The 72,089-nt window shown below is 36.7% G+C and overlaps 5 protein-coding genes, 2 long non-coding RNA genes and 1 other non-coding gene across 9 annotated transcripts; 3 read left to right on the top strand and 5 right to left on the bottom strand.

Moving 5' to 3' along the window:
• The first annotated feature begins 1,622 nt into the window (after nt 1-1,622).
• LOC125495573 (uncharacterized) lies at nt 1,623-2,442 on the top strand. The gene is made up of 2 exons (XM_048640332.1): nt 1,623-1,734; nt 1,856-2,442. Exons 1-2 carry the CDS (start codon nt 1,623-1,625, stop codon nt 2,440-2,442), a joined length of 699 nt encoding a protein of 232 aa, XP_048496289.1.
• A 10,472-nt stretch (nt 2,443-12,914) lies between these two features.
• Nucleotides 12,915-16,963, top strand: LOC104907000 (ankyrin repeat-containing protein ITN1). Its single transcript, XM_010695846.4, has 5 exons — nt 12,915-13,900; nt 14,468-14,953; nt 15,039-15,185; nt 15,271-15,710; nt 16,089-16,963. The coding sequence occupies exons 1-5, from the start codon at nt 13,765-13,767 to the stop codon at nt 16,776-16,778; spliced, it is 1,899 nt and encodes a 632-aa protein (XP_010694148.1). The 5' UTR covers nt 12,915-13,764; the 3' UTR covers nt 16,779-16,963.
• Nucleotides 16,964-17,176: 213 nt separating this feature from the next.
• On the bottom strand, nt 17,177-21,417 carry LOC104907001 (F-box protein At2g27310). The gene is made up of 2 exons (XM_010695847.3): nt 21,167-21,417; nt 17,177-18,380 (listed from the first exon to the last, which is right to left on the bottom strand). The coding sequence occupies exon 2, from the start codon at nt 18,359-18,361 to the stop codon at nt 17,252-17,254; it is 1,110 nt and encodes a 369-aa protein (XP_010694149.1). The 5' UTR covers nt 18,362-18,380; nt 21,167-21,417; the 3' UTR covers nt 17,177-17,251.
• A 16,371-nt stretch (nt 21,418-37,788) lies between these two features.
• Nucleotides 37,789-37,894, bottom strand: LOC125496220 (small nucleolar RNA R71). The gene has a single exon (XR_007272917.2). It is a non-coding gene; the product is annotated as a small nucleolar RNA R71 (small nucleolar RNA).
• Nucleotides 37,895-37,981: 87 nt separating this feature from the next.
• On the top strand, nt 37,982-39,751 carry LOC130590783 (uncharacterized). The gene is made up of 2 exons (XM_057393336.1): nt 37,982-38,907; nt 39,025-39,751. Exons 1-2 carry the CDS (start codon nt 37,982-37,984, stop codon nt 39,749-39,751), a joined length of 1,653 nt encoding a protein of 550 aa, XP_057249319.1.
• A 3,660-nt stretch (nt 39,752-43,411) lies between these two features.
• Nucleotides 43,412-49,407, bottom strand: LOC109134709 (uncharacterized). Its single transcript, XM_057393684.1, has 2 exons — nt 45,713-49,407; nt 43,412-44,130 (listed from the first exon to the last, which is right to left on the bottom strand). Exon 1 carries the CDS (start codon nt 48,604-48,606, stop codon nt 47,713-47,715), a length of 894 nt encoding a protein of 297 aa, XP_057249667.1. The 5' UTR covers nt 48,607-49,407; the 3' UTR covers nt 43,412-44,130; nt 45,713-47,712.
• Nucleotides 49,408-49,560: 153 nt separating this feature from the next.
• LOC109136409 (uncharacterized) lies at nt 49,561-59,700 on the bottom strand. Its single transcript, XR_007272667.2, has 3 exons — nt 59,304-59,700; nt 53,388-53,553; nt 49,561-52,529 (listed from the first exon to the last, which is right to left on the bottom strand). It is a non-coding gene; the product is annotated as an uncharacterized LOC109136409 (long non-coding RNA).
• A 3,410-nt stretch (nt 59,701-63,110) lies between these two features.
• On the bottom strand, nt 63,111-66,990 carry LOC104906883 (uncharacterized). Of its 2 annotated transcripts, none has more exons than XR_007272666.2 (4): nt 66,112-66,990; nt 65,569-65,642; nt 64,210-64,888; nt 63,111-63,721 (listed from the first exon to the last, which is right to left on the bottom strand). It is a non-coding gene; the product is annotated as an uncharacterized LOC104906883 (long non-coding RNA). The 2 variants fall into 2 exon arrangements; XR_791965.4 differs by having other exon boundaries at nt 64,210-64,341; nt 66,112-66,985.
• Nucleotides 66,991-72,089: the final 5,099 nt, after the last annotated feature.

Raw genomic sequence — 72,089 nt, 5'->3', positions numbered from 1 at the left:
GTACTGTTATTTGGGATTGTTTAGTTTTGGATTGGTTTAAATTAGACAACTTAGTTTGGTTTATTTGATACTTTGGTTTGTTAGTTAAAATTTTATTATCCTTGCATTTATTTTTAACAATAGATGCTACAGTAACACCCTAAAGGTTTGGTCAAATTTTTTAATGAAAAGTGAATGTGTTATAAAGTTTTAAAATCAATGTTTTGGGGTGTTTCAAATTGGTATCAGAGCTTAGGTTATAATAAATTAATATAAATTATTATAAATTAGGAGTTAATTAAATGCGTTAAATAATTACGAGTCTAAGGTTAAATAATATAGGTATTAATAAATTAAATAATAAACGTTAAAATAAATTGTGAGAGTGGGATCGAAAAGGGTTTATGTGCTTTAATGTGAAAACAGTTATTTTAAGTGCTTATTAATTGTTCCTTTTTGTTCTTATATGTTTAGATGCTGAGAAAAAATGTAACTACAAGAAAATATTGCGCTCGGAAGACCGTCTCACCATAAGATTTAGAAATTTATATTTATAATAAGGTTTGTATACTAAGTTCTTTAGTAATATTAGAAATTCTCTAAGTTCCTATATATGGAGTTTTATCATAATTATTAGCAATTTTATTACTTGACTATTTTATGTGGAGTTGAATAGAGTTTAAGTTCTTGCTATATAAATGTTGCTTACTCGCTTGTCAAATTGATGTTATGTGGAAGCATGCAAAGATTGTCTTGCAATGTTCCGATAAAATATATTTTGTTGAGGTATGTAATTTTCTTATGATGAAAGTTAGTATTGAATAAATAATAAAACTATGTACAAGACCATATATGGGTGAATAAATGTAGTAATATCAATGCTAATGTGCAGGAATTGTATGCAAACCTATCAAGTATACACTAGATCTCGTAGGAGGACTTTTGAACAAATGGATGAAACCCCTGAACAACTGCTTGAGAGATTGAGATCTCTTGAACAACTTTCGCAACGTATGGGTTTAGTGTTGCAAAACCAATTAGGAAATAATGATGAAGAGTACCCATAAGCTACTATGGCAAAGAAGTTAGCAACCCTTAAACCTCCAATTTTTGTAGGAAAGGAAGACCCCTTACTCTTAGAGAACTGGCTAAAAGACTTTGATAAGTTATTCACTGCTACTGGGACACCTGAAGCTCAAAAAATAGACCAAGCTACCTTTTATTTGAGGGAGGATGTAGACACTTGGTGGGAGAGTCAAGGACCTATTGTTAGAGCTCAGGAAAATTATAATTGGGATGCTTTTAAGGTTGATATTAAGGATACATTTTTCCCTGAACATATTAGGAGGCAGAAATACAATGAGTTCATTAGATTTAACCAGGGAGGTACTATGTCTGTGCAAGAGTATGCCCAAAAGTTCAATAAGTTTGCTCGATTTTGTCCGATTGGTGTGCCAGATGAGAGAGCCAAGGCTTCAAAGTTTGAGGATGGGTTAGCATTTAGAATTTAGATCTGACTTGGAGGAGTAACTTTTACAACTTTCAGGAGGCTTATGCTAAGGCTTCTAATATTAAGAGGATTTTGAGGCGTGAAAAGGAAGTTATGGGGAGGAATAAGAGAAAATACCCACCTAACAACCAAAATGACCATGGAAATGACAAGAAACCTCGATATGGGGGGTAAGAATAATAATGGGGGCAATAATCACGCTAATGGTGATGGTAATTATCAAGGGAATCGTAGCAACTACCAAGGTTAGTGGAGATTAAACCAGCAGGGATCCCGTACCCAGAACCCTACATGTAGGAAGTGTAATAAAAAGCCACCCGGGATCAACCTGTTAAGGAGATACAATAACTTGTTATGCTTGTGTAGAGAAAGGACATAAGGCTAATCAGTGCCCCAAGCGTCAGAATAATGGACAAATTAAAATGGGAACAATGGGGGAAATAGGAATGGTCATAGGCCTAATCAGAACCAGAACAACAACAACCGCCTCTATATATAACAATAACAACTCCGAGGGTCAGGCTTCGAATGCTCAAGGAGGGAACAATACTCAGCATAATGGTCAGAATAACAATCGAGCAAACGGAGGAAACAACAATCAGAACGACAATGAAAATGGCGCTCGAGGAAATAATGGAAGAATCTATGTTATGAACCAGAATGAAGCAGACACCAACGCCAATGTTGTGACGGGCCTCGTAAACTGTAACCCTGCTTACTTGCTTTTTGATTATGGGGCGTCTCATTCTTTCATAGCTAGTTCATTTGTTGAAAGGTTAGGGCTAGAACCCTCAATCTTGTGTCAAACTTTCATAACAATACCTTCGGGAGAAGTAGTTTCTTGTAGTTCACTATACCAAGACATACTCTTTACCATATTAGGATCTGATTTGCCTGCTGATCTTATTCAGTTTGACTTACCCGACTTTAGTGTAATATTGGGAATGGATTGACTTGCTAAGTATAGAGCTAGGATAGAGTGTCATACCCAAAAAGTGTCTCTTAGGGTGGCAAAGGCAAATAGAATATCCTATCAAAGAATTATTTCTAAACCTGGAGTCAGTAATTTGTCAGCCATGTCATTCAGAACCTATATTAGGAAGTGTGAACCTATCTATTTGTGTCATGTCAAAGATGTGAGTGTGGAGGATGGAGAGATATCTCAAATACCTGTGGTGAGTGAGTTCCAAAATGTTTTTCCAGAAGAAATTCCAGGGATGCCACTAGTGAGAGAAATGGATTTTAAAATTGACCTAGTGCTTGGGACTGAAATTATTTCTAAGGCACCATATAGGATGACACATGCGGAGATGCAAGATTTGAAAGTACAATTGGAGGAATTGTTGGAGAAAGGGTACATTAGGCCAAGTGTGTCACCTTGGGGAGCACTAGTGTTATTTGTTCGAAAGAATGATGGAACTTTGAGGTTGTGTATTGATTACAGAGAGTTGAATAATGTCACAATAAAGAATAAGTAGCGATTGTCTAGGATTGAGGATTTATTTGATCAATATAAGGGTGCTGGAATTTTCTCTAAGATTGATTTGAGGTCAGGGTATCACCAATTGAGAATTGCGGAGGAAGATATACCAAAGACATCGTTTTGTACGAGGTATGGACATTATGAGTTCACAGTGATGCCATTTGGACTTACTAATGCACCTGCAGCATTTATGGATCGTATGAAAAGGACTTTTGAGCCGTATTTAGGGTGAGTTCTCTTCAACTTAAAAAATTAAGTTTTAGGTCCAATAAGTTCAGATAAGTTGCAATTAGTTCTAATCAGGACAATAAGTTTCAATCAGGTCTAATAAGGTCCAATAAGTTTCAATCAGGTGCAATAAGTTCCAATCATGTCTAATAAGGTCCAATAAGTTGTAATTAGGTGCCATAAGTTTCAATCAAGTCTAATCATGTCCAATAAGGTCCAAATAGTCAATGTTCAATAAATATTTGTATTATTGTCCATTATTTTATTATTCATATCAGTATTAGCTGATTATGTTATTATTAGAATTTTAATTAAAGTACCACAATGATTATATAGTATTATACTTGTATTATTGTCTATTATTTATTAAATATTTGCATTATTTTTTATTATTTTATTATTCATATTACTATTAGCTGATTATGTTATTATTAGAACTTTGAAATTTTTTTCTCTTTCTTTTTTTTTTTCTTTTTTTCTCTCTCCTTTAGAATAATACATAATGTGTAATTGGGTAGTTAATACAAGTAACAAGTGAGAGATGAAAGTAGAGTGAGAGATAAGGAGTTAATGCATTCTACTACCTTCAAGTAAATGAAAGTGGAGTGAGAATTAATAAGTTCTACTACTTTAGTCATAAATTTTTCATATGTGTCAATTTCTCACTTGTTAGTAATAAATGTTAATCAACTTTTGATTTTCTACTAATACTTTATGAAATCAAAACAAGACTATTCGATATATTAATGGTGAAAGTTATGTATAGGCAAATATATAAATAGTAAATTGTTTTTGTTAAATCATTTATCATAAGAGATAATTAATAATAATTTTTTTTAAAGGACGAATTTTAATAACTATTATTTCATAATAAATTTGAGGGATAGTATTTACTTTAGGGGTAATATTTATGTTATTACTCGTCAATTTTTTTTGTCTAATAAGGTCAAATAAGTTTCAATCAGGTCCAATAAGGTCTAATAAGTTTCAACCAGGTCCAATAAGGTCTAATAAGTTTCAATCAGGGTCAATAGGGTCTAATAATTAAGTTTCAATCAGATCAATAAGTTTCAATCAGGTTCAATAAGTTCCAATCAGGTTCAATCAGGTCTAATAAGTTGAATCATGTCCAATCAGGTTTAATAATTTTCAATCAGTTCAGTTCAGGTTCAATAAGTTCAGTTCAGATAAGTTTAGGGCCAATAAGTTGAAGAGAACACACCCTTCAATAACTTTGTGTTGGTGTTCGTAGATGATATATTGGTGTATTCGAAGAACAAAGAAGAGCATGAAGATCATTTAAGGGAAAGTTTTGGAGATACTTCGAGAGGAAAAGTTGTATGCTAAGTTATCAAAATGTGAGTTTTGGCTTGAGAAAGTTGCATTTTTAGGTCATGTGATTTCGAAAGAAGGCGTTATTGTAGATGCATCAAAGATACAAGTAGTAATAGAATGGGCGAGAACTAGTAATGTGACTGAGATTAGAAATTTCATAGGACTTGTTGGCTACTATAGGAGGTTTGTGCGAGATTTCTCAAAAGTAGCTCAACCTTTGACAAATTTGATGAAGAAAACAACTCGATTTCAGTGGGATGCATGAGAAATGTGTTAAAACTTTCCAAGAATTGAAGCAAAGACTTACTTCAGCACCAGTTATGACGTTACCATCTGAATTAGAAGGTTTTGAGGTGTATAGTGACACTTTTAAGAATGGGTTATGATGTGTATTGATGCAACATGGTAAGGTGGTAGCATATCTTTCGAGACAACTTAAGCCTTACGAACAGAATTACCCTTCTCATGATTTAGAGTTAGCTACTGTACTATTCGCATTGAAGATTTGGAGGCATTATTTGTATGGTGTGCCATGTAATGTTTTCACTGATCATAAAAGTCTGAAGTATATATTTACTCAGAACGAGTTGAACATGAGACAGATTAGATGGCTTGAACTCATTAAGGATTATGATTTAAGGATATTGTATCATGAGGGTAAAGCAAATAAAGTTGTTGATGCATTGAGTAAGAAGACTAGTCATACAATGAACATAATGGTATTATCTGGGAGATTGTGTGAAGAATTCAGGAGAATGAGTTTAGAAGTCATGGAGCAATGGCAAGTGGAAGCTCAATTGAATGAACTATGTGTGCAACCCACCTTATTCGATGAGATTCGAGGGACGCAAGGTAGTGATGAGTGGATGGTGAGGACCAAGAAAATGAAAGAAGATGGAGTTGTCATCGAATTTGACATCGATGAGAATGGTGTTGTGAAGTACAAGGGAAGATGGTGTGTGCCTAAGGATGAGGAGTTAAAAAGAAAGATTTTGGAAGAAGCTCATAATACGCCATATTCTGTGCATCCTGGAGGGCATAAGCTCTATAAGGATTTGAAGTAGCATTTTTGGTGGAAAAACATGAAACATGAAGTGGCAGAGTTTGTTGCAAAGTGTTTGACGTGTTAGAAAGTGAAGATTCAAAATATGAGACCTGGTGCAATGATGCAACCTTTAGAAGTGCCGAGTTGGAAATGAGAGTTTATTTCAACAGATTTTGTGATGGGATTACCACTTACTAAGTCAGCTAAGAATGATATATGGGTTATAGTGGATCGTTTGACAAAGTCGACCAGGTTTATAGCAATGAAGGATACTTGGAGTATGCAATAGTTGGCCAGTGCATATGTGAGAGAGGTTGTGAGACTGCATGGAGTACCAAAGGATATTGTTTCAGATAGAGACTCGAGACTTTTGTCCAAGTTCTAGGAGAGGTTACAACAAGTGATAAGTGTGTAAAATAATATATTTATCTCCCCTTATTTTATTATAATATGTGTGTTTATATTATTATTTTAATATATTTTATATACTTTTAATATTATTAGATACAATATGCTATGTTTTTATTTATTACTAATATTACTTAATTATAATATTTTTATTTCATGGTGAATCTTGGTCCAAGAAATGAAGAAAGAGTCAAGCCCAATTCCCCATCTTCAAAATAGCCCAAAGAAAAGAAGAAAAAGAAGAAAAAAAAGAAAAAAGAAAACAAAAGAAAAAAAATAGAATAAAGGAACCAGAAGGAAGGACGAAGGAACAGAACACTTCGTTCCTTCATCCTCTTCACACCATCCTTGAACCGCCATCTTCTTCCACCACCCATCTCTACCAATCAATCAACAATTCACCTATAACTTGCACACAAGCAGCCAATCAGATGAAGCCCAGCCGCCGACCTGCATCGCCGCAAAGAAGCAAGAAGAGAGGCGATTTTTAGGGCCGAAAACATGGAGGCCAATCCTCTTCTCTAATTGGTTCGAAATTCTTCTAATTGGGCGGCGAAAATAGGTATAAATACCCCATTAAGGGTCACGAAATCGATATGCAAGAATTCCATAGAATTTCGAGTGAGAAAAAAATCAGAGAACTAAAGTGAGTTTTCGAGGCTAGTGTGAGGTGCGCGAGGTCGAGGGAAGACAACCTTGGGTTGGAGTCCTAGCACACAACCGAGGAGGGTGAGATTCAAGCTTGGACGTAGGTGCGAAATCCGAAACCCAAAGGCGAATTTCCGCGCGAATCATAATTTCTTCTTTCTTCCTCTTGTACTTTCATATTAGTTTTGAAGTTTTTGGATTATAGTTTCTGAATTTCATAGTATGTATGAATTGACTTGTTTGAATCAAGTTGTATTGTGTTATTGAAATTAGTAGTTTGTTTCGAAGATTGAATTGGAATATTGAATTGAGTTTGGTTATGTTGTTAAATGGTGATATTGAATTTCAAAGTTTGTTTTCAAGTTTGGATTGTAGTGTTGAATTTGTTAGTTTGTTTCGAAAAGTGGATTATGTTTGGATTGAGATGTTGAATTATGAGTTGAATTCAAGATTGTTTATTGTTAGATACTCAAGTTATATTTGATTCTAATGTTCATATTTCAATTTTATGCTTAATTTGCTATCTTATTAGGCATAAAGTTGAGATTATTGCTAGTTATGTAGTTTAGCCTAGTCTAAATTGTATAACAACAAGTGGCAACTAGTTTAATTTAGGCCTGCAAAGATGGTTGTAAGTTCAAACTAGAATATAACTTGGACTAGTTCTTTAAACATAAAGATATGTTATGTTTAGATTAACTAGGGATTAATAATGTACTTCTCGTTCTATAATGCTTCTAGTTTAATCGTCGGGAGTTGCGAAATACTTGTGGTGATTAGATTAGTTTAGAATCGATATTCGGCCTAGTTCAATGTTGATTAAAAATATGGAAGTATAGGGTAGTTTGGCTACTTGAATTCCTACAGTTAATCTATCTAATCAATCTTGGATTTATGAAATTGGAAGTATAATCGAGGTCAGGAAATGATTAATCTCTGAAAGTAATATGAGCGTAAAATGGAATTACTTGTCATCACTTGTAAATATAGGATAGACTTATCTTTAGTAGTTTTTAATTTCATAAAAACATTTAGTAAAACCCCCCAAAACAATGTGAATACGTATATATTAGTAAATAACATGTATATAATAGTTAAGTGCTCTTAATTAGTTGAACTTGGATTTTAGGATTATATAAACCTCTCCGTGGGATCGACCCTTATTTATCGTTGTACTAAACTTAGATAATATTAATGTGGATGAAATAAGGTTTTAATTTGTGCGCATAACGACACGTACCAACAAGCATTTGGAACATTGCTCAAGTTTAGTACAACTTTTCACCCTACGACAGATGAGAACAATTCAAACTTTGGAGGATATGTTGAGAGCATGCGTGATAGAATTTGGAGGATCTTGGCCGGGATGATTATTTGCCAACTATAGAGTTTTCGTACAACAACAATTATCACTCAAGCATAAAGATGGCACCGTATGAAGCATTATATGGGCGAAAATGTAGAAGTCCTTTGTGTTGGAGTGACATAAGTGAGACGATGACTTTAGGGCCTGAGACGATTGAAGAAATAACGAAACAAGTTAGGCTTATTCAAGAGCACATGAGGGCAGCTCAAGATAGACAAAAGGCTTATGCAGATTAGAATAGAAGGGATATAGAATTTGAGGTTGGGAAGAAGGCTTTACTTTGTGTCACCAACAAAGGGGGTCATCAGATTTGGTAGGAAAGGAAAGTTGAGTCTGCGTTACATTGGACCATATGAGATCTTGGAGCGAAATTGGGGAAGTAGCCTATAGGAGAGCCTTACCAATGGAGTTAGACAATGTCCATAACGTCTTTCATGTGTCTCAGCTTCAAAAATATGTCCATGATCCTACCCATATTATTCAACCTGAAACCATTGAACTAGATGAGCCCTTATCCTTTGAACAACGCCCAGTTAGGATCCTTGATACCAAAACGAGAAGTACCTGAAACAAGGCATTAAAATTAGTCAAGGTGTTATGGTCAAGTCAAACTTCTAAAGAGGCTACATGGGTAGTCGAAGATGATATGAAAAATCGATATCCCAAACTTTTTCAGCAGGTACGCTTGAGTTTCGGGGACGAAACTCTTGAAGGGGGTAGAATGTGATACTAACTTTTTTGTTTGAATATTAGTAGCGAGCGATAACGTTAAGTTAGGACGAACTTTCTTTTAAGGGGTAGTAGATTTAATATCCCAAGTTTTTATAACTATTTTATGAAATTTATTTTGTTATAATAAGATTTTATAAATATAAAATTCTGAAAAAATAAAATATAATAGTAATATAAATCATATTTTTTTATGATCTCGTTTTTTATTAAACCAAAATTTTATCCTTTAAAAAAATAAATTTTCGAAACCATATATTTAGTAAATCAGATTTTTTCGTCCAAAAAAATATAGAGAAAAGAAAATTCTGAAAATATAACTTGAGTTGGTTTTGGGAAAGGATTAGATTTTTTTTAAATACTTATCTTTTAGTGAAAACCCTAGATTTACATATATAGATATACCCCAAAGACCCAAAAATTCTCACGTAAATCACTTTCTTCATCTCTTTGGTAAGTTCTAAATTTTAGATCTACACCCACCATTGTTACTTTTCGAAGGTTTCAAATAGATAAATAATATAAAATAATAAATTTTTAAAACCCGACACCGTGACTCCGACGACTTGACCGGAGTACGAGCGCTGGTCTTCTTTCTTCTTCTTCTGTTTCTTCTTTTCTTTTTTCTTCTGGTTCGCGTGCTGTGTAATGCTCCAACTAGCCTCCAAGCTTTGATTTTTTTAAGCAAAAAAAAAAAAAAAAAAAAATCAATGAAAGCCTGCTGCTTCAGGTTTGACAGGAACTTAAAGTTCCTAGTTTTGTTTCCAACCATTTATTTATTTAATTTTTTAATGAAAAAAAATTGAGTGGTCTTAGTTTTGTTGGGTGTGACATGAAGTCACGGTTACCAAACAAAATGTATTCTTGATTTTTGTAACTTTTCACCTTTAAAATAATATTATGTATTTAAAATGTAACTTTGTTTGAGTTTGATTATTAATAATTATTACTAAAGTTTTACACATTGATCTTATTTGTAGGATATTGTATCAAGCGACTAACTTTAGGTAATATTATTTGTTGTAAACAAAAAACTTTGTAGGAGGCGATTTTTGGGTGAAATTGCTATACGTGGACGCGTTCGAGGTAATTCACATGTCCATCAATACTTAGAATCCCATTAGGAATTTCGTGTGTTATGTGTAATGGATGTGACCATGTGATTATATGTTAATTAAGTTGATATATACAACATATGACATGAATAATGATAGTACTTGTATTACTAAAGTTATGATTATTATTGTTACTAATACTATTTTCTGTACGTACTATATAAATATATGTCTCTACTAGTATTTTGTTATTGCCTTCGGATTTATAACGTTCATATGTAACCATCATATTTAAAATAATACTAATGTTGATAATGTTATTTAATGGGTACAACTAGTGTGTTATGATGTTACGAACGATATTATGAGTTGATATTGTGACCCTATGAGGTTCTAATGATGGACGTATTGGCTACTATAAATTATCGATGTTGACCATTATAATTCTATAAAGTGATTAAGTTGTGAAAAATGTTTATTGAACTAAAGACGACGTTCTTGTTAATTTTAATGTGATGTTTAATGTGTCATAACTATTAAAATATATTGATCACGTAAAGTGGAAATATTATTGAGGGAATTATCCCGTGGACTTGGATCCTCCATAGGTGATGAACAGTACTTGATTTTTATTCTGTTACAACTCTTTATTGTCTTTCTCTTAATACTATTGGTGCGCGTTGCGGATACCCATGAGATTAATGAGGGGTGTGCACACTAGGGACGTTCTGCAAAACGATATTGGCCATTACTCTTAATTTATTTGGGTGACGACCCATGTTGAAGTAGGTGGTTACTGGGATTAGTCCCGGCCTACTGACGTTCAATTATCTTCTTAGAATCAAATTTGTTGTTGTATGACTCATATAAACTTGAAATAATTGAAATGGTTAAGTATATTATATACTTGTCTGTATTATATCATACTTGTCTGTACTACGTTATACTTGTCTGCATTATAGTTATGCTATGAAAATTATTTTCAAAATATAACTATTATTATTTTGCGGGATGGAGTTGTAATTACTTAGCTTTCGCTAATTTTTGTGCATTTATTTTCCTTTGTTCTTTTCCTATTTATATTATGCATGTTGGTGAAAGGGACTACGTTGCAGTTGAGTGAACCTATAGTTTTTAAGTTCGATCACCTAGTTTAATAAATATTATAGTACTGTTATTTGGGATTGTTTAGTTTTCGGTTGGTTTAAATTAGACAATTTAGTTTGGTTTATTTGATACTTTGATTTGTAAGTTAAAATTTTATCCTTAATAATTAGCCTTGCATTTTTTTTAAGAGTAGATGCGACTGTAACACACTAAAGGTTTGGTCAGATATTTTAATGAAAAGTGAATGTTTTATAAAGTTTTAATTAAAATCAAAGTTTTGGGGTGTTACAGCAGTACGAGGGGAAGCCAGCAATACCGGCTCCTCAAGAACCCTCCTAGACTATTGAGCTATCAGAAGAAACATCACTATCGGTCGTGGAAGGGGAACTTTCCCAAATATTATGAGAATCATAATTGGAAGACATGCTTAGAAGGCGAACTGGAAAGAGAGACCTGGCAAATTAAGTACATGAACAAACGCCCAAATCAACCAGTAGGAAAGCTCGGAAGAGTGAGAGAATATGACTCGAAATTTCACGATGAAGAATTTGCACTTGTTTGTAGAAGATTTGGTTAAAAATCAAAGAAGTTACGAGCAAAGGAAAATTCGAGTTTAGAGAGAAGAAATACTTGAACGATGGTTAGAAATTTGGGAGAAGTTTGAAAATGAACAATGGAAGTTGGTGAAACCCTATTTATAGGGAAACACATGGCCCGGATCAGATGACGCTTCGCCTTCCCATCCACGATCATGCCACGTGTGCTGAGTGGTAAACAGTTGTTAAGCAGTTGCCAGAATATCTGTTAAAATTCACGCACGTAAACCAACACGGCGATTCGTATTCAATAAGCCAACTTTATTTCCGGCGGTTCCTACCGGCTCTGATTGAAGGCATGATTTATGCTTCATCCATAACAGTTCAACATTGAGTAAGTAGGATATGCATGTGCCAGTCATACCGGCTTGGGGGGTTAGTTGTATGAGGGCTTTCCAAATTCCATACCGTCCCATATCTGGACCGCTATTGACAGTCATGGTCAACTCATCTAAGGAAGTACTGTTCACTAGGAATGAGTCAAACTATGGAACCAGCATCCATGTCATATCGGCTTCATATGAATACCTTATCAGTGTTCATCGCTTGGGCCATCATTAAATGGGGCCTGGTCTGATCCGGTATTTACTCAACGCGCCTATGTAAAGATAAGTATCACAAGAGAATATAATTATGTCCAACCAATGGGAGTAGTGTCCTACCTAGCTTGGGACATTGTCGGCAGCTATAGATACCCCGTGATCAGAGTCATAAGGTACGTTCACATATACTAATATACTACACTTGAATATATCGGTCATTGTCCTTTACTGACTTAGGTCTCGGAGGGGCGTTACTCGGATCAATCCCTGAGTTAGTTTACGTGTTATTAATTATTGTAGGACAACAAACCGGCATACGTGATTGGAGGATACCGGTTCACCCAATAACATTTATTACCTACCGGTACAACTTTTATTATAGCACATTAGTGTGAATGATTAGTTTAGTACTCATGAAAAATATAAGTACATACGTATGCAATCTGCATAAACCACCTTAAAAAAAAGGGTAATGTTATATGTAGCCCTTAGGGCTACATATAAGCATTAAATACATTTCTTTAAATAGAAACAGTTTAAGAATTCAAGACACATTTTCACATCAACTGAAGTAATAAATGCTTGATTCAATATTATATTTCCATTTTAAGCCCCTTATACATAGCCCTAAGGGCTATGTATATCATTTTCCTAAAAAAAAAAAAAAAAAAGCAGCCAATAGGCTTACGGGTTGTTACACCCATTAAGCCTGCGTCCCACAGCCAACGTTAGTGATCTCAAAAAATAATTTAATAAGAAAAGATAATCTAGGATTACGACAAAATTTATAAACTAAACAAAATATTAGGTAGTAACCATATTCTTAACTACTTGTCATGTGTTCACACGATCACTCCTCTCGAGGTCTACGTTAGGGATTAGTAAATGATTTCAAATACTACATCTTATCTTTGTGCAATGAATCAGGGAGTATGTCGTGTACCTACAATTTCATGGAAGAAGCTTTTCCATTTTGGAAACCTGTTTCCTTACTTCAGAAACATGAAGGAAAATATCCTTTTCCATGCCTGTTTTCTCATTTTTGTGTCCATTCTACAGTGGTTTCCTAATTATATCCAACATAATCATATGTACAAATGGATCCCTGTTCTACATTCACCCCAATGATATTGGAATGGGTGGAGTTTAGGTGGGTAGTGGGAAAGAGGGATAAAAGCTAATTGATAGTGGATTAGTGGCTAGACTTCCTATTATCAGAGATAATATTGTCATTTCAGTGTATATACATACATAAATGAGGTTGATTTATCAATAATAAGTGTTTTAAACATATAAATAGGGGTTGATTTATTAATAATTAGTGTTTTAAACATACAAGTAAGGTTCTTATAGATAATCAGTGTTTTCAAACCATGTGTATTTTGATTGTATTTTCTGATGTATTTAAAAATTGAAGAAGTATATTATTGTTAATTTTTAGATTTATATAAAATGGGTGTTCTTGGATAACCCAAAACTAATTGGTAATAGGAGTAACTCCAAAGCTTATAAAATGATTCAGTCTCTTCTTTTTCTCAGTCATATGTAATAATCAATGTAATTTAACAATTGTAGGTTAAAGTTTTGTATTGACAAATAGTATAAAAGAGTTAGAAGGAACAAGAAAAAGACAAGACAGAGTGAATAAATCTATCGCTCCCGGGTAGTGAGTTAAAGCAAGTGACTTGGCAGGTGAAGTTGACTCAGAAGTCACCACCAAACGTTTGGAAAAGATGATTGGGGGAGACCCAGTTGCATCTGTAGGGAAGGCGCTACGAACAAATGATCAGAGGAAAAATGAAGGTGCAGTTACAAGTCACCAGGTTTCTCTTTCCATTATTCCTCCGACTTCTCTTGGTCTGCAACTTAGTAAGTAAACTTATCAGTAACACTGTCATGTTTTCTGACTGAGATTTATACCTCCTACTTATTAACTTTGTATTTCTTTTCTTTAAAGTGACCAAACAACCGGAATAACTATTATGGTGTCTTCTCTTAGCATTGTCTATTTGTCTTATCTAATCTGAATTTGAACTTACTAGAACTTATTACAATTTACAACTTGTAATCTGATACAGTTGTATGAACGTTTCGGAGCTCGTTGAAGCTTGTGTTCTATTAGAACTTATTAGTAAACCTTATTTGGACTTATTGGAACTCGTTGGAACGTATTTGAGCTCATTGAACTTATCAGAAATTGCTATAACTCATTGGAACTTATCTGAACTTATTGAAAGCAAAGATGTTAGTTCATTCTACCAACAGGTGGTGCATACAGGGTTATATCCTTTAATGTAACAGATTCAATCCCCGGTGGGATTTGACATCATGTGTCTTATCCAATGTCTCATCTAGATCCAGTGTTTCACTCTCTTCTAGCTATAATAATCTCACTGACACTTAACACTTCCCATATGATCTTGCTTGTCCAAAAAGATGAAACAAGACAAAATTTCTTGAGATATGGATTGCCCCTCTACCAAGCTGCTCTGGAAGGTGATTGGGAGACGGCAGAGCAGATTTTCAAGGAAGCTCCAAACTGGATAATAGCACCAATCACAAAACGAAACGACACCACTCTTCACATTGCAGCAGCTGCAAGACACCTTGATTTTGTGAAAAATCTAGTAGACCTCATCTCTAAAGCAAATTATCATCTTGAATCACGTACCAGTCTTGGAAATACAGCCTTTTGCATGGCAGCATCATCTGGTATTGTAAAGATTGCACAAGTGATGGTGGAGAAAAATAGAAGCATACCAGATATTAGAGGCAGTAGTAATATGACACCTCTGCATATGGCAATCCTTCTTGGTCACAGAGACATGGTGAGATATCTTTTGAAGGTAACAAATGATAGCCTGTTGAATGATGGTGATCGCATTGAGATGCTAACAAGTGCTATTGAAGCTGGTCTATATGGTACATTAATTGCACTTTAACATCCTTTCTTTGATCTTGCTAATTACTGGCTTTTCTTTCTGACATCTGGTCATTTTTTGTGCAGATGTAGCACTTCATTTCATTGATGAACATCCTCATTTGGCTGTGGAACGCAATCTAAATGGAGAAACTGTTCTGCACATTCTTGCTCGAAGGCCTTTACAGAACTGTGCTAGCAAGCAAAGCATATGGGGAAATTTTGTTAATCGATGTGATTCATTTCTCTTACCTGTTTTGATTAATCAGTAATCCTCTAGTCTCATGTGTCATTAATATTATTTTCGATTAATTCTTAGGCACTAACATGAACAAAGATGAAAGCAAGCAGCAGTTGGAACTTGCACTTCAAGTGACTCAGAGAGCATGGATTGAAGTGATCAAGAAAGATGAAAATGAGATCTCAGATCTGATTGGATACCCATCGCGAATATTGTTTGTTGCAGCTGAAATGGGGAATGTTGATTTCCTTATTACACTAATCCTTTCATATCCTGATGTGATATGGAAAGTTGATGAAAAAAATAGGAGTATATTTCATATTGCTATTAAATGTCGACATGAAGAGATCTTCAAGCTCATACATGAAATTGGAGCCATCAAAGATTTGATTGCCTCTTACAAAGATACGGAACGGAATAACATGTTACATTTAGCTGCAAAGATTGCACCTCCTGATAGACTCAACTGTGTTTCTGGTGCTGCTTTACAAATGCAACGTGAGCTATTGTGGTTTGAGGTAATTTTTCTAACTAGACCCTTTTCCTTCTCACTTTCTTTTGTTTCAACATTTTACCTATTACGGCATGTTTGATAAGCCAATATCAATGGTGGTAATAGTAACAAATTTATAATAGTTTTGTAAGAGAATTTCATAACAACGTCAATATTTCTCCACTTTCATGTTTTGTGTTTTTCTTCATTATCACTCAATACGATTTCTAGAGCTGGCAATGAAAACACAAACTCGGGCTTAGAGTTGCATACCCATGGATATTCATAAGATATTTCTTACAAACTCACATAAAAGTTTATTACCATTACCATCATTTATTACCTAGTCTACCAAATTATACGTCAAATGTCAGTTAATAACATCAATAATCCTTTTTAACAGGTTGTAAAAAATGTTGTCCAACCCCATTATGCTGCGGCTAAAAACAAATCAAAAGTGACTTCCCAAGATGTTGGGAATACAAGCAAATCTGGGAAGACCCCCCAAGCTCTATTCACTGAAGAACACAAGGACTTACGAATACAAGGAGAGGCATGGATGAAGAAGACAGCAGAATCATGTACTCTAGTAGCAACACTTATTACAACGGTAGTTTTTACAGCAGCATTTACCTTACCTGGTGGTAATGATGAGAGCAATGGATTTCCAATTCTATTAAGTGAAATATCCTTTAAGGTCTTTGCAATATCGAATGCAATTTCGTTATTTGCTGCCTCAACATCCATATTGATGTTTCTATCCATCCTGACATCGCGATATGCAGAAAGTGATTTTCTTAGGTTACTACCTTTCAAGCTTATGGTTGGCTTAACATCTCTGTTTGTCTCCATAGCAACTATGATGGTTGCTTTCACTGCTACATTTTTCATCACCTTCCAACGAGATTCGATATGGATACCAGTGCCTATTGCTCTACTAGCAGCTATCCCAGTTTTGCTATTTGGTTTCCAACAATATCCTCTTTTGTGGGATATATATCGTGCAACTTATCGATCTTGGACTTTGTTTCAGCCAAGTCACAAACGGAAGCTTTCCTGGAAAAGTAAAAGGCCAAAGAGAAAATTGAATTAGGAGGAAATATTAGTAATCACTTGGTAACCTACTGCATAATAACAGGGAATATCCAAAACATGATGCATTCTTTTTAAATTTTTGTTGTATTTGTTAGCCTTATTATTATTGAGAATATCCAAAACAGGATGCATTCTTTTTAAATGATTGACATTCTTCTTTAAAATATGTCCCACAATTTTGCACATTTATGTTCTTTGAATATTAGTAATGAAGTATCAAGTAATTTCGCCCAGGCATGTCATTCACGCGCCACTCATGAAGCACGCGCGTGTTGGTGCACGACATGGATGACACCAGGTATACCCTGAATAAGATATTATTCAACGGTTGTAAGAATCTTTATTTTTGTAAAAAAATTATCGCAGTTAAATATATTTCTACTTGGCACAAATGAGTCAAGAAACTCATCATATATATTCGGTAAAATTTCAAGCAAAACGATAATTACACAAAAGGGTTTACAGCTGAGTTCACAGGATGCAAAACCAGAAAGTAACAGCAGCTATAATGCCACTTAAGATACACATTTTATCAATCCGGCTTTCATTTCGCATCTTCTCCTCCTTTATTTCACTTCGAACTCGAGAATACAAATTACAAGACTCGATAACTTCACTGTAGTTCCTGCTCTTCCTGCAGCTTAACGCCTTTTTGAGCACCATCAAACTGTTTCTTCCATTAACATGAAAACCTTCCATGTCTTCCAATTGCATGCTCACTTGGGTCAACTCAAGGTTTACACATCCACTAGCAGTGTCATTTAGCATTCTGAATTTCGCTAAAAGGATGCATTCTACAACTTGACAGGGCAGGATTTCTTCTGCAGATAGAACTGACCCAAATTGTACTAGAAAATCTGTGTCGCTCGGCCAATGCCTCTGAACCCCTAGTGGAATCAAGCTTGATATATTGACAGCTCGCATAACTTTTGTATTTACTATAATCCAACTAAGTCTTAATCTATCCTGGAGCTCCACCCAGAGCTTTCCTTCCTTTCTTTCAATATCTACTGATTCAACAAGAGGCAGACCATCTGCTCCTGAAATGATCACTTCTCGCATGTTGTCATTGACATCCAAATTGCCAAAATCAATGTGGAATGGTGAATTATAGAACCAACGGCCAATGACATCTGACTCAGAAATACCCCAAAGGACTTTTGAGAAAATAGGCCTGTCCTTATATGTTATATCAACAAGAGAAACAAAATCAGACGGTGTGATGCTATTATATTCATCATAATCTTCAAAATAGTCGGCTTCACACCATTCTTCAGGGTACTCCAGAAACGAATCTAACGGAACCAAAGCCAGATCTTTATTAACAATAAGAGGAAAACAGTCAGCATAGAACTTTCTGAAGCCACCCATTGATCTAATCAAGTTCCTCACGTCATTCTCGTTGGTTGAAGGCCACAAGGAATAGCAAACATTTTCCCATATCCTCTCCTCTTTTGAGATAGAGGAGAACGCTGCACAGGTGCATGCTGCACTAGCCAATGTTACCCCATCAAGACGCCTCAATATATCATAGAATATGTCACTGCTTAGTGGGCAAACCCTTTCATCTTGAACTGACATTTTAAAAGCCTCTTGCCATCTACAGTTTTGTCCAAACAAAGAAGACATGAAATATGACATTGAGAAAAATGCTAACAGGTTACAATAAACAAATCTTAAAAAAGTGTTGTTTAGTTAGCATTTATGACGGGAAGGGAAGAAGGGAGAGGAGGGAAGGAGAGTAATCCTCTTTCCTTTCCAAATCTCTTGAACAGTGGAAGTATATGGTTTATTGAAAGGGGAAAGCAAATGGATCCCTCCAACTTCTTTCTCTTCCCTATCGCAAACCCATATCCGAATAAGGGAAATATATCCTTCTCGCTCACCCCTTACCTTCAATTTATCATCCGAACAATAGAACGTAAAGGCAAGTCCAAATGCAATTTGTAGCACCCACTTTCACATAACATTTTCTAAGATTCAATTCATGTCTCCTCCTCCTCCTCCCTCCCTTCCCCCGGAAAAAAGCCCACCTTAATTACTGTTTCCATTCACACCTCAACGGCTCAACCAAGAGAATTCCATCATCATAAATAACAGAGAGAGAAGATTCTTTCACAAAAACTAGGAAGCTGACCAGAGTGCTGGTTATTTTTCTATATATCTGTGACATCTGAAACTTTATACAGCAAAGCAACAATTGTCTGGGTCTATTAATATATCATATTATAGTAACAGGAAAAATTCCCCTTTTCTATACGAAACAAAAGAAAATCCAGTTTTGGCTTTGTTTTTGTCAACCACAACTATATAAGGGTGCGGAACAGAGAGGAGACAAACTAGTTGAAGATGCACTCCAGCTACTTTTCAGGCAAAAGATAAAAGAAAAATTAAAGATCTCCCAAAAGAAAACGAGAATTACAGAACAGGTTAAACGCATAAATGCCCTCAAAGTGTCTTTTTGTAACCTAGCAGTCAAGAAAATCAATAAAAAGTCCATGTATTAAATGAACTTATCTGATCTGATTTCTAATAGAACCTTGGCACCAGAAAATACATAAAATCTGGAGCAAACAGCACATTCTCAAAGAGATTGAAATCCTTACTATTCATCATCATCAAGTGAAGGAAAACATAATATTTCGCTATATGCTTGTCTGCTGATGAAAAACAGTGACAAGAAGCACAAACACATTTCAGAATAATGCCAACGAAATTGCTACCCCAAAAGGAAAAGGGAAGTATGAATATATGCAGCTATAGAAGACTGTTTCAAGGGAACTTTGACATCTGAAGTCTACACAGCCCACTGATTATTGACACCATCAACAGAAATCTGGAAAAGGTCAAACTCAGGCTGCAAAACTACTCTCCATGACTTCGAAAGCAATGGAAGCAAAAGCGGAAGAACTAACAATAGGCATAAGCCATTTACATATCTTGAGATAGCTTACACAAGCATTACATATCTGTCAGTAGACTTTACAATTACCTTCCTTTATCCATGTCTGAAGCACGTAGGACACTTCAAACAGATATGAGTACTTCGGCATGATCCTTGAAATTAATATTAATACACAGAAAATTGTATCCATGTTGGATACATCTAATAAGTCCAACTCCAACCCTTCCAAAGAAATGAAGACATAGACCTTCCATAGTTCAATCCCAAACTACATACTACTACCTTCGTTCTTTTTCGATTGTAACAATTGAGTTTCACGCTTGCCAATGCACAACTTCAACTATTAAAATGTTAATTACTTTTTAGTAAAAATTATACAAATTTGATATTTTGAAACTTGAAAGTATATATTGAGACGAATCTAATAAGACCCCCACATGAATATATTTTTACTTAAGTAAAAAATCACAATAGATAGTTAAAGGATGGTGAGTAAATAGTCTAAAAATCTCATTGTTGCAATAGAAAAAGAACGGAGGAAGTATGATACAAAAAATTCAAACATTGTAATACGATAACTCGATATGAATTCTTTCTACAGAAACCAAAAAAAAAAAATTCTAAATTCATGTATATGCCAAGAGATATGAGGAAAAAAGAGGAGCATTAATCATCACCTATTCAGTATTCACCTTACGCATACGAATTTGACTTTTTCATACAATAATTTCATAACTTGGCCCAGAGTTTCTTTTCATAATTAGGTAACTTTGAAAGTACATACATTTTGTCAAATTTCAACCAAGAATTTAAAATGGCAATCATTTTCCCAAAAGCAGTTAATGGTAAGAGAACTCAAAAGGGCAGAACATGAATATTAAATTCAACTCCAAATATTGAACTCAATGATAACATAACCGATTTTTGATACCTATAATATAATCATATATTAGAAGGTGTTTATAAGAAAGTTTATTTGCCAGGTGACACTCTCCTCTAAAGTTCTAATGCAAATGCTTTACTTTCAACTTTATCGAACACCTAACCTTTGAAATGAAAAGTGAAAGGTCAACCATTAATCCACCATAACACCATTGTTTAGACATAAACTCTTAATCTAATTCCTTGTAGAAAGATTAAGCTATTGCTTTCATTCCAAAACTTCTAAGGATTTATTTTTAAAACATCATGCAATTACTTATTATGTTATTATGTCGATTTTTCCACACTTAACTAAAAGTTACGAAAAGTAACAACCCATGACATCCCCGGGACACTCAGCAAAGCACAACCAAAAAAATCCAACCCCTGAATAATTTCCTATTATTAGTTTCATATATAATCTACGTCCTAAAAATAAATCAAATGAAAGATCAAAAGTCACATGTACGAACCACCAAATTAACAATCTTAAAGAACAGAAAAATTAAGATAAAACAAAAGGCATATTAATCAAGGAAGATAAAATCAGAGAGGCTCACCTTAACGACTACAAAGGAATTCAACAAACAATTGCTGCAATAAAATTGCCCAGATCAAAATTTACGACGAATTACTCAGATATGTGGCAAATTTTTGCTTTTTTTACGCTGAATTCACGACTTATTTGTGGCTTTCAGCGATCTCTGGGTTTGCGGAAGCAGATGCTTGCAAGTTTATTTCTTTTTGGGAGATATTTTAAGGCATTATGTTTTTGAAATATAGTAAAATGAAAAGAAATGAATGCGGACAAGATAATTTGATTAAATTAATATACGATGAGATTAAATAAAGGCACTTAGGTGGAAGTCAATTCAATACTAATGATCAGTAGTGTTTCCGTCAAAAAAAATAAAAATGATCAGCAGTGTTTGACATATAAGCACCTTGAGTGACTTGGAACAGTTTTGGTAGTGATTAATGAACATTATTAATGCACCTAAAACTTTCTGAAAAAACTTTATCTATCATTTAGATTTTTTTTTAATTAACATTAATTTATTAATTCAAAATCATACACATCTATCAGTAGAAACTAAACAAATATATATCAAAATGAAATAAATACATTTCTAATATGACAAAACCATGATCGTTAGGTAGATCTAACACTTCTGAAAACCCTTGTCTTTCACATCACTGTCTGATGCAGCCTTCTGCAAGGGGTTCTGTCGATCTTTTGTAGTTTTGAAGTAGAACTGGATTTAGTTCAAGTGATTGTAAATGAAGTCTTGACATCTGTTGCAACTCCGCATAAATTTCGATCAACAAATCAACATCTTGAATTGCACAAAAATCCAAAAACAAAGTCTCCACACTCTCACATGGAGTGAGATAAAACCCAATATATGGGTAGAAAAAATCTCCATTAGAGAAAGACTGAAATTTATTCGAAACATAAGCATAAAAAACTAGTAACTAAAGGAAAAAAATGGGCTTGCCACCACCCAAAAGAGTGATGGTAGCCCGTAGGGTGAAAACTAGGGTTTTGTGGGAGAGGACACAAAAAAAGGAGTGACGAGGCAAGATCGAGCAAATTTAAAATCACTTGATTTTTATTTTGTTGAACAAAGAGTAACACAATATTGAATCTGGCTCGTGGTGAATAGTCGATTATAATCCAAGGATTTGAGGATAATTAGAAGAGAACAATAATTAGGCAGAGGGAAAGATGGAGATGCCTAATTTCATTTGGGGGTTCCAACCTAATTCATACACTCCTTGCTTACTTGTTCTCCACCTAGTTGGCATCTCTACTAATGTCAAAGACGAATCTAGAAAAATTATTTAGTGGAGTCAAAACTCAAAACGTATTGAATAAATTTAATTGGGATCAAATATTCAATTTTAAAGACATTTTTTAAAAAATAAAAATAAAAGTGGGATTTTGAAAAGGGGTATTCAAAATTTTACCATTCAATTGGGGTTTAGTGATCCGCCTTCTTATATTGTTGATATCCCACCACTAGCTATCGCAAAAGAAGTTCTTTTCTTTTAAGTAGAGCCGAAGAGTGATGCAACCGAAAATAATATCACCAATAGATCTTCGTACAAGTTAGGCGTCGTCAATAATGTCAATAGCCTTCTTGCTAGCCGAAAATTAAAGATTCAGTCGAGAAGGGAACAACCTATATTATATGCTAAGGTAACTAAGCAATCACTTAGTGGAAGAGGAAGTGAACGAGCTAATAAAGGAGGACCATATGTGCAAGATTGGCTTCACTAGCAATGTGTAACTAAAGAAGGAAAAGTAAGGTCGTTTGTAATCAAGCAAATCCCTCTATTAAGAAAATATAAAACCTAACTACCCAAGCAAGTTGGCAAGCTAGGGTTAATCCACAAGGAATGATGTTTCGAATATCTAGTTCTTACGTGCATAATCTAATACTAAATAAGTTTTGAATTTGGAATTAAATTATCACTATACAAGCAATAACAAATGAAACAAAACCAAGCTACGCAAATAATAAGTTGCTAGGGGAATTTGGATCAACTCCTAAGCTAAACAATTGCATCATCAGGATTGCACAAACAACAACTATCATGTAAAAACTAAATGCAATAGAAAAGCTCAACAAATCATAAAGGTGCTCCTAATTGAAGCTAAGTATGATGATGGATGCAAATCATGCACACATTTTCATGCCATTCATAACACTCCATGTATATGCAATCACTAGGTTGATCACTCCTAAACCATGCACAATCATGAAATCTATCATTTAGTCAATTTAATCACAAGATCAAGATTAATACAACTCTGATCCAATTTTTCTAATCATCCAAATTACGAATACTACCATGCTCCTAGCATAAAAATCTACTCACTACTCGTTATCAAGCTAGTAATAAATACATATGAAAAGTGAACTGAATTCAAATGCTTGATCAAACGATCAAAAAGTTTTACTCCAATCTAATCAAAGCAAGTAAAATCAAGCAAACAAACAAATTAGAGATTAAACTACTAATTAAAGGAAAAAAAAGAAATAAGCAATAAAATAGAAGAAAAGGTAAAAAAAAATGTTCATTGACTAACTGTTAAGACTTTATTATAAGTTGTCACTGCTTGAATCTCAAAATCTTCAATCTCTCTTTGAGTTTTCTCACTGTTTCTCTGTAATCTAAATTAAGGAGGTTAACTCTCCTTTAAACACTAAAACTAATCTAAGCTATAAAAAAAGAGTAATCTCTTGCTACTTCTCCCCTCACAAGTTAGAACAAAGAGTATTTATACGATTAAATACAAAAGAGAAAAAAGAAAAAGGAAGGAAATGGAAAAAGTGCAAATATTAAAACAAGGGGAAAAGATATATTGAAGATAAAAAGGGAATTTTTTATTAGATTAGATAATTGATCTGAAGACCAACTTATGTTAGGCTACTAGCCTGTTGGACACACCAACTTTAAGGCTGGGTACAAGGTTAATCAGCCTAGAAGAAAACATGTCTAAAGGCTCATAGTCACCACAAGTGAATGCCCTAATATATTGTTGGGATGAATATTCAAATCCTGGATAATACTTGTAATTCGAAGCGGTTGTTGGGTCCGGTATTTTGCGTTGTGGCCGCATTATGGTTTGTGTTTGAATAACTGGGATAAGGAGTTTTGGTTATCAAAGGAGTGAAGAAGTCGGCAACAAATATGGACCCATAATATAGCAGTTAAGAGGAAAAAGGAAAGTGGTTATTAATTGCGCTGATATGCCTCGTTCCAGAAGGAAAGCAGAACGACTCTATAGAATTTTCTATAGTATATATATTTTATGTAATTTAGGTCATCTCTCTCATTACCTCACATTGACTTAACACTCTGATATTCTCATCTTTCTCTACTCTCCCATTAGTATTCTTTATTGTGAAGAAAGTCAGAACCATTATTGTAATCACTCATATGTATTGACGGCATCAGTCCTATAGTGGATTGGTGATCAAGAGTATTACCCGCGTTTTTCCCATCATTTGGGCCGGGGTTTTCGCGTCAACAATTCGTTTGTTCTTTCTTATTTTTCTTTCGTCATTTACTTTCGTTATTTGATTTAATAATTTGGTTGAGTATATAGATCTTGTTGTTGACTCCCCTTTTTCTTTTGCGTACTCAGTACAAAATCGACATAAACAGTGGTACCACCTCTCAAAAGAAAGAAGAAAATGAAAAGTGAAAAACGTATTTTATAGCAAAACAAGTGAACATAAAAAAGATGAAAAAGAAAAATGAGCTTAAGGGGGAAAAGTAAAAGGAAATGGAAAATCGAAAACAAAACCCCGGCCCATCCGACTCCTCATCACCGTTTCTTCTTTCCCGCTGCTACATTGTTGGGTCAAAGGGACTTACTCCCTGGTTTGCACCACACTAGCACGAAACTTACAACTTAAATTTTGGCCATTGTAATTCGCTGCATCATCATCCACATTTTGGAGCCTCATTGCTTATTCTTCATGAAACGCAATCACATTTATTAGAAAAAAATTGATCAAATTAGATTTATAAAGGTATGTCCACATTAAAAGAGATTAAAAAATAAGTTCTCTATATAAAAAAGTAACAAGAATAATTCCGAATAATGCTAACCTCCAACAATGATGTGTTTTGTAAAGAACTTTTTGGACGGCTTTCTTTAATAACTTTTGACTAATTCATATGATCGAACAATCAAAAACGTGTTTTTAAATGGCTTTTTTTACTAGCACAAAACGTCAGTTTTTCAATTAAAAGAAGGAAAAATTGACAAAAATAAGCCATCCTTTAACCGGTCTTCCACAATTAAGCTAACCCTTTGATAATCCAGAGTTAATACAACCTTTACATCATTTAAACCAATATTAGGCCAGGGAACTGTTCACCTGCTAAGCCAGTTCTCATTATTTTTGAAACCCTCATTTTCCATCTTCCATCTCTCGACACAGTTCCCGCTTATTTTTTCTCTCTCTCTCTCGTCACCTTTTCTCTCTCCTCTCACTGTGAAAAATTTTCTGGATTAATTGATGAACATCTTGCTGTGACGAATTCTCTCTACAATTCTCTATCTTCTTCAATTGGAGGTAAAGCTTCATTTTTTTAATGATTTTCTTATTAATGCCATCTTGCTGTGATGAACATCTTGCTGTGATTATTTTTTGTTGTTGCAATTGTATCTGATTAATGCCATGATGCTGTTGATTTTTTGTCGAATTGAGTAATGAGGGTTTCCATTTAGTTGTCAGTTGATGTGTTTTGGTGATGCTTGAATGTAATTTGGACTTTCAATTTCTAAAAAATTGTGTCTTTTGTCAATTATCTATGTATCCAGGTTTAATGGCTCCAACTATATGGGAGTCTGTTACATTAAGAATTTGGCATGGGGGTAGGTTTAGTTATGATCGTCAAGGGGTTATGGTATATGTGGGGGGTCAAGGGAGAACCCTTTAAATTCTACCCGATGAGTTGTGCTACTGGAATTTGTTGAATTTGGCAAAAGAATCAGGTCCCTATGAAACTGTTCATGGAGTTTTTTATCAAGTACCTGGGTTGGATATGCAACAGGGACTTAGGAAGGTGGTAGATGACAAGGATGTGAGAGCAATGGCTGAAATAGCAATTAAGAATAGGGCAGTGGATTTGTATGTCCTGCACCAAGAGAGTGGCCCTAATCTAGGTCCATTAGGTGAACCTAAAATAGTGGACCAACCTGTCAGGCCCAAAAAGCTTAGACCAAAAAAAGGTCCAATAACTAAACTTAGCACCCCAGCTAGGAGCAGCCCAAGGTTGAAAGAGGTCATTTATATGGGCAGTTCCTCATTTGTTGTGGGCAATACCAAAAGCAAAACAAAAAGTGAACCACCTCAACCAAAACCCTACAAAGAACTAGCCCCACAAAATAAGTCCAAAATAAATGAAAAAGTGAAGCAAAAATCTGTACCTCAGAACCTTACATCATCAGCAACATCTCTTTCTTCTTGTTCTGTACTTGAGCACCCTATAAACAACCAAAAATCTGTACCTCAGAACCTTACAAACACTGATGTCCCTCCTTTTGTGCCTCAGAACCTTACAATCACCAAGAGAGCCACAACTATAATTAACCAAAACCCTGCAAATAATGATGTTTATGATACAGTAGACCAAAGACCAGAAAGTCATATACCATATAGAGATTTGTTTAGTGAGAGTGAGGATTGGACACCAGGTGATAATGGTGCTCAGTCTGGGGTAGCTGAGGATGAATATGATGATGGGGATGAATATGATGAGGGGGATGAAGATGAAACTGTTGTTGAGTTTGAAGGTGATGAACAGGAGTTAGATGAATTCAATGTAGATGAATCAGACACAAGTGATGAAGAATACCATACTGCAAGGAAGAGGGTGAAAACTTGTACATCTAGGTTATTGGAAATTTCACAACAAATGCAGAGAGAGGCTGCCGAGGGAAAACTTGCAAGCCAACAAGCTAGATTCAAACAGCCAGCAACAACAGTCCAAAGCAAAGGAGATGATGGTTATGAATCTGAGTACTTTGAGAGTGATGATGATCTTGACACACCACCAGGAAGTGAGGGTGAAGGTGAGCATGTTAGGAGGACTAAGATATCTTTGTTAGTGGGTTCTGACACAGACTTCAGCACCTTTGAGCGGAAAGTGGGGCAGAGATTTGCAAGTAGAGAGGATTTTAAGCAGGTTGTGGCTAAGTATGCCATTCTACAGGGCATGAATCTTGGTGTGGTGGTGAGCAACAAGGCAACAGTTGGGGGTAAAGTGCATCAAAGGGTGCCCCTTTTACTTATTCTCCTCTTGGCATTCATTGAAGGCAAGCTTCATTGTGAAGAGGGTTGTTAGTGAGAACAAGTGCCAAAGAAATATGAAGAGGAATAGACAGCTTACAACTAGGTGGGTTGCAAAGGAGATGTTAGAGGTTTTCAAGGCTAGGCCTCATTGGCCAGCAAAGGATATCAAGGAGACCATTAAAAGGGCATACAAGGCACTTGTAACCAGTGCCTTTGCTTACAAAACTAAATATAAAGCTCACATGCTTCTTCATGGGTCTATGCATGATCACTACAAGAAGGTTGGGAGATACATAGCTGCAATGAAGGCAGTGAGTATTGAGACTGTGATGGAGTTGGTGGTTGACTGTAGTATCCAAAACAATCCACCCATTTTCCAAAGGTTGTTCAACTGCTTTGATGGATTAAGAAAGGGGTGGAAGGAAGGCTGTAGGAGGATTATATGTGTTGATGCAGCCTTCCTAAAGACATTTCTTGGTGGTCAATTTCTCTCTGCAGTGGGTAGGGACCCTAATGAGCAGATGTTTCCCATTGATTGGGCAGTTGTTGAAGGTGAAAATAGTTTGTCCTGGGAATGGTTCTTCACTCACTTGCAGTCTTGCTTGGAGCTTGGTGATGGAACTGGTGTTGCTATAGTATCTGATGAGCATCAGGTAAAATTCAAAGCCTAACTTCACTCACTCACTTACAATCATTCTCACTGTTGTTGCTATATTATCTTCACTCACTCACTTACACATGTTACTCTTTTGTTGTTGCTATATTATCTTCACTCACTCACTTACACATGTTACTCATTTATTTTTGCTATATTATCTTCACTCACTCACTTACACATGTCACTCACAGTTTGTTACTCATTTCTTGTTGCATTCAAAGTTATACACAATATGTTACTCATTTCTTGCTGCATTCAAAGTTATTTACACATGTTACTCATTTTTTGTTGCATTCAATTTCATGTACAACCTTAGGCTATATTGAGTGATGTGGCCACAGTGTTGCCAAAAGCAGAACATAGACATTGTGCTCGTCATGTTTATGCAAATTGGCAGAAAAAAGGGTTTAGGGGGGATGAGATGAAACTAGCCTTTTGGACAATAGCAAAGGCGTATAACATTACTGAGTACAATGAAGCATTACATGAGTTGGAAGAAGCTAACCCTGCTGCTGCTCTAGCATTTAAAAGTGACACCCCAAAAAACTTTTGTAGAGCATTCATGAACCCTGCCATTAAGTGTGATGCCATTACCAACAACATGGCAGAAACATTTAATGGATATATCATCAATGCTAGAACACACCACTTGCTTTACATGATGGAAGAAATAAGGGGAGCACTGATGAAAAGGGTTTGTACTAAAAGACAGGAGATGGAAAAGGGTACATCATTGTTTTGCCCTAGGATTCAAGCAATGGTTGATAAAGAGAAGGATAAGGCAGTTTATTGTGAAGTCAAACCATCTACAGAGGACATATTCAATGTGCATTATAACCTAGACACACTAGTTGTGAACTTAGGTGATAGGTCTTGCACTTGTAAGAAGTGGGATTTGCTTGGTGTGCCTTGTTGTCATGCAATAGCATGCATCTATTTTCTGAACAGAGAGGCAGAGGATTTTGTAGATGAGTGTTACAAAAGGGAGGTGTATTTGAGGTGTTATGCAAATCCTATCCCAGATTGTGAGGGAGAGAGACACTGGCCACTAGTTGAACAGGACCTACATCCTCCACCAATTAAAATAGGGTTAGGGAGGCCAAGGAAGAACAGGATCAAAGATCCTTTTGAAAATCCAAAGAAGCCTGGAACACTAACTAGACATGGAATGGAAATGACATGTAGGCTGTGTAAAAAGAAGGGTCATAACAAAAGGGGATGTCCACTTAAAGGTACTGTTGTTCCTGAAGAACCTCCAACAAAGAAGCCTAGGGGAAGGCCAAGGAAATATCAAGATGGTCCAAATGATGAAGTGGGAGCATCAACTCACCATTCAGTGTCTGCTCAGCCAACACAGCTTGGGAGGGGTGGTAGAGTGATTGTAGGTGGAGTGGGTGCAAGAGGGAGAGGTACTGGCAGAGGTAGGGCATCTACAAGTGGTGGTGCTGGCAGGGCATCTACTAGTGCTGGTGGCAGGACTTCAGGTGGTGGTGCACGTGGTAGGGGAAGAGGAAATGGTAGGAGTAGAGGCAGGGGGAGAAGTGAGGTATGTATACTTTGATATATTGCTTGTTTTAGTCATTTTTTTTATTATCAAACATTCTGATTAGTTGTCTGTTGTTGTGTGCAGGCACCAATTGGAGTAGGTGTATACATTGCAATTGATGGTGATGGAAGTGGAAGAGCAAGGGAGAACAATGTTGTCACACAACAAAGTCAAACCTCCACATTAGTGAACAATGCTTAGTAGGTTTAATTTTGGTATAAACTTGAAATGTTGGGATGTATTTTGTGTGAACAATGCTTAAGCATATTTAGTAGATGTATTTTGATGCCAACAATGATGGTTAAGCAATGTAATGAAGTTGTTTTCCAAGAGTATATTAAGTTATGTATTTTGATGCCAACAATGATGCCAACAATTTACTGTTGTGACACAAGGATAATAAACAAAAGCTCTTAGTCAAACCAGTTTAGTAATATTTCATAATCTTAGCCAAAGGCTCCAATACACTTAACCATTCTTAAACTACATCCTGCCATACAACATCAATCCTAATTAAGATTGTAAAACATCACAACTACAATTAGTGCAGCAAAAAGGGCCATTGACATATGTTTTTGATTAGCGTAGCTTCTAGTTGCCCCCAATTTCTGCTCCCAAATCTTTGTCTTCAAACTCTCCACCATCAGCACCAACTCATTGTTCTTCTTCTGTAACTCTTTAATTCTATCTTCATTGATTTTTTGTATCATCTCCAACTCAGCAATTGTTGTATCTCTCTCTAACAACTTCAGTTGCAAATCCCAACAACAACACTCGTATCATCAAATGGCACAAACATTCTACAAGTTGTGTTCTGCAATAAAGGACCAAAAGATCAAAACTTTGTGCTGAAAATCAATTAATTAGACATAAAAATTATACTTACAGGCCACATTGGACAACCATAGAATTTGGTACCAGCGTTTGAGCCGCTTCTTACTGTTCTAACCACAGCAAAATTCCCACAATTGCATTTGACCTTCGAATTTCCCGAATTCACAGACCCTTGAGACATTGGTAATAAAGAACGACAATGGAGGAGGAAGAGAGAAACAGAAGAATACGATGGAGGAAGAAGAGAGAGAAATAGGAGATATAGGGATTAATTTATAAACCAACAGAGAAAAAAAAAGGAAAAAAAATTAATTACACACTAAACCGGTTGCAACCTATGTTAGCAGGTGACAATAGTTCCCTGGCCTAATATTCGTTTAAATGATGTAAAGGTTGTATTAACTCTGGATTATCAAAGGGTTAGCTTAATTGTGGAAGGCTGGTTAAAGGTTGGCTTATTTTTGTCAATTTTTCCTTAAAAGAAAGAAGCTAGTTGTACTAGAGTTTTCTTATTTGTTTTTGGCTTTTATGAGTTTATCAATATCGATTAAACATGTATTATTATTATTATGACAATCGTAATAAGATTATGTTAATAATAAAATCAACCATAATAATTATAGTAATTAAAACGTAGGTTATATTTATAAGAAATTAGTGTTGTGATAATTTTCAAGGATATATCATATATCTAAGAAACAATTTATTGAATTTGTTAAGCTAAAGGGTTAGCTAGTGACCGTCACGAATTAATTTGGTCTAGAAAAATTGTGATGTTTTACAAAACAAAACAAAAGTTTCTTTAACTCTATCGGAAGATAAATAAGTATAATATAATTTTTTTTTATTTTGCCTTAGTTATAATGAGGCGAAAAATGGTATACACGGAAATGAACGAAGTGTGATCTCAGTGGTTGATGATGTATTTATTCTAAGAAGCAAGTGGTGAGAGCCCTCATCTCCCAACTAAGAGATTCGATCCTTAAATTGTAGAATAATTATGATGATTTTTACTTTTTGGTAAAGTTTGAATAGATTGAGTTTGCTTATAAATTAAAACTCAAAATCCTCTTTATCTCCTTTCACCTTACAAGAATTTACATGCCTATTTTGGACTACCAAATTTCATATCAAATGAAATGATATCATTAGTTTGACAATGTATTATATGGTGGCCTTTCACCTTTTGATTTTCTATAAACATAACTTAGTGAGGGAGGAATGGGTAACAATATATTATTCTCTCCCGTCTCCACATGGTCAATTCTAGATAGAAACCACCTAAATGGGTGAGTTTTACTAGTAGGCCATTTGTAATTTTTATTTATTCTTCTCTATGGGGACCTACCTCAAGTGACAATTTTAGTGTCAAATCAACTACTTGGTTAGCACATAATATCGACACATCTCAAAATAATGGGCCTTTCTCTTGGATTTGAAAAATTAATGTCCACCCAAGTTGCAAATTTTTTTGTGGCATTTGTCATCAAAGTCTCAGAGTCCGCAATATTCTCCATGTTCTACCCACGAAGAGACCATATATCATCTTTTTTTTTGCAATAAAACTCGACAAATTTGGAACATCTCTGAGCTACAACTATAACTGTTTATGAATCAACATCTTCTTACGCTCCTTGGCTCACTGAAAAGGATAATGTAAAAATTGCAAAATTGTGCTTCCTGTTGCGGAACATTTGGAAAAAGAAATGAATGACATTATTTTTAATCATCAAAGCCTAATAACTATCATCAGATTTTCCACCAAACAAAGTTCCTTTACATAAAATGGTCGATCTGAACCACTATGGGCCATCTTGACTCCACAAGTTCTCCTTTTTCATCCACCAACACTTCCTCCCATGATATCATTCCTCAACACATCCTAGTTTATCAATGTTTCATGGTCCCTACCACCTCCTTCTACAGTCAAGCTCAACTTCGATGGCTCGGTTAAAAACTCTTCAGCTTCAGCCGGGGTAATTATTCGTGACTCACATGACACTCTCATTAAAGCTTGTGCTTACAACCTAAGAAACTCTCAAGTTTATGTTGGCGATGCAACATCACTCCAACAAGGTCTCCTTTTAGCTATCAAAGAAGGAATTACTTTCCCTCTACATTGAAGGTGATAATCTACTAGTTATTAATGCAGTTCTAGAAAATAGGCACCTCCATGACAAATTGACAACATCATCAGAGATATCTAGAATCTTTTTCTTCCTTCACTAAATGGAGCATCATACACATCTACAGAGAGGCGAATAAAGTGACCGATTGGATTGCCAATGTCGGTTAATTAGTAGATTCTCCCTTTTTATTGACAATTGTACAACTACAGATTGACATTCTATCCTTATAAACGATGTATTAGAAGCTGCTCTCGTGTAGAGGGTCTCATAATATTTTTCTTCTTATCTATATATAAAAAAATTTCAAATATGTATTGAATTTTTTTGTCTCACTTTTCATGAAATGAATTGAGCTACTACTTCTAGTTACTACTAGACAAGTCAGTTTGGTTGATAACCAGTGGGTAAACTACAAACTAATAGCCAACTGAATTGAATAAATTAACTGAACTGATGTGATACATAAATGAAAAGTGAAATAATCGAAAGCCAATTGCTTTAATGTGAACTGTAACTTTACTTACTTGAAACTGAATTGAAGCACAAATCGAATACAAACGGGATTGAAACTAATTGCTTAAAAGTTACTCTAAGCTGAATTGAATTTGAACTGAATTGAATCAATTGAAAACTGTTATAAACTGTTTTGAACTGAATTGAACTAAACCAAAACTACAATAAAATAAACAAATAATTACTTTAAAATGTTTTCAACTGCAATAAATAATAACATAACTTAGTTATTTTACTACATAATTACTGAATAATAAAATAAAGCCTTAGTTTACAAAATCCATATATTGAATGTTGAGTCAATTTCGAATGTAATGAGATTAGAGATAATAACTAACGTCTAACGTAATACGCTAAATGCAATATATTGATCTTTAGATATGTCTCTTGATGGTATTGATGGTTCGACAAGATTAACCGGAATGATAACAAGTTCAACCAAGTTCAAATTATCCGGCACAACGAAGCACTGGACTTGAAACATGACACAAAGTAGAAAAAGGACGCATATGTCATAATCGACACCGATTTTCCACCTTTGATGCGATTTTTCTGTACAGAACTGAAATTAACCAAAACCTGACTAAAATTAATTGTTTGAAATGATAGTAATAGGTAGAAGCCAATTGTGTCCAAGCACAACTGTATGGGTCAAACCACAACACAATTGTAACTAAACTGACCTAAACTGGAAATTGAATTAATTGAAGCAGATTGAAACTGAAACAAAAAAAAAATAAACTGAATCAATTTAGTTTGGAAAAAAGAACTAAAATCAACTAAACTGAAATCAACCAAACTATTTAGTTCGAACCACAATTGAACCATGTAACCGAATTGATACTTCTAGCGCTAGGAAGTGAGAACCACCATTGCAAATTGCAAAAGTGTAAATGCTCAATTGGAAACTAGCTAAGACATGGAATTTACGTTACTTTTGGTGTAAACTCTCAATAACACACTGGGAAACTAGGTAAATGCTCAATGGAGTTTATAAGTTGCTTGAGCGTGTTTGTAGTGGTAAGTGGGTATGATTTTCTATTTGGTTGTGGTCTTGGAGTTGTTATGGAAAAAGGAGTAGGAATAATAGGTACCATATTTTAATTTCTGCGTTTGAGAGATATACTTATGAAGTTTTTGAGAGAATCGGAAGAGTTTGCAGCTTTATTGTTGGCTTCAAAACTTGGAAGTCCCTTCTTGAATTTGTCCCACATTTCACCTTCAATTTAGGAGGAAATTCAGGGAAAATCCTTGGAGTGCTAGACCTTGTGGGGGATGGTAAAGTGTAAGGGCGTAAGTGGGCTGCAAAAAGTTAAGAGTCCAATCCAGTGTAGTCCAAAATTGTCAGATTGGACTGAAAAATATTTGGAACGGACTCGTACTCAATTTTTGACTCCAAATATTTTCCAGACTAGATATGGACTCACCTATTTTGGAGTCCAATAAGTCCAATCCAATCAAAAAATTATTTTAGCGTACAATATATAATATATTCAGTCCAAACTCCAAACAATTGGACTCAAAAGATATTCTTTGAGTTTTTCTTTGAAAATTTTGGACTTTTTAACATTGTCGCTCTAAATTTTTACATGGGCTAGAAATTGCACTTACCTTCCAAAAGCCAAAGCGTGAAGTGAACATTGAAAAGATAAAAGTTACTTTAACCCTTTTGGACCATTTTGTATTATGCAATTTGCATTTATTAGATTTTAAGATGTGTGTAATTTACTTTACGGAATAGATGTAATGAGTCCAACTTTTCGAACTTCAATAATTCACATAAAAATAAATCACTGATAGGCTAAAGTCGTATCACCTAATCAAAAATAACCTAAGGTCCACTAACTAGTAGTCAGGGAAGTCAGGATCGAATCCACATGGAGAAGTTATATTATCGTATCTGAACTCTAATATTACACTAACGAAATCAGATGAATGGTTGTGTTACTAAACTAAGCAGATATCAGAACTAAATATGAAGGTGTAACTATATTAATAAAGTACTAGAATCATGGATCACTATGCATATAAATCAAGAAATCAGGGATAAATCATAACCACCTAGTAAGTCAACTGTCTAGGGCACATGTAATTTCTCTCGAACATTACCTCCCTCAAAGATCACCCAGCCGCTCTCGCATAGTGACATAGGAAAACTAGGTCGTTACTAATCTCCTAAGGTCAAACAAAACCTAACTAAATCACTAAACTAGGTAAAGTGATAAATAAGGGTCGAAATCCACATGGACTAAGGAACACCAAAATGTATTGATAAAACAATAAGCTAGGCCGGAATCAAGTCGGAAATTGTCAATAACCAACTAAGAACTACGAAAAAGCTAAATATCAAAGATAACTAAAGTTAAGAGATGGGATTAAACACCAACTAATCATGAAATAGGCATAAGTGATATGTCTATTTTATATAGAGATTTTACCTCCGTCTCTCATTCATTATTGGTCTTAACTGCGCTCTTCGGAGCCATTTTTACTACTAATGTGCTCCTTGTAGTGTGTTTGTACTTTCAGATTGATCATTGTAGGAATTTGCACGTTTTAGTGCATTTCCTACTCATTTATATCACTACAAGAGATGATGTACTTTCGAGAGCATGAGCATTGAGTTGGAAGAGTTTTGAAGCAAAGCGAATAATAAAGGAAGTAGAAAAATGACTTTAGTCCACTCTTTTTATTATATCTCAAGTTATACAAATCCAAATAGAGTGATTTCAATTCTGTTAGATTCTACATTTCAAGAGCTTTCCAACGAGTGGTCATTTGCCTAATTCCGACGAGTAACGAAGAAGTTATGGCGTTTTAAAGATTGACATTTTGTGCAGTCTGACGACCGCCCGACCGGGCGAAATCCGCCCGGGCGGTCGGGCGAATGCTACTTAGCAAATTTTCAGAAGATTAAAGCATCCAAAAGAGTATTACCTGCGGGCCCGACCGGGCGAAATCCGCCCGGACCGGTCGGGCGAGACGGAAATTATCACGAGAATGCTGCTGAATGGCGCCCGGTCAGGCGCGACGAAGAAACCAAAATACCTGACAACCGCCCGACCGGGCGAAATCCGCCCGACCGGTCGGGCGAGACGATTTATGGGCTGTTTTGAGCGCGTGTTGCGCCGGATTTACGAGACATATAAATACTATTTTCTTAGAGTTAAAAACTACGCCTTTTTACTAGAGTATACATTTTATAACTTTTTAGAGAGCTTTTGAGTTTACTCCATTGTTAAACATTGATTACTACGCTTTGATTCCTTCAAGTAAAGACTAAGTTTTCTTAATCTCTTCTTTCTTTTCATTATTATCATGTCTTTTAATTTGTTCATTATTTGTTTTGCTATTTCAATTATGTGTGAGTAGTCCATTAATCTAGGGTTAAGTAAAACCCTAGCAATGATTTAATATGTGAATTCCTCCATTAATCCCAATTTATATGATCAATTGTTCTTGTTTGATTGGATTGTTCTTATGCTCATTATCATACTAGGGATAGGTGATTTTGATTTGACTCCGTATATCTTATTTTCAATGGGAATTGAATCTAGATGGTTTTGTTGATCCAATCAATGGTATGAATATCTTCTATGGGAATAGTTAGATGGGATTGCTAGGAATTTAATTGTGATGTTATGCATAATGCCTCTTTTTGCATGATTCTATGGGAATAGGTTTGATTGCTTGTTTAGAGTAGCCATTGGTACTCGGGAGAGATCTTTGGTAATTATAGGGTGCATTACTCCTCTTGGATTCTTGATTATGTTAATTGGGATGGAATTTATTCATGTATTGGTCATGCTAGTGGTGATGCTTAATTCTAGATGTTTTAGTTAATTGATTATATCTTGTGTGTTCTTAGTAATTATCGTAGTTTAGTGTTAGTCTTAGTCAACACCTTTTCATCATTGTTTGCCACTCGTTTAGTTAAATTGAGTCAAGATAGCTAGTGTTTGATACGTTTGTCCCTGTGGATTCGACCCTGACTTGCTCTGCTACGTAGTTGGGTAGTTGGTTAGGTAATTACTTTTGATAGGTGTGCGACACGCCTACCAAATTTTGGCGCCGTTGCCGGGGACTAACGGTATTAGATTAGTTTATCTTTGATTTTATTTAGCTAAACTGTCTTTGTTCGATCATTGTCACTCTATTTGCTGTTTGATCTCTTTTCTTTCAGTCTTTTTGTTGCATGCGTACTCGTAGCAAGGGTCCACAAGATCTGATTACTCTTGATCGCGAGATCGAAGCTACAGCAAGGAGATTAGGAGATCGAAGAAGACAACAACAACAACCAACAATGGGAGACGAAGCACCACCAAAGTCTCTACGGGAATATGCTATGCCCGATGAGACCACCACCACCATAAACAGACCAACAACCGCTGCCAATCATTTTGAGCTCAAGCCACAATTCATCCAGTTTATCTCACAGGATTCCTATGCGGGAACACCCAAAGAGAGCCCTACTGATCATTTGGCTAATTTTTTAGAAAAATGCAATACTTTGAAATTAACTAATGTTTCTGACGATTTAATTCGGTATTGTGCTTTTCCTTTTTCTCTCAGGGACGAAGCAAAGGAATGGTTTAAGGAAGAAGAAGTGAGGAAGATTGCCACATGGCCAGAACTGAAGAAGGCTTTTCTTTACAAGTTCTTCCCTCCTATGAGAACTTCCAAGTTCAGAAACGAGATATCTGGCTTTCAACAACATGAATTGGAGTCTCTTTTGAAGCATGGCAGAGATACAAGGCTTTGCAAAGGCAGTGTCCACACCACGGAATTCCTGAGTGGCTGCTGATTCAGACATTCTACAATGGTCTGAAGCATGAAGTTCGAAGTTCTATATGACCGCATCTGGCGGTACTTTCATGGCAAAAACTCCAGAAGCCGCGAAGACATTGTTGGATGATATGGCTGCCAACAATTACCTGAATGACTGGAGTATATCTCGTGGAGCCCCTAAAAAGGGAGGTAAGTATGAGGTTGATGCTATTGCTACTTTATCTAATACTGTGCAGGTTTTGGCAGCTAAGGTTGACCAATTGAGTAGCAGATCAATAGTACCTGTTTGTGAGATTTGTGAAGTGCAAGGTCACTCATTTAATGAGTGTCAATACAATACCATGGGAGCGGTAACTGAGCAAGCTAATGCCCTCCTAAACACAAACACAAGACCACAAAACAACCCATACTCAAACACATATAACCCAGGTTGGAAGAATCATCCAAATTTCTCTTACAAAAATAACCAACCTCAACCTCCACCCACAAACTACTCCCAACCACCCGGTTTCCAACAAAGGCCGCCATTCAGCTCCTCCTCATCTTCAACATCCAATCTTGAAACCATCATAGAGAATTTAGCTTCTTCTCAAGCAAAGCAAATTGAATATCAAGCGAAGCAGAATGACTTCTTCAACAACTCCCTTCAACAAATTCATGCTCATAATAAAATGATGGAGAATCAGATGACACAACTAGCCCAACAAATAAGCCACCTCTCTAAACCTTCAGGCCAACTTCCTGGGCAAACTGAACCAAATCCTAAGGGGCATATCAATGCCATTTCATTGAGGAGAGGTAAAGAACTGTCAGAGCCTACAAGAAGGGTAACTGAGCAAAAGAACACTGCAAAAGAGGTTATAGAGTTGAGTGAGGAAGTTCAAGGGAAGACGGGTTTGGAAGAGGAAGCTAAGGAGACTGAGAAAAAGGAACCTATTGTCACACCTATTGCACCATACAAGCCACCTGTTCCATTCCCTCAAAGATTGGCACAAGCAAAGCTAGAGAAGAAGTATGGGAAGTTCCTTGATATTTTGAAGAAGTTGCACATTAACATCCCTTTCTTGGATGCTATCTCAGAGATGCCTTCTTATGCTAAGTTTTTGAAAGACATGCTTTCCAACAAAAGAAAAATTGAAGAGAATGTCACTGTTTCACTAACAGCTGAGTGTAGTGCCATTTTGCAGAACAAGCTTCCAAAGAAGCTAGGAGATCCAGGCAGTTATTCTATTCCTGTTAAGCTTGGTGATATTGAGATCAAGAATGCCTTATGTGATCTTGGGGCAAGTGTCAGTCTCATGCCCTTGTCAATCTGCAAGAAGCTCAATATGGGTGAACTGAAACCCACACGCATCTCCTTACAACTAGCAGATAGAACAGTCAAGTTCCCCCTTGGCATCCTTGAAGATGTTCCTCTTAGAGTCGGAAAATTTTTAATTCCATGTGATTTTGTTGTTATGGAAATGGAAGAAGATGCAAACGTTCCCATTATTCTTGGGAGACCCTTTTTGGCCACTGCTGAAGCCATAATTGATATGAAAAAGGGAAAAATCACCTTTGAGATAGGTGATGAGAAGATGGAGTACACACTCACAAACTCCAAGGCTTCTCCATCTATGGGAGAAATTATTGATATAGTGGATGTTCTCAATGAGGAGACCCCGGTTAAATCTAGCACTCCTTCTTCTATGTCGATTGAGAGATCACTTGCAAAAATCCAACATTCAGTTGCTGAGATTAAGGCAGAGCAGTGCATTATTCAGAAGAACTTGTCATCCATATTCACAATGTTGGAAAACCTCAATACTTGGATGCAGTCACCAGGGTTTCTGATCCCTTCGCTCTCCCCTCCTTAGTGAGGATTTGTGAGTACCCCACCCCTTTCTTTGTGTCTACTCTTTACCTTTGTCACACTGCGGACATTGTGACATGCTAGCTTGGGGGAGGGATTTACCACATCATCTGTACATATTCATCATTTAGGCATTTTTACTTTCTGTTTTTGCATATAGTTTCATTATTAAGTTGCATTTTAGGTTGCATTTAGGATCGATCACTGCTGATAGTACACACTAAGCTTGGTTTTATGCTCATCTCTATGTGAAGTCTAAGCATGATTTGAATAACTCTGAACTATTTTTGATCTCTCCTTGCTCGTTGTGATTTGAATGGTTTGTGGTAAGACGGTTTGATCCTCCCAAGGGAGACTTGACTATGCTTGTTAGCCAAAAATCTACCTAGTGAGGTTATTTGAGCCTAATGGACTAACATTTTTTTGTCTTTCTTTTCATGTGTGATGCTCTTCCTTGATTATTATCCTCTAGAACTTGCATTGATACTCCTTGAGACCGCATTGACTTGTTTTTGCATTGAATATGATTGAGGCATCTGCTATTTCTGAGCTACATAACCAAATGCCACCTACATTGATTACTCTCTTTTTGTCACCCCTCTGAGCCTAGCCTGTTTTTCTTGATTAACTACATCTTTAGCCCTTTACCTTGTCCTACCTAGGGAATTGTGAAGCTATGTTGATGAGGTTAAACGTGACATTAGAGATATTTTATGGTGTTTGATTATATTGAGTTCACCTCCTCATAGCTGCTTTCTTTAAAACTCCTATCGATTTCCTCTGTAGGGAATTTGTTAAATCCTTTATAGAAAAAAAAGAGAAAACAGAAGAAAAAAAAAAAAAGATGTGATATGTCTTTAGTGCGTAATAAAAGGAAATTGGAGTTAATAGTTGATCGAGGAGTTATGAAGTAGCCAATGAAAAAGAGAAAATAAAGTGAAATTAAAATGTGTGTGAAGTTTGATAATTGTTGTCAAGGGTGTATGAAAAAATGAAAAAGAGCTTCACTTTCCCCTTTGAGCACCACTTTTCTAGAACTTTCCACACCCATACCTTAAGCCTTCATTACAACCTATATAAAGCCCTCATGATTCTTTGCATATAACATAGTCCCGAAGCGGTGGAGAGTGAGAAGATATGCAAGCTTATGGTAGGATATAGTCAATGGAATGGAGCTTTGAGCGACTATTTGACCCTTTTATACACATGAGCGTTGTGTGCATGACTAGAGTGAGGGTTTATCATGTATGGTCAAGGCAAGCTTGGGGAGCAAAGTGGTAGTATTGGTTGTCAAGTCACAACTATGAGATTTAGGATTTAGATTGAATAGTTTTGTGTTTATTCCCTTCATGGTCTTATTGTCACATTGAAGATTGATTTGAAAACCGTGTTGTGTGTGTGTGATTGAAGAGGCTTTTTTTTTTCTTACTTTCCCCTATGTTTCATGTTGGAATGCTTGTGGACAAGCATTAGTTTAGCTTGGGGGAGTTTGATATGTCTATTTTATATAGAGATTTTACCTCCGTTCCTCATTCATTATTGGTCTTAACTGCGCTCTTCGGAGCCATTTTTACTACTAATGTGCTCCTTGTAGTGTGTTTGTATTTTCAGATTGATCATTGTAGGAATTTGCACGTTTTAGTGCATTTCCTACTCATTTATATCACTACAAGAGATGATGTACTTTCGAGAGCATGAGCATTGAGTTGGAAGAGTTTTGAAGCAAAGCGAATAATAAAGGAAGTAGAAAAATGACTTCAGTCCACTCTTTTTATTATATCTCAAGTTATACAAATCCAAATAGAGTGATTTCAATTTGTTAGATTCTACATTTCAAGAGCTTTCCAACGAGTGGTCATTTGCCTAATTCCGACGAGTAACGAAGAAGTTATGGCGTTTTAAAGATTGAGATTTTGTGCAGTCTGACGACCGCCCGACCGGGCGAAATCCGCCCGGGCGGTCGGGCGAATGCTACTTAGCCAATTTTCAGAAGATTAAAGCATCCAAAAGAGTATTACTGCGGGCCCGACCGGGCGAAATCCGCCCGGGCGGTCGGGCGAGACGGAAATTATCACGAATGCTGCTGAATGGCGCCCGGTCAGGCGCGACGAAGAAAACAAAATACCTGACAACCGCCGACGCGGCGAAATCCGCCCGACCGGTCGGGCGAGACGATTTTGGCTGTTTTGAGCGCGTGTTGCGCCGATTTACGAGACATATAAATACTATTTTCTTAGAGTTAAAAACGCCTTTTTACTAGAGAATACATTTTATAACTTTTTAGAGAGCTTTTGAGTTTACTCCATTGTTAACATTGATTACTACGCTTTGATTCCTTCAAGTAAAGACTAAGTTTTCTTAATCTCTTCTTTCTTTCATTATTATCATGTCTTTTAATTTGTTCATTATTGGTTTTGCTATTTCAATTATGTGTGAGTAGTCCATTAATCTAGGGTTAAGTAAAACCCTAGCAATGATTTAATATGTGAATTCTCCATTAATCCCAATTTATATGATCAATTGTTCTTGTTTGATTGGATTGTTCTTATGCTCATTATCATACTAGGGATAGGTGATTTTGATTTGACTCCGTATATCTTATTTTCAATGGGAATTGAATCTAGATGGTTTTGTTGATCCAATCAATGGTATGAATATCTTCTATGGGAATAGTTAGATGGGATTGCTAGGAATTTAATTGTGATGCTATGCTTAATGCCTCTTTCTTGCATGATTCTATGGGAATAGGTTTGATTGCTTGTTTAGAGTAGCCATTGGTACTCGGGAGAGATCTTTGGTAATTATAGGGTGCATTACTCCTCTTGGATTCTTGATTATGTTATTTGGGATGGAATTATTCATGTATTGGTCATGCTAGTGGTGATGCTTAATTCTAGATGTTTTAGTTAATTGATTATATCTTGTGTGTTCTTAGTAATTATCGTAGTTTAGTGTTAGTCTTAGTCAACACCTTTTCATCATTGTTGTCACTCGTTTAGTTAAATTGAGTCAAGATAGCTAGTGTTTGATACGTTTGTCCCTGTGGATTCGACCCTGACTTGCTCTGCTACGTAGTTGGGTAGTTGGTTAGGTAATTACTTTTGATAGGTGTGCGACACGCCTACCAATAAGAATATCAAACATAGAGATAATACATGAACACTACTTGAATTAGCTATTGACCCAACACACAACTCCCATCCTACTCTCATAGGCGGAGAAATCCTCAAAGACATAAATAAGGACTCTCATCCATTACTAACATATCCCGAGGTTCAAAGTAACCCAAGTCAATAATAGAAATCAATAGGTCACATTCTCATGCCAACCTAAATCAATCAACTCCATCTAATACGACATTCAAGTGATCAAAGAGAATGCAACATAGATTAGAAGAGCTAAACAAGCAATAATTTAATCACGCAAATCTCTAAATCCAAACTCAAATGCCCAATTCAATCATGGTTGGGTTTTCACCCAAACCCTAACCAACAAACTACTCCATAAATACAAAAATGAGGACTTTAGAGAAATAAAACTTTAATAACATGATAATAATTATTAATCTAACATTAAACTAAATAAAATAAATCATAAATAATTAAACTAATCATGAACAACTAATCTAAGAAAAACAATTAAAATAAAACAATAAAAGAGGAGATAGAGTAAGAAATGCTCATTGATGAATGGTTGAAAGTTCCAATACAAGTGTCACCCTTGAATCTACAATCTTCAACCTCTCTTTGAGTTTTCTCCCTTTTTTATCTGTAGGTTTTGAGATTTCTCTCACTTAAAATCCTAATCTAAGACTAATGGAGGCTAATCCCCCTTCAAAATTAGGGCCCCCTTCATGAATAGGGATGATTCCTATTTATAGGTCCAATTATTACATCATTAAAGAGTCGCGAAAAAAACCAGAGCTGTCCGGAAATTTGAAAGGAGCGGGCGCTCCTTTATAAATAGGAGCGGGCGCTCCTATGGTAACTGGGCAAAACAGAAAGTTGGAGCGACCAGAGAGGGACCCGGGGGCGGGAGCTCCAAAAGCAAGGAGCGGGCGCTCCTTTGAAAAGGGAGCGGGCGCTCCTAAGAAAACTGCACAAACAGCTCAACTTCAAATGACCATAACTTTCTCGTTTTTAATGTAAATCAAGCATGTGACCTATCGTTGGAAAGATAACGAGCCAAATTTTACTCTCCAATTTGAATCACTAAAAAATGATTTGTATTATGGAAGATATGGTCGTTCAAAGTGGACCATCTTGTGAATCTTGCTTCTTCAACTTTCATTTGCCTCCTTCCCTTTATCATTCATGATTTACTCCACATTTGTGCATTCCTTTGGCTTTTATATATGAAATTAAAAGTATATTTCAATTGGACCTATAAAGAACCAAGAAAATAATGTAAAAAGTAACTTGAAAAGTAAAACAACGACATATCTAAAAAGAACTAGTAAAACAAAAAAAATAAGCAAAACAAACAAATAAAAGAGGGTAAAATACAAAATAAAGGTTAAATATAGGGATAAATAAGAGGTTTAGAGTGATATAAATATCACTCATCAAATTCCCCAAGCTTAACCTTTGCTCGTCCTCGAGCAAACAAAAAAAAAGAATGAAAATCTATGCTAAAAAGCAATAAATCCTAACTCACTTTTGTAGGAATCACGGTTGCATTTAATATATGCAACAAGCTCTTTAAACCCCTAAATCGCTCTAGAGGGCGAGTGAGATCTCGCGAGGGTTTCCCAAGAGTTTAAACCCACAACTCTTAGCTTTTCATCAATCATTTATTCAACAAACTCAAGATTTATGCCCAAGTCAACTATCAATGAAATGGTTCACAAGCAATGATAAAGAGCAACTTTAAAGACAACTAATTTTCAAATGTACTCAAGGTTATGGGTAGAGAAAGAGACTAATCAAGATTGCAATAGGACACCTAATTAGACTTTTTACTCGCTCATTGAGAGCACCTAGCTATCCAAAAGACAAGGCTCTTCAAGGTATAAATATCAAACTAGTCCACTTCCTAAACACACAATTGAGCCTTAGACTCCACTCTACCCAAAACTTAAGAAAATGAAACTAAGTGTGGGGGGCACCACAAATTGACCTCCTTTATTGAACTTTTCTATTCTTTTTGTGCTTTTCATTTTTCACGCCTTTTTTAACTGTTTTTGGCTTTTTCTTTTTGTTACCTTATTATGGGACTTCATTTCACAAATATGAGATTAACTTTGCATAGAAGACTACAAGCACTTGTGGCTTTTGTGCCACTTATTACATATAACAAAAATTGAAGCTTAAGTTTCTTGTAGAGTTTTATTTCGGGACACAAGGAGTGCATTTAAGCTAAGGACACATGAGACCGCAAAGTAGAAGCAAGAATACCCAAGCATGAGCAACTTAATCAAGATTCAAGACTAGACATCCAATTGAGCATTCATTAGTTTCATTTTGGTAGACTCTAATGCAATCAAGATTAATCACCTCCTAAAACATCACAACCCAAGCTCACACTCTTACAAAAGGAGCTCTAAACATTTACTCAAAATAAAGCAAGGAATCCACATATATCATCAACTAGCATCTTCCTTGGGCATGAAATGCTTTGTACTTTTCTTATTACTAAATTTTTTAAAAAATTTCATTTTGCCAAACATCCTTTTTTCATTTTTTTTTCAATTTTTCCTTTATTAAGAAGAACTCAAAACTTGAAGGAAAAAGAAAAGAAAGGAAAATATTTTTTGAAATTTTTGAAAATGAGAAAAGTAAAGAAATAAAGTATATACACCTCCCCCAAGCTAGCGAATAGCTACTCCCCCAAGCTAGAATAAAGCATTGTCCTCAATGCTTGAACAAGACGATCAAAGGGAGGGAGGGAGGGAACAAACATCAAACCAACAACATATGTCCACAAATCATAAAGCATAAGAGAAAGAGAAAAGGAATGAAGCTACCGGATAGTATGTGGGTGTAATACCCGCAAATGACCCAATTTCCCCACTTATAATCAACTTTTCAACACCATGATTTGCTTTCCACGTGCTATCGAGAATGATGTTATTCCAATTATGTACCTAAATAAAAAAAGGATAGAAAAATAATAAAATTAAGAAAGACTAAAAGAAAGAAAATGAAAGCAATAAACCACGGGTTACTTCCCGAGAAAGGCTTATTTAAGGTCCTAAGCTTGACCTTTCTAGTAAATAGCAATTCAAAGATCGCAAGAGTTTGTCATATGCACTAGCACACATTTCAATTTTATTAAGTATGCAATGATAAAATGCAAAATATGCATAAAGTGCAATGCAACTCCATGCAAATAAGGAGAGGGATGCCAAAAAGAAGAAGGATTAAAAGGAAAAACAAAGAAGTAAGAAAGAGAAGAATCAAAATAAGAATAAAATGGCAAACTCTCCTCAACAAACACTAGTAGAATAAATGTTATTTGCTGCGGTGGTATTGCTGCGGTTTCATCCATACGCAGCAATATATCACGTAAAAAGAAAAGAAAAAACAAAAAATAACCATATTGCTGCGGTTTCGGCCGAAAACCGCAGCAATATATTTTCAACGGAATTTTTTTGAAACTTTTTGACTATTTGACCAAATATATTGCTGCGGTTTCTAGGAAGAACCGCATCAATATATTAAAATAATATTAAAAAATATTATTTTATACTATTGCTGCGGTTCTTAAAAAAAAACCGCAGCAATATCTTTTTAAAATTATAATATAACGACCCAAGTAGGATTTCCCCCTCTCTTCCTCCCATCTTTTTCACGCCTCCTCTCATCTTCTCTCACTTCTCTCCTCATCTTCCCTCTCTCCTCTAACCCTCTCAGTAACGCCTCCTCTCATCTTCTCTCTCTTCTCCCCCTCATCTTCTCTCTCTCCTCTATCCATCTCAGTCACGCCGGACGTCCTTCGAACTCAACGTCGTCTTTCGAAATCGCAAAACTCGCAAGGTCGACGTTGATTTCGAAAAGTCCCTCGCCAAAATCGCAAGGTCTTTCGACGAGGTCGATGATGATTTCGACGAGGTCGATGTTGATTTCGACGAATTCGCAAGTCCCTCGCGAAACTCGCAAGGTCTTTCAACGAGGTCGACCGTTCATTGTTTTTGTTCGGTTTTCATTTGGTTTTCGTTCGATTTTCGTTCATAAGGTCGCCAGATTGCTATTTGCTATTTGATTTCATAAGATTCGCAAGGTCGACCGTTCATTGCTATTTGCTCGCCAGATTCATAAGGTCGCCGTCGCCAGATTCATAGGGTTCGGTTTTCGTTCGTTGCTCAGCAGTTCGCCAGATTCAAGTACTCGTTTTGGGTCGCCGTTGGTTGTGTTCCTCCAATTTGTTGGTTGTGTTCGTTGTTTTCGAATTTCTACTGTTATTATGTACAGTTTGTCAATTTTTCAGTTTTAGTTGTAAGTGTTTTTTTTTTCATTTTACTTTTTAATTTATCGTATTATTTATGTAACTAGTTTTTTTTATCGTTATATATTAATAATATTCATATGTCATTTCATTTTCAATTCATATGCAAATTTTGTGGATAGTGGATTTATTTGTTGCCGGATTTTTATTTTTCAAATATGATTCCAAAATAAAAAAAAAAAAAATTTTGGTTACCAAGACACATTGCTGCGGTTTTGGGCCCAAAACCGCAGCAATAGTTTGACATATTGTTGCGATTTTGGGCCTAAAACCGCAGCAATAGTTTGACATATTGCTGCGGTTTTGGCCCAAAACCGCAGCAATACTCTCTATTAAATATGTAATACATAAAAATATTGCTGCGGTTTGGCCTAAAAACCGCAGCAATATTTGTAGATATTGCTGCGGTTTTAAACCGCAGCAATATTATTAATACCTATTGCTGCCCTCTTAATTGTTGCGCGCCCAAAACCGCAGCAATATGGCACTTTTTAACCGCAGCAAATAGCATTTATTCTACTAGTGAAAATCTTTTTTGGTGGCAAGCTCACTCTTTTCCTCAATAATGAATGGATTGGGCACTTGAAGGTCAAAAGAGGCAAGAAGCTCATCTAGATTTGGAGTTTTGATACATGTGAATGGATATAAAATGGGACTAGAGGGAATAATGTCAATCCTTCTTGCAAATGGAATATGAGGGGAAGGGATAGAAACAAGGTTTTCACAAACCACTTCACTCACATCACAAGACTTAAGAGGGAAAACTTCTTCCATTAATGAGTCATCCTCAAGAATATCTCCATTATTCATCAAAACTTCAAAATCATCTTCAAGCTCTATGCTACTCTTTCCCAATTGATTTTCATTTCTAACATTCCTCGAATCAACATCATTAAACTCAAGAATGTCATTATTGCAACCCAATTTTTCCCTAAGCAATTTCAAATCAATTTCTAATTGCAAAAGGGGGTCAACAATAGTTGGGGGAATAGGTTCATGATCAAGCATATGAGATTCATCATTGGGAGCATAGGATTGATCATATGAATTCATGCAAGGGCTTGAAGACATTTGATAAGATGCATGAGCAACATTAGCAAATTCATCCAAATGAAAGGAAGATGGGGTAGAAATACAAGTCTCGAGTTCATAACTAGAGAAATTTTCAAGATTTTGATTAGCATGCATTGACATTTCCCATTCATATGTATCTCTAGCCAACCATTCAAATAGACTCCAAGCTTCATCCAAAGATTGAGCATGGAAATCACCATTAGACATAGACTCTACCACCTTTCTAGTTTCTTCATTTAGACCCTCAAACATCATATCACATATTTCCCATTTTTCAAAACTATGGTCACAACCAAGAGAATCTCCAAGCCTAGTACCTCCAAAATACTTCATATTCATATTGGGGAAGGGAAAAGATTGCCATTTTTCGAAATTTTTTTATGAAAAGAAAATGAAATCAAATAGAACAAATAAAAGAGAAATATTCACAAATAGCCTAGACTCATCTAATCAACACAAATCAATGTTAGCCGAAGTCCCCGGCAACGGCGCCATTTTGACATAGGAAAACTACGTCGTTACTAATCTCCTAAGGTCAAACAAAACCTAACTAAATCACTAAACTAGGTAAAGTGATAAGTAAGGGTCGAAATTCACAGGGACTAAGGAACACCAAAATGTATTGATAAAACAATAAGCTAGGCCGGAATCAAGTAGGAAATTGTCAATAACCAACTAAGAACTACGAAAAAGCTAAATATCAAAGATAACTAAAGTTAGGAGATGGGATTAAACACCAACTAATCATGAAATAGGCATAAGAATATCAAACATAGAGATAATACATGAACACTACTTGAATTAGCTATTGACCCAACACACAACTCCCATCCTACTCTCATAGGCGGAGAAATCCTCAAAGACATCAAATAAGGACTCTCATCCATTACTAACATATCCCGAGGTTCAAAGTAACCCAAGTCAATAATAGAAATCAATAGGTCACACTCTCATGCCAACCTAAATCAATCAACTCCATCTAATACGATATTCAAGTGATCAAAGAGAATGCAACATAGATTAGAAGAGCTAAACAAGCAATAATTTAATCACGCAAATCTCTAAATCCAAACTCAAATGCCCAATTCAATCATGGTTGGGTTTTCACCCAAACCCTAACCAACAAACTACTCCATAAATACAAAATGAGGACTTTAGAGAAATAAAACTTTAATAACATGATAATAATTCTAATCTAACATTAAACTAAATAAAATAAATCATAAATAATTAAACTAATCATGAACAACTAATCTAAGAAAAATAATTAAAATAAAACAATAAAAGAGGAGATATAGTAAGAAATGCTCATTGATGAATGGTTGAAAGTTCCAATACAAGTGTCACCCTTGAATCTACAATCTTCAACCTCTCTTTGAGTTTTCTCCCTTTTCTCTCTCTAGGTTTTGAGATTTCTCTCACTTAAAATCCTAATCTAAGACTAATGGAGGCTAATCCCCCTTCAAAATTAGGGCCCCCTTCATGAATAGGGATGATTCCTATTTATAGGTCCAATTATTACATCATTAAAGAGTCGCGAAAAAAACAGAGCTGTCCGGAAATTTGAAAGGAGCGGGCGCTCCTTTATAAATAGGAGCGGGCGCTCCTATGGTAACTGGGCAAAACAGAAAGTTGGAGCGACCAGAGAGCGACCTGGGGGCGGGAGCTCCAAAAACGAGGAGCGGGCGCTCCTTTGAAAAGGGAGCGGGCGCTCCTAAGAAAACTGCACAAACAGCTCAACTTCAAATGACCATAACTTTCTCGTTTTTAATGCAAATCAAGCATGTGACCTATCGTTGGAAAGATAACGAGCCAAATTTTACTCTTCAATTTGAATCACTGAAAAATGATTTGTAGTATGGAAGATATGGTCGTTCAAAGTGGACCATCTTGTGAATCTTGCTTCTTCAACTTTCATTTGTCTTCCCTTTATCATTCATGCTTTACTCCACATTTGTGCATTCCTTTGGCTTTTATATATGAAATTAAAAGTATATTTCAATTTGACCTATAAAGAACCAAGAAAATAATGTAAAAAGTAACTTGAAAAGTAAAACAAAGACATATCTAAAAAGAACTAGTAAAACAAAAAAAATAAGCAAAACAAACAAATAAAAGAGGGTAAAATACAAAATAAAGGTTAAATATAGGGATAAATAAGAGGTTTAGAGTGATATAAATATCACTCATCACATAGTCAAGGGTCACTTTGCCTAATGATTGAAAGCCTATACGGTATCTCTCCTCTCGAAGTAGATTCAGTATTGCAACAATAGAAATCCAAATCAGGCCTAACTTATAATTCTAGCATGAAGAATCAATCAAAGGAAACAATTGAAATACAAGATAATCAAACTAATCTATCAATCCCTCATTGCATACATAGATCTCCATAATTCTAGATATAGAACTACTCACTCATAATCATGAAAACAATAACAAGAATCATATAAAAACTCATACTTTGAAACATAGCAAATAACTAAGAAAATAATCTAATTAACAATGGAAGAAATAACAAAAAAATAATGAAGAAAGATTACCGAATTATATTGAACTATGAATAAGCAAAAGGTTTGATCTTGAATTGAAATCACAAAGCACTAAATTAAGGTTCTTCAAACACTCTCTAGAGAAAACTAATAATAAAAACCAAGATGAAAGCTAATAATTCTGATTTTTCTATTTATACAAGCCCTAAAACAATAGCCAAAAGTCTCGAAAGAAGGGCCTGTATTCATTAAAAAAACCGCGTGTCAGTCGCCCGATCGGGCCCAAGATGCCCAATGAAATCGTGCTCCAAAGCGAAGAAAAAGGCGAAAATTGACAGACGCCCGATGAGATCGGGCGGTCTGATAAAATGGTAGGTAGCAGCAGCTGGCAGGGGGCCCGATGTCGGGCCAATTCACCCGATCGGGCGAGACACCGAATCGCGACTGGGCGTTGAACGCCCGATCGGGCCTACAGCAGAACCACGAAAGTCGTTTCTTCGCCCGATCGGGCTTGGCCGCCCGATGCTGTCGGGCCAAGTCAGTTTAGGCGTGTTTCTTGTTCTTCCTTTGCACGAAGTTCCAGAAAGCATCCTCGGGATCTTAAAACTCAGCGTCCAACCTCTCTAATCCAGTGTGCAATCATATAAAGTAGGTAATAGCTCCCTAAAACCTACAATCCAATACAAAACAGCAAACCACAACTAGATGTAGAGAGTTAGTACCAAATGGCTCCTAAGAGCACCATAACCATAACTTTTAGCACATAAATAGGGGAGAAAACTCTATATAAAACCATAATATCAATCACCACGAGGATTTAAAGAAAGTGGTATATATTGAGAGCCAAAGTATACTGATAGCTGGTCAAATATTCCGTAAAAAACCCTTTTCGATTGATGGATAACTATTTAGCACATAGATGTCGATAGTCGGTGTTATGGAAAGCAAATAACTGAGTACTTATTATTTAGTACATACGGACAATAGTTGGTATCATTAAGAGTTAATTTTAGCATCATTCCTCATCATACATAGAATACACTCCCTCCATTTCATTTTAATTTACTCACTTTACTTTGGAGAGAACAAAGGAGTAAGTACAAAAGTATGAGAGAGAAACTGAAAAGTGAAAGAGAGAAACAAAAGAGTGGGTTAAAATATTAAAAATTGAATGACATGGATGGAAAATGAGGAGAAAGTAGATGTGGTATGTTACCAAAAATAGAAAAAGCAACAATGTGTAGATTAAAAAGAAACAGCCTAAAAAAGAAAGCTTGTAGATTAAAAAGAAACGGAGAGAGTAGCGATAAGGATTTAGGGTCAAATGAAAAGATTCTTAAAATGAGAATGAGAAGAAGGATATTTTTGCATATTTTTTGTAATAAATGTGTAAAATGTTTGAACTAAATATGCAATCTCTTTATCATCTTCCTTTTTTTAACATAATATGCATCTTTTTTTATTTTTTGAACGAGAAATTTCATTAATTGAAGGCCAAACGACATCTACAATAAGTCTTAAAGAAAAACAAAACCCAATTAAACAAGGGTACATCAAATTCATCTTCCAAGAAACTACAATGAACCAGATCGAGCAATACAGCGCATCCCCCTTGTATTTGCTGAATCAAGCAGCTATTGATAAGAAAGTCTATCATTATGACATAATTTGGAAAGAACATTCTTGATCTAGCCATATTGGCCGCATCCGAGATTCCAATACCTTCATGTTTAGTGTCAAACTTCAAACGATGAGAACAATTTCTCCTACCTGAAGACAAAAGAACCATACTCACAACTGTCATAAGGGAGAAGGAAATCTCCACAATAGAGACTAAAAACCCCATAATAGGGTTTGAGAAAATCTCATAAAGATAAACTATTTTATTTAACAAAATAAAAAATAAATGAACATAAAACTGAAAATAAAAAGGAAAAGGGAGCTTATCATAGATGAAATCATCCATGGCAGCCCGTAATTAGTGAAAAAAAGTAAGGGAGACTAGGGTTTGAAAGAGAAAGAAGGCCAGCTATGCATCTTATTTTTAAATGCATATTTAGCTCATAAATATATGCAAATTCAGTTGAAATTTCGCAGATCAGCCATTTTCATTTGAAGAAACTTTTTATTGGATTCTTCCACTTAGAATAAGATTATGTTTGAATCACAACCTAATTAAGAGCATAGTGAACCCTAAAGAAGAACTTGTAAATTTAGTCAAATTATGAGAAGATTCATACTTATTCTGTTAAGAAATTGTCATTTTTATATTGCATACTTGCATGTATTTGGAAAAATGATAGAAATCTAACCGTACATAACAAATAGTGTTTGTGTGTAATAAGATAGTGTGTGTATTACTTTTCTCTTATTTTGCTACTTTACAAACACAAACAGTATTTTCTTACCCAAAAACACTTTTTTCTACCCACAAATACTATTTTTTACATAAAAACTTTGTTAATTGCATCAAACTGTTAGATCATCTATGCCTATGGGCACACATCAACATTGATTTCCGCAAGTTGCATTTCCAAAAATGCAAACTTAACAATATGGCACAAAATTATGACTACAACGATAGCAGTAAGACAAGTCTTCCATTTTTAGAAACAGAATTATACTTACGACGAGAATTAGGGACAGAGCAACTAATAAGTTTGACTACTGAAAGGAGCCACATCATGTTGAATTAGAAAAGAAGCCTTGCAACTTGGGAGCCATGATCCTCCGGCATTTCTTATCCTCCCGCATTTCGCATAGGTGATTGTCCGTAAACTTGATATTAGTTGCTCTGCTGATATATTCAAAATCGTTATAGAAGTTGGACTACAAAGAGAACTTACGGGCCCGTTTGGTAGTCGTTAATAAATTGCGGTAATGGGAATGAATTTTAAGTGTAATTTTATTAGGGAAGCACCCTTAAAATCTCTATGGGGAGGCATTTTTTCTCCATGGGCAAGCAATCTCACCCTTAAACTTGTGCTTTTGTCTCCAAAGGGAAGCAATTTTCATTACCACTCATTACCACCTACAAGGTGGTATTGGATGGGAATGAAAATTCAAGAAGGAAAGTGGACACTTTATGATAAATTAGCATTACCATGGGAATGGACAATGATATTTTTCACAAATTTACACACAAATTCATTCTCATTACCACCAGTTATGACCAACTACCAAACGGGCCGTTAGTGCACAAATTATATCCATCAACTGGAAAGAACAGAAAGATAATATTTATGTTTTTGGGGAGTACATCGTTGCCAAACAAAGGAAGGGAGAACATCCACAATTTCACAATAACACATAATCTAGCTTCACATACCAAACCACAGAGGCAAGAGTGGTTGTAGGTTCACTAAATTGTTTTTGCCTAGAAAAGGGAATATGAAACCCGGTATTATCGTGTTATAGACAATGTTATATCAAACTACAACGATTGGACATTCTAACCCCATAACTTCCTGTTTCAAGGTAACGAATTCGATCGTTTGTATGAAATTGAGATGGTGACACAAAGAAATATGTATTGCATATGCAACAGCATTACCACTTCTCTTCAAAAAGAATAAAAGATTTCCGGGGGTGGGGGGTGGAGACTCGCAGAAAGGTAACTATGATAACGTAAACCCTCAATATGTTGGAGTCCAATGTTTTAGCCATAACAATCCATTTAATTTCCTAACTGCAACATCTACGAGCTATAAGAATGAGTTTGCTTTTCCAGGTTATCAATTTAAAAAGTCAGATGCATTACATGGCTCCTTGATCATACTCGCAACCATCATGGACTGAATCAACTCAACCAGAGGCCTTCAAACATCTTACAGTTTATAGAGTCCAAGATTAATTCAAGATCCTTGATTGTATTAATGCATATTGCAGGTACAATAACAACAATCTAATATGTATCTAATATAATCTTCGATTTGTCATTTCCTTAGCTACAGTAGAAAATAAAGCTTAAATGACCATTACATCCAATAATCATTTGCTACCACGTTTCATGACTCATCTCTTTCACCTCCACCACCACGAAGAGTTTATAATAGCAAAAAGTATCATAAATGCCAAACAAAATACTCAAATAATACATAAAAGTTGCAGAATGCCAATATGAACTATGAAGTTGTTAAGAGGAAAATCACATGGTGTTTGCGACTCATTTGGTGATTTGATATAAGGAATTAACCAAGGAAGCATATAAACAACTGAACGACATTACCTCTATTGATGAGGATTTGAGTACGACAAAGTTGCAAGAGTTCTTTTAACATAGAAGCCCTGCAGGGACTTTTAAGACATAATGTCAAGTCTGCATCAAACATCAGTGGAATTCCAAAGCTTGACAGATATAGTAATTCGATTGAAAATATTGGATGGAGGTTAATTAGGGACGTTGAAAGCATCAGGATTACTTCAAGTAGTTGTTAATTTGTTATACCACAAGGTTACCTTCAAGTAATTGTTAAAATTTTGGAGATAAAAGGGATAGGTTAGAGTGATGGAAATTAAGCTTTGAGCTTTAGTCTGCAGCACATGAAGTTCATTTTGTTGGTTTGAGACTTTGAGTGCTAAATTCAAAGCCGTGAGATCTGAGCAAGGCCATGTCTAATACATAAGAGCTGACATTTGGCAGTTAAGTTGGTAGTTTGCATGGACTAGAACTTGTTGGAAAACACTAAAATACGACCTTGGGGCCCCGTACACGGTACATCCACCTTGCTTTAGAGGGAAAATTAGGTACTTTAACTTTTCCAAGGCTAGTATACAAGTCTAGTTCAAATTTTGGGTGGACTCGTATCCAAAATTTGTAGTTCTTGATGTTCTTAATATCTAAAATTACTTGATGCTTAGCTGCTTTTACTGCCCGTTTGGTAGTTGTTAATAAATTGCGGTAATGGGAATGAATTTTAAGTGTAATTTTATTAAGGAAGCACCCTTAAAATCTCCATGGGGAGACATTTTTCCTCCATGAGCAAGTAATCTTACCTCTAAACTTGTGTTTTTGTCTCCAAGGGGAAGCAATTTCCATTACCACTCATTACCACCTACAAGGTGGTATTGGATGGGAATGAAAATTCAAGAAGGAAAGTGGAGACTTTAGGATAAATTAGCATTAACATGGGAATGGACAATTATATTTTTCACAAATTTACAGACAAATTCATTCCCATTACCACCATTTATGACCAACATCCAAATGAGCCGTTAGAGTATTTTATGATCAACATTAATACTTATTTATACATTAACAAGAATTTACAGAAAAAGGAAAAACAAAAGATGAGACTATTCTGGTGACGATTTCCAAGGTGAAATGAGAAGAAGAATATGTTAGTTCTTTACTCACTGCAGCCTTAACTTAACTGATAATTTAATCATCATCAAACTTCAACCGAACCAGGTGATGACTGTCACAATATAATCCTGTTTGCATTAGAAAGCTTATCACAGCCATATTTTAAGGTAATTAACAGAAACTGCAAACAAGTGGAAGAAATATTACATATTCTACATGGTAGCTGGTGCAACTGTTCAGCCAAAATTTGAAGAATATAAATAAGGTTATCAAGAATAAGACAACAGCTTCAGTAGGTCAAAAGGAAGCAGGTACAATAATCCCTCTATTCAATTCATCTCCATTTTTCTCAATTTGGTGATATCTCCGGAGAATTAGGCTAGAAGGATACTTCAGTTTTGAGGAATTACATTAACAATCCATGTAATATGCAGTAATTAATGGTGGTAAAGGATCAAAAATATATAGCTAAATTTATCAATAAAGTATCATTTCAATGTCCATGAAAATAATTGTCCACCCATTACAACTTTAGAGGTGGTAATGGTAATGGAAATTTGAGAAAGAAAGCACATGTTTGAGAGTGAAGTTTCATTACTATGCACAATGTCATTTATGAGTCAAGTATCATCTCAATGTCCAGGAAAATGATAGACATTACCACTTTAGAGGTGGTATTGAGTGGTAATGAAATTAGTGAAGAAAAACACATGCTTGAGAGAAATTTTATTACTATGCGCATTGTCATGAGACTTCTTAATAAATTTACATATAAATTCATTACAACTACTGCCAGTTATTACAGGCTACCAGATTAGCAATACATATTATAAAAGCTTGATTACGAGCTACATAATCAGAACTTTTTCAGCAAAACTATGCATTTTGCAATCACAGTTGATTTGCAGACGCATCTTGGATCTGTGGAGGTTATTGTCATGGATTCCAGCAAAGTAAACTAAAGATGCACAATGATCACTGGGTTCTCAATTTTGCAAGCTTCTGAAGCAAATATGTGGTGCTTTCTAGGACTCCATATCCATTTAACTAGAAATTGAGCTGTAGCAGAAAGTTTCTCTCTTTTCTGATGCTCAGCTTGTCATTCAATAGAGTGTCTCTCATGTTTGAGGCAACAAAAATGGTGTAGGTTACATGAAGCCAGGTTTAGCTTGAGTTGGCACAGATCTAGTGCATGCATGAACTTTATACAGAATTCAACTCCTATGGTTTATATGAAATCATGATTACCTCATCAATAAAGCTACAAACCTCCCTTCATAGTGTAACTTCAGAAAAGTGGTTACCAACTTGTGTCATATCCTTCAATATGGAATCCCTTCTCACAAGACCAATTGTTCCTAGACATGTAATGTAAAGTAGTAGATAGGAGGACAGAGGGAGCTATTAGAAATACCTTAGCAAATCTCTTTGTAACGATAATTTAAGGACTATGTAAATATAATTTTGGAGGAGACATCGAGCTATTTTGATTTATAAGATTGTGCTTGATTGGCAAAATATGAGAGCTAAACATGGTATAAACACTAAAGAAATGAATCAGAGCATCAATTCTTTGGTTAGGTAACAGAATCTGTTCTGTTACTTTAAGGTAACCAACTCCGATATTTGAAAAATCCTCTCTAAGATTCCAGCCCCACAATAAAAGTAGAAATTAGATACAAGTGATCAGTCTGATCACTTAACATAGCTCAACCAGACAACTAGGTCTGACCATGAGTCGAAAACTTATTTATCAAACTCCATATCTAAATCTCCTCTATTCGGATTCGGAACTTTTAAGTCAGACTCGGATTCAAGATTTACTTTCTGAATTCAAATCGGATTTTATTGGTTCATATTCGAGTTTGATTCGAACTGTATTATCATTTATATCACTAAAATAAGACTTATAAGATAACCATCATAGTATTAAGCTATATTAACTCAGATTTTTAAAAATGCAAACTCCTTATCGTATTATAAAGTAATCTCTTTATTTATCAATTAATGGTTTGAAAGTAGTAATCAGGTTCGTGTTGGGTGTTACACAAACTTTAACTACTCTAGCTTAGATTTTGATATATTGTCGAATATGGATCGAACTTTTTTCTTGGGATCAAATGCACCAGAACCTTCATCTCTACAAACAACACATTAGAAAAAGGTCATCACTATACTTTCCTTCCCTCATCTTGTTTCATAACATTCAGTTTCCTCCAATCAAACTCCAAGTATTTTCTATGAAAATAGGACAATCATCTGAATCCTTCAATCAACAAGCTCACTTCCTTCCTAATCTTGCATCGACAAGTCTTAAACTTAGATTCATAAGTCAAAAAGCCATCCTCCACCAAGAAATATTTATTTTGACACATATTACTAACTAAACTAATTAAGCTCAGAAAGAGCAAGACAAAAAATGTTTAACCTTAACCCCCTCCGTCTCCTATTTTCACATTTGAGCTCAATATTTTTTTTTTTACACATCCATCTTAATACTTTACGGCCCGTTTGGTAGTTGGTCATAAATGGTAGTAATGGGAATGAATTTGTGTGTAAATTTGTGAAAAATATTATTGTCCATTCCCATGGTAATGCTAATTTATCCTAAAGTGTCTACTTTCCTTCTTGAATTTTCATTCCCATCCAATACCACCTTATAGGCGGTAATGAGTGGTAATGAAAATTGCTTCCCCTTGGAGACAAAAACACAAGTTTATGGGTGAGATTGCTTGCTCATGGAGAAAAAATACCTCTCCATGGAGATTTTAAGGATGCTTCCCTAATAAAATTACACTTAAAATTCATTCTCATTACCGCAATTTATTAACGACTACCAAACGGACCGTTAATACTAAGCATAAAATCTATGAACCCCGCATTTCTTTCCAAAAGCAGATACGAGCTTTGCGCAATTCAGAACTGTTCTATTCATTTTTTGTTCAATCATCAATCAATAAAAGTAGTATTTCTAGTAAAGAGAGCACTCTTGTACATTAAATCAATAAAGTAGTATATTTGAACCAAAAACATCACTTTGATAATATACCACCAAAAATGATTCTGAGCAAAAAAAAAAAATGTTTAGAACAGTTGTGATTAAGGCATTTCCCGTTGATAAAATTAAGGCAAACTTGGGAAAATACATCAAGAAGGCTTAAAATTAGACAAACAAATCTGACATAGTATTATATGAATAGATTAGTGATAACATAATAATTGGAAGAAACATAAAGTACCTGAAAATAAGATTGAAAGTTCAGTTGCGAACAGGGGAAGAAGAATCGGGAAAATCAAAGGATGGTTGTTGTTGTTGTTGTTGCTGCTGCTGTAATTCCTTTTCCTTCTCTAATTCCAGAGTTTGTTGGGCTTTTAATAAGAAGGGTTTGAAACCGATTTGCAAGGTCAAGTATCCAAATGCTAATGCTCCGACCACTACTAACCCTGATCTCATGGCGTTCATCCTTGTTCTCCCTCTCATCTTGTAGTTTTGTCTCTCACTCTACCTCCACGAAATTATTTACCACTATCACAATTTTGACTTTTGAGCGCTGATTTCATTTTGTTTTTGTGTTTACTCCTACACTCCTAGACTCCTAGTGTCGAAAAATGAAGGTTTAAAATAGATGAAGTTCGAAGAACTTCACCAAACAAGAAATAGATGAAGTTCGGGATAAGTTGGCGTCCCACATTACCGATGATTGCTTATAATACATACATTTTAGCTCGAATTTACTAGTTTGTATCAATTCTATGTACATTTTTTACATTATTAAATATATTATTTGAAGTTAATTATTACCTTTCTCCACTTGTCATATATTGTTACATTATTTGCATTTTTTTTGTCGAAGGGAGGTTTTGGGTGGGGGGTGGGAGTGGGGTGGTGGGGGATGTTGGGTGGGCTAGGAATGGGGGTGCAGGGGTGGTGGTAGGGGTGTGGCTGGGGTGTGGCATGGGTGTGCAAGGGTGGGCTGGGGGTGTGCAGGGGTGGCAGCAGGTCTGGGTCGGCAGGGGTGGCAGCAGGTCTGGGTGGGTGTGGGCAGGGGTGGCAGCAGGTCTGGGTGGGTGTGGGGTGGGCAGGGGCTGTGGGTGGGAAGGGAAGGGCTGGCAGGGCTGTATTAATTTTCAAAAAAAATTTAAAAGAAGGGTTGCGCTAGTTTTCAAAAAGCGCAACCCTTCTTCTTAGAAGGGCTGCGTTCTTTTAACTAGCGCAGCCCTTCTAAGAAGAAGGGATGCGCTTTTTCAACTGGCGCAGCCCTTCATAGTAGGAGGACTCATGAAGACTGCAGCCCTTCAAGCTTAGAAGGGCTGCGCTTGTTGAAAGAAGCGCAACCCTTCAAGCTTAGAAGGGCTGCGCTTTTCAAGCGCAGCCTTACTTAAAAAGTGAAGGGCTGCTATTGAAAGGGTTGCTGTCAAAAAGCGAAGCCCTAAGGGCCTTTTTTAGCGCAGCCCTTCCTTATTTTTCCACTAGTGAAAAGTCTTATACGAAGAAAACTATTGATGAACGAGTACCATGAATTGTAAGAATTATTTACATGGTTAAGAGTAGCATGTATAGCATGCACCAACTCCTTTCATTACAGAAGTATGTATTGAACTCTTGCAATCATATTATGAATTGAAAGACTCAGGTCAAACAACTAAAAAATCATATTGTGAATTGAAAGAAACAGGTCAAACAACTTACAAATCATACTATTAATTGAAAGAAAACAGGTCAAACAACTTACAAATCATATTATGAATTGAAAGAAAACAAGTCAAACAACTTACAAATCATATTATAAATTGAAAGAATCAGGTCAAACAACTTAAAAATCATATAGTGTGAATTGAAAAAATCAGGTCAAACACCTTACAATTCATTATGTATTGAATTCAAAGAATCAGGTCAAACAACTTACAAATCATATTGTCAATTGAAAGAATTAGGTCACACAACTTACAAATCATATTATGAACTACTTGAATCATGTTGTAACCTCCATAATGCCAACTTCTACTTCCAAATTTTATAAATGAAAGATTAGGAATTATAACCTCCCATAATTCCAACTTCTAATTATTATTTACATGGTTAAGAGTACCATATGTATTACCTCCAATTACTCAATTCATCAAGAGTATTTAACGATTACAAGTTATAGTTCACCTTTAGTTGAGTATTAATTTAATTCACTACAACTATAGGTTTAACCTAATTCACACTTTAAATGAACGACTATTGATGAAAGAAAACTATTGATGAATGATCACCTTCATATTAGCATGCACCACCAAGTCACCAAGTCCTTTCATTACTGGAGTATGTATTGCACTCTTGCAATCACATTACGAATTGATAGAATCAGGTCAAACAAGTTACAAATCATATTACGAATTGAAGGAATCAGGTCAAACTACGTAGAAATCATATTATCAAGTACTTGAATCATGTTGTGTACTAAGAAGTACTACAAATGAAAGTTTAGGAATTATAACTAATTATTAGTTCCATGGTAAAGAGTAACATGTATTACCTACAATTAGAAAATTCATCAATTGTATGTAATGATAACACTTACCTCCAACTATAGGTTTAACCTAATTCACACTTTAAATGAACGACTATATACTTATATAACATCTCCAATGCGATGTGTTACTTATTTTGTACTTCATTGTGATTACCATGTAGTAACTCCAACTATACAATTAGTGAATAGTATTGAAAGATTTCTGTTTGCAACTTTTACCAAACTAACTTATGGTTATTACTTACTTGACTATTAAGTCACTACAACTATAGGTTTAACCTTATTCAAACGAAACTTATTATTTACTTGACTATTATTACTTGCTATTATTGTCATGTTCAATAATATACGTTTTAGTAAGTATTTATGTGCATGTCATATAATAGATAAAAGGAATCATATCATATATGATGCCAATTATGTCAAAACCATATGATATCATATTAAAGCGTTCATGAATCATATCACAAATGGCACAGACAAGGAACCACATTTATTACTACTAATAAAATGGAACATGAGTAGCCTTATTATGTGGATACCATATCATAGATTTAAAAAATCATATTATACATGATGGATATCATATCATTGATTTACGGAATCATAGTATATATGATGCCAATCAATTATGTCGAAACCATATGATATCATATTAAAGCGTTCACGAATCATATCACAAATGGTACACACAATATAAGCGTAAGCGATTCATATCACAAATGGAACCAAAGTTATTACTACTTAATAGATTGGAACATGGATAGCCTTTTTATGTGGTTATCATATCATTGATTTAAGGAATCATATTATATATTATGGATATCATATCATAAATTTAAGGAATCATATTATATATGATGCCAATTATGTCAATACCATATGATATCATAATTAAGCGTAACGATTCCTACCACAAATGGCAAATAAAGAAAATTTCAACATGAAAATGGATAGAAAATGGAAAACCTATTACATGATAAATTCAAAAATTGAATACTACATACTTCCTCCGTTTTTTATTAGATGTTACACTTTTCAAATCACAGACTCCTAGGTGATTTTTGGAAAGGAGGGAGATAGAGAGAATGAAAAACAAAAGGGTCCCATGTGAACATGTGATAGGAGAGAGATAGAGAGATATTATTACCCAAAAAAAAGTGTAACATCTAATTTAAAACTTCCTAAAATAGAAAGTGTAACATCTAAAAAAACGGAAGTATTATAATGAAACAAAGTACGTTTCATCTACTAAGCGAAAATAAACAATATAACAATTAACACAAAGCATATAGCTATCAACATCTTCTCCCTCCCCACCATCGCATCCAGTCTATGTTGGAGTTCTTTTTTTTCGTTTCGCAATTCAACACACGTTTCCTTCAATTTAACCACCCTTGCTTCCAATTCTTCGTTCAAATCCATGACTATTATATGACATGATATAATAGTCATGGACCAAATCAGTGCTCAAATAACAGAAATATAACCAATTCTTCAATTTAAATGATATGGGCAAATCAGTGCTCAAGACTAAATAACAGAATTAAGTAGATTTTGCAAATTGTGTGCGATAAAATAAGAACTTGGTACGTTTCAAGAAAAAAAAAAGAACTTGGTACTAAAATGTCAAAAAACATCCCCTCAAAAAAAAAAAAAAGTCCAAAAACAACAGATCTGAAGGACGATTATTAAACAGAAAAAAAAATTCCCGTATCATCTGTTATTTGCTATTTTTTCCCAAAAAAGAATTTATTTTTAGTATTTTTCTTTCTTTTTTTGTTTGCAGCAGAGTGTGTGATAGCAGAGCCGTCGAGTGAAGAGCGGACGGTGTTTGTGAAACCTTTGCCGACGGTAGTACTGACGAAAACTCTTGCGATATCAGAATCCGCTGGTGATTTTCCAGACTTTATCTTGCTGCCTTTATATTCGCTTGCGTTTACCTTTACGATTGAGGAGGGGCCATATGATTTGCTAACCCATATTGATTTGGAGATGCTATTCCACGTGGAAACTCCTACGCGTGAGATCACAGAGGAAGTTAATGATCGGCTCAGCTTCTTAGCTCAATCCCCGTAGCTCTGCGATGGTGGCTTTTGTGTATTATAATTTCTTCCCATTGCAATTAGGGGCGGATCCTGGACAAGGGGTAGCGCAACTATACATTACTAAAAACTCAAAAAAAAAATCGTAATTACTAAATTCCTCCCTTGTTTTCTCTTCATGATTCTGAAATATAGATTTTCATTCACTAATCATCCATTCCCACAACTACAATAATACTAAACTAACAAATTCCACAGATATATCATATATCACTCCCAAATTTCCACAAATTCTTTTTTTTTGACGGGAAATTTCCACAAATTCAACCCAATTAACAATCATACTTCACAACAATCAATCAAATTTTCACAAATTCAGCCTAACTAACTAACAAAAAAAAAAACCGACAACAATCAATCAAAATTCAACCTAACAATCAAAATTTCAACCCATTAACAAATAACAATCATACTTTAGTACTTCACAACAATGAACAAATGAATAATCAAAACTGCCATCAGTTATCACAACAAAAAAAACTGCTAAATAACAATCTCATAGGAAAGAAAAAGAAAGTTACCTGAACGCCGGAACTCGGAAGGCCGAAGTGCAAAACGTCGAGTCTTCAACAGTCTTCAAAGAGTGGAAAGAGAAAGAAAGCCTTCAAGGCTTCAACAGTCGACCGATTTACAGGAATCACGATTCACGAAAACTGCCATTAAAGAGCCGAGAGGAAAGAGAAAGAAAGTTAAGAAGCGACTAAGAAAATTAAGGAATCACGAAATTTAGGGCTAGATTTATCTTTTAAGTTCTAACAATCAAAGTTAAAGAGGAGACTCAGATTTAGGGCTAGATGTAGATAACAATTTGCGGAAAAAGAAACTTACCATTTTGTCCGACGAGACAACGACCGAGACCTAAAGTGTAACGCCCCGACTACTAATTCACTATTTAAGATAATCTAATTAGCAGCGGAATAACTATTTAGTCGAGGCATTACTGACGCACCTTCAGTTAGGAAGGTGCAAGGCTACAATCATATAACATATTTAAACATTAAGAGATATAATAGTGATAACTTATATTATACTAAAATAGACAATGTTAACGTTACTTGACATAACATTGATAACTTATATTAAAGCATATGGTCTTACATTCTAGTTAAGTTAACCTTACAAGTTAGTAGCACTATTACTAGATGATTTAATTAGGTGGTAATCCTTGCCACTATGCAGTACCATCGTCCCCAGCATTACCTAAAACATAAATACAAAACGTTATGAGCCGAAGCTCAGTAACAAGCTACTCCAGCAACGTAAATTCATTTCAACTCATTTTATTTGCAAACAAGGGGAAAGAATAACTCAAACATTTGTCGAAAATACCGATCATTCAGCTTCTCCTTTATAAACCATTAATCCTTTTATCTATTTTTCTTACTCTGGTTGCTGCAAAATCAGTCAGCTTTGGGACGTCTCCCAGCCATGTGTATACAACACTGTGCAAGGACCTGTGTCCCGGGCATTACCCTACACCAATAACGGGCCAGTGCCCTAATAAACAATAACGGGCCAGTGCCCCAGTAGACAGCTCGGTACGTATACGACCGCCAATCAGCTCAACAAACCAGTTCTTTCACTTTACGTTATCATGTTCCGTAATTTTTATTATTCATAGGTGATAATCATCAATCATTCATCTCAGCTCTAGCTTAATGATTTAGGTAGCAAAAATCATTTCATATCATCTTTTCATAAACCATAGCTCATGATAATCCATCCAGTTCATAAAACTCATAAAATGTATTTACAAATAAATCATAGTAATCATCCCGCAACTCAAGAATAACATTTTGATAAACTTTCACTAAATCACATTGTTCTCATGTTCATAAAAACATTTAAAGGGAATTGCGGGTACTAGTAGTAGGTGTTACCTTGATTGTAGAATAATAATAATCCTCTTCTTATGTCCTTGATATCGTCCTTACTGAGCTCCGAGGAACGAGTTCTTTTAAGTTTCAAAACGAGTATTTTTATAAGTTAGAAAATTCGCCGGCGATAATAAAGGTGTGGTTCATTATTTAGTTATATGATTAGCTTAGAACCAACAATTATACTTAGTCAAATGGGCTAGTTTCTAGGATTATAAGGTGGTATAACTTTTAAATTAGATTAGGAAGGTATATTCAACATGTTATAACTTGTATATTTTTGAAGCGTGAAAACATAAGTTTTATTACATTCTAAATATTTACTAAATTGGTAATCCAAATTCTATATGGGATTTTATTAGACCCATTTGGAACATATATTAATATCAATGTTATGTCATGGATATTCAAATTTAGGAATATAAAGAAGTTTAGTAACTAAATCATTTAAACCTATACGTAATGAGTCATGATCTAATGAATTTTTTAGCACCATTTAGTCTTTGACAAAGTCAACATTTAAAGAAAACAAAGCAGTAAACTCACCCCAAGAAAACACACACGCAGGAGAGAAACGTGGCTCGGCGTCGCGACAGGAGGTCCGGCGAATGGGCAGCGTTCCGAGGCGGCGAAAGGCGACAGAAGGGAGGCGAGCAGAAGGGCGAGTGATGATGGGTGGTGTACAGTGATGTCGCGTAGAGGAGAGAGAAAAATAGGCGTGCAGGGGGTTTGAGGAGGATGCGAGTAGGGAGGGGAGATGGTGGGTGCTGGCTGGGCGATGGCACTCTGCGGCGGAGGAAAGGTCGGCAGGTGGGCGGCAGAGAGGGCGACAGGAGGCGAGTGATGATGTGTGGTGGTGCTGTGCGGTTCGCGAAAGAGGAGAGAGAATGGTCGTGCAGGGAGAACGACGAGGAAGAGGTGCGGAGTGCGGGGTGGTGGTGCCGCTGCCACTGGGCGGGGGTCCTGACTTCTCGACGAAAGTCAGAAGATAAAAGGAATGGTGGTTATGATGGTCGAGAGGGAAAACAGAGAAGTGGAAAATTGAAATTTTGTTTCCAAATTCTTTTAGTTGATGTAAACTTCTGAATTATTGTTGTTGATTTTGTGATTGTAAAACTCAACCATTCCCCCCTATTTATAGAGAAACTTCCATCTCAGTAGATGAATTTCAGAATTTTAAATTACCAAAACCATTCAAGAAAAACAAGTAGCTAAATTCAGGGGTTTTGAGAAAACCAGTGGATTAAGGGTGGTTGAGAAGGTGAAAACTCAATTAAGTTTACTGAGATAGTTTTTGACTTTGTTAAGAAATCTTCATTCTTGTCCTTCCACGTATGGAGGAGGATCTTGTCCTTCCACGTATGGAGGAGGAAGAAGATGGAGTTTCTTTTCTTTTAATTTGTGTTTTAATTTTCTGATTTTCAGAGAAGAATAGTGCTAGGTCTTTTTGTTTTGTTTGGGCTTCAAAGGATTTGGGCATTGGGTATTGGGTCCATTAGAATTTTTGCTAACTGTTTCTGTCTAGAAATTAAGGGTGCTAATTCCTTTGCTTAGGGAATACCGGGTCAGATCTAAATGTCCTGAGTCCAAAGTCCGTACGCCGGATTCTTGCAAAAGTAATGGTTAGACTGCCCCGGGGGTGGTTCCGGGATCGCCTCTCCGACGCTCAAGTCAGTGATCAAGCTAGAGAGATAAAGTCTAGAGAGAGATGCTCTGATTTGTTAGGTAAGAATTCAATACCTTCTCATTGATGAGGGGGTTGAGTATTTATAGTGCTTGGGATATCCCAGTTGTAGGCCAGCTGGAATGCACTGACAGCTGGAAGGCACTACCACAGGTGGGCCCTCTGGGGGCCTAAGGCTTTGCTGGGCTTGAATTGTCCCTGGCTGGCTTAACCTTGGAAAGAAGCCCAAACAATTAGCCCCACGCCAGGAATGGGAAATGTCGAGGCCTTGCTGAAGCGTCTCCCGTTCGTGGCGGAACCTAGATAATTCTGAAGCAGGACCGACCCGGTCTCATAGGGGAAGGCGTGCCAACCCGGTCCCCTTTAGGAGAGGGGAGGCAAGCAAGCCGACCCGGTCTCCTTGGGGGAGGGGAAGGCGTGCCGACCCGGTCCCCTTTAGGAGAGGGGAGGCATGCAAGCCGACCCGGTCCCCTTTAGGATAGGGGAGAGATGCAAGCCGACCCGGTCTTCGATAGGAGGGAGTAGGCACGCGAGCCGACCCGGTCTTCGATAGGAGGGAGTAGGCACGTGAGCGGACCCGGTCTCCTGGAGGGAAGAGGAGACGAGTGCCGACCCGGTCTCTTCTAGGAGAAGGGGGCATATGCCGACCCGGTCACCTTTGAGCGAGGGGAAAGCGTGTGCCGACCCGGTCTTCATAGAGGAGAGGGGTGGCGTGCCGACCCGGTCTACCTGATGCAAAGGGTGACGGTTTGCTCAGGTACGGCTCGGATGAGGGGCCAATGAGCCCCATGCTTGTCCGAGCCGCTACCATTTCTCATTTTGAGCCATTTTGGAACTTAGGCAATTTGTCTCGATCAAAGAGGGGAGGCTCCTTGGGCCGAGCCGGTTGGACGCGGCTCGGATGAGGGGCCAATGAGCCCCATGCTTATCCGAGCCGGTGCCTTCTCTCGCTAAGTCAATCTTGGACTTAGGAGATTGACTCAACCAAAGAGGAGGGCCTCTTTGGGCCGAGTTGGTTGGACGCGGCTCGGATGAGGGGCCAATGAGCCCCATGCTTGTCCGAGCCGGTGCCTGCTTTCGCTAAGTCAATCTGGGACTTAGGAGATTGACTCAACCAAAGAGGAGGGCCTCTTTGGGCCGAGTTGGTTGGACGCGGCTCGGATGAGGGGCCAATGAGCCCCATGCTTGTCCGAGCCGGTGCCTGCTCTCGTTAAGTCAATCTGGGACTTAGGAGATTTGCTCAACCAAAGAAGAATCTCTTTGCGCCGAGTTGGTTGGACGCGGCTCGGATGAGGGGCCAATGAGCCCCATGCTTGTCCGAGCCGGTGCCTTAGATCTTGGACCACTGGCTGAAGTGACCGAGCTGGTAACCTTGAGCTGATGAACTAGTAATCTTGAGCTGGTGAACTTAAGAGTTTCTTTGAACCCACAATGCCACGTGGCAACAGTGGATTATTGGGGTGCTTCAAAACATGGTAACGATTCAACTTCCGGTCATTTATGACCTTTGTGACTCTTGATATTCCTTGGAGCTGTACCTTTTGAATAGTTTTGGGCCATCTGAGAGGCCCATTAAGGTGGCGAAAACGCAGGTCCCGGTCCATATTTCGACGCGGGACACGGAAATCGAGGATTTTTGCCTATAAGTAGGGAGAGAGGGGAGAGATTTTGTCACTTTTACAATTCTCTCTCTCTCTAAATTTGAGTTTTCTGCTCTTTCTCTCTCTACTTTTAGAGCTCTTTCTCTCTCTAAGTCCGGGTTCCATCTTCTTCGTCCGACCAGGTACGCTTTTGTTTTGTTTTTTCGCTAAGTTTTTCTTCTCTTTCTTTTAATAAAATCGGCCGACCCCCTTCTGTTGATAAATAATGGGGAGTTCGTCCGAGTCAGTGACACCCCCTCCTTCACCCCTTTATAACTTAGCTGAGGAGGTGAGGGGTATGGGCATGGTATTGGTGTCAACTTTAATAAGTTGTCCGGATCCCTCGGCTGTGCCTGAGGCGCTTTCCCTCCCGAGTACTCCTTCGCAAGCCGAGGAGGAGGAGGCCGAGGGTGCCATCCCCCTACCCTGGGAGGTGTCCCTAGCCTATCCCTCTTCGAGGAGTTACTTAGACAAATATTTGTCTGATGGTGTAGTTAGGATAACTATGCCGGGAGAAGAAGGCGAGGCTTCGACGTCAGGGCGGCTCGCGTATCCTGAAATCGACCCCAAAGGCGGTCCGGGAGCAAAATTTCCTCTCCCATCTTTAATAAAAGCCCTGCTGGAGGATGCCCGAGGCCAAGCGGCCAAATTCCAAATAAAGGACCCATATTTGCTGGTCCGACCCGATGCTAGCCACACCATTCTGAGCCCACCACCCGGATGCACTGCCTTCTACTATAAAGCCATGGAGATGGGCTTGAGGTTCCCCCTGACCCAGTTCGAGAAGGACTTACTTAACGCCTATAACTTGTGTCTGGGTCAGCTTTCTCCGAATTCTTGGGGTGGTATTTTGGCCGTCCAGGTAATCTGCGAATTATCGCGTTAGCCGACCCTCACTCTCTGGCGACATTTGTACAAATTTTTGAGATGCCTGCCGGGGATCATGGCCTGGTTGGTGGTGCTTCCAGGCTCGGCGAGGCTACCGAACCGTCTGACCTTCCCACCTCTCAAAAGGGGTTTCGCCGAGGTTTGCCTTCGTCTATCAGGGGGAGAATGGGGTATTCCATGTTCCCCATCTGCCGACCCCAACCACTGCTGAACTTCAAAGTGCCCGAGCTATCGGAGGACGAAGCAGTGGCCGCCATCTACATGCAGTTGGAGGCCAAAATAGTAGGATGGTGGAAGTTTTTGTAGCGGGGAATTGGCTCCCGAGCTGCAAGTTGTTCAAGAATGAGCACTTCCTGGCAGCGTTCGGCCTGAGTCCGGCCTTCCCTAAGGGTAATTCGGCAAGAGGGGGTCCGGTTGACTTGTTTTTGTTGCTTTATTTGTTGTATTTTGCTAACTGTCTTTTTCCTTTTGCAAATGCTTCTTTAGCATTCATAAAAGAAACAGACCAAGAGATGGCCGAGCGATTGACTTCTGCTGCACTTAAAGCTGCTCGGATCTGGGCCGAGATGAAGGCCAATAAAATCAACAAGCCCTCCAAGCCAAATGTAAGCACTTTTTCCATCCGGCCTGGTTCGGGCCTACCTTGCACATTCTCACTAACTCTTTGGGTTTTTATAGGACCCGTCCAACCCCAAGCCGAGGAAGCGCAAGGAGAGGGCCGAGGAGAGGGTCGAGCTGACAGAGAAGGCTTTGGCCAAAGCCCGAGCCGAGAAGGAGGCTTCTGCGAAGAAGGCTCGGAAGGAGCCTTCTGTCGAGGTAAACAGTCCTCGACCCGATTTCGGAGCGGGGACACTCACGTCTCGGTTCACCCCTCGGACTTTGAACCCGTCCGGAGTCCGGGTATGTACCGGGACCTCCCACCCTTCTTGGCTGAGCGTTCTCTGTCCGAGGCGCCCATTCCTTACCAAATGTCCAAGACGGACAAGAAGAAAGGATTTCCGAGGCCTTGGAGATCCTGTGCACCCAGACCGACCGAGATCATATCAATGAGGTCAATGGGAGGAACGAGTCGAGTGAGCTTTTTCGCTCCTGGATGGACGTAAGTAAATTTCTTTTACTTTGCCCTTTACTTCGCCTTTTATTTCTCAACTTCTCTTCCTAACTGGTTTCGTTTTGGCAGTTTTCTATCCGAATGACCAAGGTGGCCGAGGACCGGCTTGCTTTGGTCCAAGAGGTCCAAGATCTGAAGGACGCGGCTCGGACGCACTTTGACGAGCTTTATCAAGCCAAAGAGGGCAAGCGGCTGGCCGAGCTACGATTGGAGGAGGCCAATACCAAAATCGAAAAGGGCGAGGCGGCTTGGCAGCAGGAGAAGGAGGACTGGAAAGTGGAGAAGGCCAACTTAACATTGGCTACAGAAAATGCTGAGTCTGCCAAGGTTACGGCCGAGTCCAAACTGGCTCGTGTCGAGGGCGACTTGGAGAGGATCAAGTTCAAGCTCTCCACGGCCGAGGCTCAATTGAAGGAGGCTCAGGCGGCAGTCTCCGCTCCCAGGAGGAGTGGTTCAAAGCCTGGCAGGCCTCGGACGGCTGCACCGACTTCTGCGCCGAAGTGGGCCAATCCTCCCACAAGATGGGCGAGGATGAGGCGCACCAAGCTCAGGGATGCCCTGGCCGACTCCTGCCCTGAAGCTGACTGGAATTGTCTGGTCTCGCTACAGGAGTTGGCTGAGGCCGAGGCAGCCGAGATCAAAGCGAAAATGGTTGAGGAGGTGAGCTCGGATGACGAAGATGATGATGACGAAGAAGCTGCTAGCACCGAGCCGCCTCCAGAGAACGCTGCCGAGCAACCTGTTGCCGACCCCTCTACCTAGCCGCTTTAGGAATTTGCTCTTAGCTTTTGCCATGTTGGCTTTTTTGTAAACTTTTATCCATGTATTTTTGTAAACTTTTGGTTGTATTTTGCAACTTTGATCAATGGGAATACAACTACTATTTTGCAATTTGTCGTTTATTAAGCAACTATTTTTGTTATTTGCAATATCACAACATTATAAGACAATGGACTGGTTAAGTTTGTTTGCTTTTTGATCAAAATAATAAGACTGGCTAAGTCTTTTCATTTCGGGGTAAAACCCGACTTGTACATGGATGGCTAAGTCCGAGTATGACTGTTAAGTCCGAGTTACAAGATTTGCTAGCTAAACGACCAGGTAGCGCTGGCCTTACAATATGCCCCTATTGCAAGTAACAAAAAGAAATTAAACATAGAATCTTTTGAGATTGTCAAGTTCCAAGGTCGAGCCAGGGGAC

This window comes from Beta vulgaris, chromosome 3 (assembly GCF_026745355.1).
Source record: "Beta vulgaris subsp. vulgaris cultivar EL10 chromosome 3, EL10.2, whole genome shotgun sequence".
In the NCBI taxonomy this organism is placed as follows: domain Eukaryota; kingdom Viridiplantae; phylum Streptophyta; class Magnoliopsida; order Caryophyllales; family Amaranthaceae; genus Beta; species Beta vulgaris.
This window is presented reverse-complemented; position numbering and strand designations above follow the sequence as displayed.

Bases quoted from the DNA above. Each gene is read 5' to 3' on its own strand.
- LOC125495573 (XM_048640332.1), top strand. From the start codon at position 1,623: ATGACCATGGAAATGACAAGAAACCTCGATATGGGGGGTAAGAATAAT. The intron at 1,735-1,855 runs GTTAGTGGAGAT...ATGCTTGTGTAG, and splicing joins GAATCGTAGCAACTACCAAG to AGAAAGGACATAAGGCTAAT.
- LOC104907000 (XM_010695846.4), top strand. From the start codon at position 13,765: ATGATTGGGGGAGACCCAGTTGCATCTGTAGGGAAGGCGCTACGAACA. The intron at 14,954-15,038 runs GTACATTAATTG...TTTTTTGTGCAG, and splicing joins TATTGAAGCTGGTCTATATG to ATGTAGCACTTCATTTCATT. The intron at 15,186-15,270 runs GTGATTCATTTC...ATTAATTCTTAG, and splicing joins GGGAAATTTTGTTAATCGAT to GCACTAACATGAACAAAGAT.
- LOC104907001 (XM_010695847.3), bottom strand. From the start codon at position 18,361: ATGTCAGTTCAAGATGAAAGGGTTTGCCCACTAAGCAGTGACATATTC.
- LOC130590783 (XM_057393336.1), top strand. From the start codon at position 37,982: ATGGCAAAAACTCCAGAAGCCGCGAAGACATTGTTGGATGATATGGCT. The intron at 38,908-39,024 runs GTATGGGAAGTT...TTCCAACAAAAG, and splicing joins CAAGCAAAGCTAGAGAAGAA to AAAAATTGAAGAGAATGTCA.
- LOC109134709 (XM_057393684.1), bottom strand. From the start codon at position 48,606: ATGAATATGAAGTATTTTGGAGGTACTAGGCTTGGAGATTCTCTTGGT.